We start from the raw sequence: 72,089 nt of genomic DNA on the forward strand, positions 1-72,089 counted from the left end.
TTCTCTTCTCTTACAAGCTCCCCCCCCCAGGGCCCGCCATGCCAGGTGTGTTAAGGTTTTCGATTCGTAATCTGAGGGTCGAGGGTTCGAATCCCCGTCGCATGAAATATGTTCCCCCTTTCAGCCGTGGAGCGTTATAATGTGACGTTCAATTCCACTATTTGTTGGTAAAAGAATAGCGTAAGAGTTGGTGGGTGGTGATGACTAGCTGCCTTCCTTTTAGTCTTACACTGCTAAATTAGGGACGGCTAGCGCAAATAGCCCTCAAGTTGCTTTGCGCGAAATTCAAAAAGAAAACAAAACAAACAAGCCCCCCCCCCTCCTCGGTGGACTCAGCGGATAGCCCGATGTGGCTTTGCTATATGAAAACACGCATACACTCTTACAAGCCCACAACAACAACTGTTATTATATTGCACGCAAACCCGTTGTACTAAATAAAGTATTGCAAATATGTATTGAAAACCTAATACAGTCATTATTAATTAGCTATATACGATAAAATTAACGTCAAACTGAATTTGTTGTTTCATCTACCAACTGTCAGTGAGTTATACTAGTTTTCATTGATCATCAAGTTTCTCTCTAGTTTATTTAATGGCATAGAGTATATATTAACAACAGTCATATCACAACATCGAATTACACTATTTACTAAACAAGCTCTCATTCTTAGCAAACCAGAAACACTCGAAACTCCTGTTGTTATAATAACATATTTATCCACAAAATATATATTTTTTTAAATTTCTCTTGTTCCATATTCGTTGTTTAATAATCGATAGTTTTCACCATCATAACAGTAAATATTACTAGTTTATAACAGCGTTTTTACACTAACGTTTCAATAACCTACATGTGATAGCAGTACATTAGATCTTTAATAAGAGTTACATAATTGGTTTATTTGAATTTACACACAAAACTGCCCAATGGGTTACCTGTTTTCTGCCAGCCATGAGTATTAATAGTATTGTAAGTCCGCAGATATGCCGCTGTACAAGTGGGGACTAAGAAGAGTGCACTATGCAAGGGGTTATCTGTGCTAGCTCTATCTAATTGTGAAATAACTTATAGAGTAGAACAGATGCAGCTCGTCAATAACACCCTTCATCAACTCTTGTCTACTTTTTATCAGTGCGAATAATGCATTGCAGCCACTACTCTTATTATTTGTTTTGAATTTCGCGCAAACCTACACGTAGGCTATCTGCGCTAGCTGTCCCTAAGTTAGGCTAGTCATCATCACCCACCGCCAACTTTTGGACTACTCTATTAACTCTAACAAATAGTGGGATTAATCGTCACATCACAACGCCCCCACAGGACAAGCATGTTTGGTGTGACGGGTCTCAGATTACGTGTCGAGTGCCTTAACCACTTAGCCTTGCCAGGCCTATTTATTATTCTTATCAGCCAAGAGTGAGGCTAGAACCAGGAGGTAGGAAAATTAGTAATTTATAAGATATGTATGTTATATATGTTGATTAGTTACATAAAGCTCTAATAAATCCGATTAAACTGAATTAAGCACAAAGCTGCACAATGGACTATCTGTGCTCTGCCCACCACGGGTATCGAAACCCGGTTTTCGGTTTTATCGAAAGCCCCTGTGGGGCCCGAACAAGCGAATCACTTAACATAAACAAATGTAATTATTTTATCAAGTCATTACCCAAGTTATGTTAATTTGTGTATTATGATTGAACCGGGTACTTCATAAAGCAAGTGTTTTAGTATCTACTTTAATTTTTTTTTAATTTCGCGCAGAGCTACTCGAGGGCTATCTGCGCTAGCCGTCCCTAATTTATCAGTGTAAGACTAAAGGAAAAGCAGCTAGTCATCACCACCCACCGCCAACTCTTGAGCTACTCTTTCACCAACGAATAGTGTGATTGGCCGTTACATTATAATGCCCCCACGGCTGAAAATGCGAGCATATTTGATGCGACGGGGATGCGAACCCGCGACCCTCGGATTACGAGTCGCACGCCTTAACGCTCGTGGCCATGCCGGGCCAACGAAATGTAACATCAGTCCCTATTCGTATTCAAAAATCCTAACATTAACCACTGTTAATGAAAATTTCGCCTGCGTTAAGCAGGAGGATTCGACGGGTTGTCCGACAAGACACCAGCCGATCGTCGAACCATATTAAGGCCCTTACGAATGCAGGATGCAGCTCAAGAACAATAAGACGGCATCTACGAAAGAAAGGCTTTAAAAACCGTAAACGTCTTCAAAGGCCACGCCTCCTTCCACAGCACAAAACAGCTTGGTTAAACTTTGCTGAGAAGCACCAAACATGAGACGTAGAAAAGTGGAAGAAGGTTTTGTTCTCTGATGAGAAGAAAATTAACCTGGATGGTCCAGATTGCTTCCAACGTTACTGGCACGATAAGGATATCCCACCGGAGACATTTTCTACACGATACAGTGGAGGAGATTCCATCATGATGTGGGTTGCTTTCTCCTTCCATGGAACTATGGAGCTTTAGGTTATACAGGGGCATCAAACAGCAGCTGGTTACATTGGCATATTGGAAAGAGCATCCTTATTGACTAAAGGCCCTCGCTTGTAGGGAAATGACTGGATCTTTCAGCAGGACAACGCTGCAATCCACAATGCGCGCAGGACAAAGGACTTTTTCATGGCGAATAACGTGATTTTTTGGACCATCCAGCGTGTTCGCTCGACCTAAACCTCATTGAAAATATTTGGGGGCGGATGGTCATGGAAGTCTATAGAAATAGATCTCAATTCTAAACAGTGCATGATCTTCGTGAAGCCATCTTAACCACTTGGAATAACATTCCAGTCAGCATTCTGCAAATGCTTATATCGACCATCCCAAAGCAAATGTTTAAAGTTATTCGCAATGACGGCCGTGCAACTCACTACTGAGACCTCTTGTTGGACATTTCCTACCCTGTTTAGGATTTCTTTTTGGTATGGTCTTAAACTTTTGACCAGCTAGTATTTTGGCTAATTTCATAGTGTTCACATTTTCCCTATTAAATGCTAACTTTTTTTATTTTGTTTTTCCCTTTTCTTATTTTCATCTTTCGAAGTTCTACTCAAATGAGTGGTTGAGTCCAACAACGCAAAATGCAATTTTTTCTTTATGTTCATTGGCCTTAAGATTTCGGCCAGCAGTTTGTGATGAGTAATTGGAAAAACGTAAAAGTATGCTCCAAACACCTAAAAATAAAACACAGCTATAAAGAACATTACTTATTTACGAAAGAAGACACGTGACTATGTTTTGTTTTAATTTATAAACCGAATCTTGAGAATTATAGAGTGTAATATTTTAGTTCTCAGTTTTCCGCCTTTCCTTAAACAGAAAATTTCAGTTACCTCGATAGGTGGATCCAGAACATCCGAAGTAGTTAAACAAAAACATGGTTTCTGTGTCTTAAGGCTTACACTAGGCGGTAAAGGACACCCACTCACGGCTTTCACGTTCAACGACCAAAGACAATTGACAACTTTAATAAATATCACACGTGTATAACAAGGGTTTAAAATACCAATAAAACTAAATTTAATACAGTTTCATGTTTACATGTAAGTACACATCTACAGGACAATAATACTCTTTAAAAATGTATGTTGTATTTCACGGACAGGGAGGACGCTACAAAATGATGTGGATTTTAAAAAAAATCGATAAAAAATAAATAAACACTAATCTCTGATCTGGGAAACGTTAGAGCGGGGTACACATTTTAATGTATGATTTGTGCAGATCTAAAAATTCCTTGCAATAGCCCCTTATGGGTAATACTTAATTATGTTTCTCTGAGAAGTAATAGGCTGTGAATAATTAACCAATCAGCAGCGCTGTGTATCTACGAGGCAAGCATTCAAGTAAATAAAAATGAATTATTCCTGTAATTTGATTTTGTATGTCGTTAGCCAGAAGTTGTGTGTTGTGTTCCAACCGAGGAGATTAAACACTGTTTTGCCATTAGAAGTTATAATTTAATATATTCTAACTTCATATACATTTCACACTCAATGAAATTAGCTTACTATATTTGCTATATATTTCGCATCCCAACTATTTTAAAGACCCCTGATATTTGACAAAACGTCTCTTCAGCACTATACGTAAGAGATGTAATTAAAGTAACAAATGAAAAATACTATCCTTCGCTTTCATAGAACGTAGCTATATATAAATATGTATCTTTTTACCTCTGTCTGTGGAGAATATGTATTTGTGTGTGTATATGTGTGTGTTACGAAATGTATGTTTGTTTTTGAATTTCGCACAAAGCTACTCGAGGGCTATCTGTGCTAGCCGTCCCTAATTTTGCAGTGTAAGACTAGAAGGAAGGCAGCTAGTCATCACCACCCACCGCCAACTCTTGGGCTACTCTTTTACCAACGAATAGTGGGATTGACCGTTCATTATAACGCCCCCACGGCTGAAAGGGCGAGCATGTTTGGCGCGACGGGGATGCGAACCCGCGACCCTCGGATTACGAGTCGCACGCCTTAACGCTCGTGGCCATGCCGGGCCTACGAAATGTAACATCAGTCCCTATTCGTATTCAAAAATCCTAACATTAACCACTGTTCAGTTAGAGTTCTATTTATCTTAATATCTTTTTACTTTCTAGCCTAAGCGATGTAGTATCACAGTTGTTCTTCCAACTTTAGCACCTCACACAAACAAAGGAAAAAGATACAACACATTTTATGGACATTTCAAACTTAGTGAGTGGTTAGCTAATACGTCTTAATGACTGATTATGTGTTTAAAGAAAACTGACCACGATGTTCCAGCACATTATTAGTTGCATAAATCATAATAAATGAATCATAATAGTATTCCTCAAAGTTATCAACGTTTCCTTCTCTAGAAGCTGTACAGAATATATCATACGTACCCGTATTTAAACTGACTGCTCCGTACATTTCATACTGACATATTTTACCGGTACTATAATCAGTAGAGGTAACTAAACAATTGTAAAGTATCGAAGGACTTGAGAAAACAAAATCAAGTAATAGGATGATAGGTAAACCATGTATTCTCTTACTGTATTAATAATACGGCTGGTATGGTTCTTAAAACTTTAATTAAATTAAATTTTTTTAAGTGGGTTTTTCGTCATCATGAATTCTGCTACCCTATTTCATAATCATTAATAGCATTAACAAAGCTGATCTCGTTTAGAATTTTTCATGTTATGTGAAAGTAGCAGACAAATACAGAGATAAAAAAAAGTTTCTGGACCATATAGACAAACAAACATTTAATTCAATTTGAAAGAAATGTACAACTTTCTTAGGCTATATCTGAATGTGTTCTAACGTCAGTACTCGAGATCGTAGGTCGATTAGGAATATTATATATAGTCAAATATGTTAATTAATAACGTAATGTTAATAACTCGAGTAATGACGATAAATCTTATTGAGACGCAACCTATGAGAGTTGTTAGAGTAGAATGAATGTAAGTTTTTTTGGTCCGTACGGTGCAGAAACTCCAATTATCTCGGCGTTTGTCTGCAGTTTGTACTTAATGTGTGACCTCGAGTCTCTCGTTAAATTGTCCAAATTCTAAGATGAACGGTAATGAAATTTCTTCGTGTGTCTAAACCTTCGAGAAAAGTATTGTATACATAAAATCTTAGACCTAGATCAAAAACAGAAGTAGTAACGAAGAAATAGAAAATAAATTCCTATTGTACCATCAAATATTGAGAAGTTTGTGAATGTGCAATTAGCTTTTGTAATGTTATGTAACTTGTAAAAATATATCAGGTCATCCCTTAAGTAATGTCTGATTTTAGGCTCAGAAAAAGAGAAAATATTTCAAACGCTTTTAATGTTATTTAATCAATAATGTGTATTCCATTATTCTTAATTACTTCCTGCCAACGATTCACAAGCTTCTGTATGCTACTTGTATAAAATTCTTGGGGTTTGGAAGAAAAGAATATAGAGAGGGTAGTTTTGACATCTTAATGTGTTTCAAGCTTTTTTCCATCAAGATAGTTCTGCAAACTTCGGAATAGATGATAATCAGATGGGACAAGGTCTGGAGAATAAGGAGGATGTGGAAGTTTTCCTAGTCTAACTCTTCAGTCATTTCAGATATGATCCTTGCTGTATGGGGCTATGCATTATCCTGGTGTGACACAACACCTTTACGATTGATTAAAGCAGGCCTCTTTTCTTTCAGTGCAACATTCAAGCGCTCTAACTGTTGACAATAGGAGTCTGATGTAATCGTTACATTGAGTGGCAGTAACTCAAAGTGGATCATACCAACAATATCTCACCAAACGCTCAACAAGACTTTCCTAGGTGGAGGTCTATTTTGGGCTGTGCTTTAGCCAGCTTACATGTACTGAGCCATTGTCTGCGCCGCTTATAATTATTATAAAATATCCATTTTTTCATCTCCGGTCACTAACTTGTCCAAATAAGGTGAGTTACGTTCACGAGAGTGTAGAGAAGAGCAAATGTCAACTCAAGCTTTAAGGTTGGCTTCTGTCAAATCATGGGGGACCCATTTTCTAAGTTTTGACACCTTTTTAAGCTGTTGCAGATGACGGTGAACTGTTGAACGGTTGACTGAAGCTTCTTGTTAGTTCTTCAACTGTTACAGCACAAGCTTCATCAAGTGCAGCCAGCAGCAAGTCATCATCAAACTCAACAGAACGACCTGAACGTAACGCATCACTTAAGCTGTAGTCACCTGATCTGAACTTCTAAAATCACCTTCGACATTTTCCTTCATTGAGACTCCGCACCATAAACACCTTGAATGTTTCGCGTAGTTTCTGCTACACTATTGCCTTTTTTAACTCATAAAACATTATATGTCTAAAGTGTTTCTCAGACACATCTAACTTCATAAGGGTTTATTCCATTAATGATCTGAAAAAGTGGAGTTGGGTTAGTTTCCTTTATTTGTCTGAACATTTTTATACACGTCCTATAAAAAAGGTTCAACGTCTTCGGTTAAAATAAATGTAACCTCATAGCCCCCAACAACAGAAATAATGGAACCAGCAACAAATTGAGTATAACAGCTTGTATAATATCACCCTAATTAATATGAGGCTCTTCCACAAACATAGTTCTTTTTAATGTATCTCAGAACGGCTGGTATGGGTATTAACACTTTTATTGATAAGCAGAGAACAATGTTTCGACCTTTCTAGGTCATCTTCAGGTTAACAAAGAAAGTGTGCAACTGACCGTTGCCGGACAAATGTCTTAGGGACGAAAGTATAAACGGGTACGGGATTGTACGGACATTGCAGTTGGATGTAAAGTTATTAATTAGTATAAGTATAAAGGTATTAATTTATATAGGTGTAAATTTGGTTTTAGTTACTGTATAAGTAGGGCTTCTTTGATTTTGCGTTTGTTTATATTTGTTTCCCTCGTCAGCAAGAACAGTTCTTTTCATTACATATAAAGAGCTGAACTGTCCAGTTCAAATATTAGTACAAGACCAGAACACAGCTTAGTCCAGGAGCCTTTACAGTCGAAAATAAAAATAAAAACTAATAAAAAACCGTTCACAACTTGCTAAAAAAAAAGGCGTGAAGTCCTATCACGACCCTAAAAAGGAGCTTATATGAAACACGTCTCCTCAATCTGCATACATACCACGTGCCACTGAGGGACAATTATTATTCAAAAGTATTGATTTATTTTTAAGCATTACTTGTTTATTAATAAACATCTAAATATTATTTTCAAATTAATGTGAATGGTCCCTTACTTACCTTCTTTTGACGTTAGGAGCTCAAAGAAGAAATAAAACTGTAATAAATGTTTGTTTGTTTTCTTATAGCGAAGCCACATCGGGCTATCTGCTGAGCGCACCGAGGGGAATCGATTTTAGCGTTGTAAACCCGAAGAGATACTGCTGTACTAGTGGAGGACAAACTGTTATAAACTTGACCACATGTATTGAAATACTTATAATAAGAGTGACTCTTATTCATTATATAAATGGTGATTCAGACGAACCCTGACAAACACTCATTTATCAGTACAGTAAAACTCTTTTCGCAATTACAACAGTTAATTAATTCTGGAAAACTTTTACAAACTTACAAACAAGTCATCTATCCTGTTTGGAACTGAATAATTTGTCAACGATACACGAAGCGCAAATTACTCTTATGTTGATACACAGATACACTTTACTTGACTGACTTTACCAGTTAAAACAGTCTGTAATAGCAAAGTACATTTTTGGGTGGGCCATCCCATGGTTTGGGAAACTTTCTCAAAATGTTGGAAATATTTATCCACCTCATTTCCATTAAACGGTGGTACTTTACTACATCAATTGTTTAATTTTTCCTTAGTCGTCCAGAGTTAAGTCTAATATCCATTTCTCTCAGCCCAATTTCTTTCTCGGCTCGATTCGCGCTTACTAAGCCTCGAGACGTTTACCTCCTCTTTTTACTTACAGAAGGAATTGTTCTTTCTTGCCTCAATATGTGCTTGCTCGCCCTGAGGTGTTTATTTACTGTTTGAGCGCCGATACGGGCTTGCTCTTTCTGGATTTTGATATGGGCTTTCTCGTTTCCAACTTCGATGCGGGCTTGTTCAAGCTCGATTTATTTGAATTTTAACTGTATTTCTAACTTATTCTTGTCAATCAACTCTAACTTTCTTGTGCAAACGCTAGAGTATCCCCTAATGCTTCCTCAGACAACAAATCATCATCGAACTAATAATTTCAGAATTAGAAATTAAGAGATCAATGAGAAAAAATGTGCCAAAAATATGATTGCCAGTATTGTTGCCAAGTGAGCTTTCAATAACATCGCCTAACGATTATAGATCGATGTACTAAAAGATAGTTTAATATTGTTGGTTTGCTACAGTCAGTATACTATAAGCCTCGGAATCTAATTTTGGCATTATTGTCATCGTACGTTGTTGATTCTCACGCTCGAAAATCTAACACAAATTTATAGAACAGGCGATACTTTCGCAATACACATTTAAAAAATATGTTATATGCATTTATAAATATTTATTGAACTAGGAGAAACATAGGTAAATAAAATAAATTTTCTTTCTTTCTACTTTCTTAGATAAAAAAAGTCAAAGAATTACACAGTTTCAATTTCTCGTTAACATATATCAAAAATTTGATACGCATTAATACTTAATTAACTACTAAATTCAAATTAAACTTCAGGTTGTTTAAAATAGTGATACGTAACGTACATAACATAATAAGTCGGAGACTCGTCCAAAATAAATTATAATACATAACATACTTTAGTGTCTACACTGATCAGTCACAACTAAATGATAAAGATAAGTTGGACATCCAGTTAAAACTCAAACAAATCGAGCTTAAACAAGTCAGCATTGAAGCTGAAAAAGAGCAAGCACGTATGGAAGCTTAAAAATTGAAAGTAAACGATTCGAAACCGAAGAAGCTCGTATCAAGACGAGGAAGAAATTAAGCTGAAATAATTGAAAATTAGACTTAACTTCGATCCAATAAGGCAAAACAATAACTTTGAACTCGGTAGATATATTAAAGTATCATCATATAATGAAAACGAAGTTTTGAGGAAGTTATCCAGACCATAGGATGACCCACCGAAAACAGTCATTATTATCACACAGTGTTTTAAGAGTTAAAGCACAAGAAGCTTATGCTGCTCTCTCTCTAGAAATTTATACAGATTATGATAATGTTAAAATAGTTATCCGTGATGACGAGAAAACCCACTTAAAGAAAAAAACTATATATGTAAAAACGGCTGGTATGGGTAGAGAAAGCACTATATAGAGGAGTGAACAACGTTTCGACCTTCTTCGGTCAGGTTCACAATGAAATTCCCCGTTGTTCACTCCTCTACATAGAGCTTTCTTTGCCCATACCAGCCGTTTTACAATATATATTTAAAACAGCTATCCTTAAAGCTACTCTTATCGCCAAGTGTTTCGAGTTAATCTCAAGGAAGACAGCAAAACTTATCTGGAATTTGCCCACGAGAAAGTTTCATTTTTACACATCGATTTCAATTGCACATCGATTGTGTAATTTTATGCAGATTGGCAACAGTTTTGGCTAACTGAGGAATGTAAACTCTGTACACGTGACGACAAGAAAACTTCTTCGGATGAAAAGAAAATTGAAACACTACGGAAAGAAACTACTCATAAATACAAAGAAACACTTTTCATAAAAAGAAATTCCCCGTCATCTCAGTAAACATCTGTATCTGTATTAAAACTGAAGATTCATCAAAAACATCCAGCTCCTCTGGCTCGAAATCTTCAATCACGATAAAACTTCATCAAAATCAACAAGGCCTATCTATTATACATTTATTTAAATATGTATGTTTGTTTCATTTTAATAAATATTTAGAAATGCATGTAACATATATTATTAAAAGTGTATTGCAAAAGTCGTGCCTGTTCTCTAAGTTTGTCTCTTTGGGGATGGATTTGTTCATAACATTTATTTAGCATCACACCTCAAAACGGAAACAGAAAGTTCACGCCTAGAATCTTATCTTAGAGTCGTTTGCGTGTAGCGTGACAGAATTCTGATACATTTCTTTTGGCCAAGATCTGTAAAACCTGTCATACATGTTAAGAAAAAAATATTGTGTTACATTGAAAAAAAAAAGTTGGCAACGCCCAGTGTGTTCGTGTCTACATATGAACAAAGATTCATCAGATCGCCCGATGTTATTGATTTGACCACTAATATGAAGACTGCTGTAGTTAGGAAGGAATTTAGAACTTTTGTGTCTGTTGGTTGTATGTCTTTGACAAATGACACTGCTAACTCCATACCCACATATATGTTATGTGAAACTGGGGCAAATCATTCATGGTTGTTAGAGGGTATATTGCCCTCAGATTTGAGTTTTGCCACTGGTAAGTCTGATATTCCTCAGGATATTGAAGATAACGTTGTTAATGTTTCTCTTTAATATTTGTCCGCTAAACTAAGGGGTTCGATTCCCCTCGGTGGACTCAGTATACAACCCGATGTGGTTTTGCTATAAGAAAACTCAAACACATACTCTTCAGTATTTATTATTATTTAGCGTCATACCTTGTTTTAGAAAATTAAGAGTGTATCATTATTGTTGAGAAACGATTTTACTGGAGGAAAACTTGTTGCCGAATCGAAAATGAGTAGTACCATATTCAAAAATACCATAATATAAATTTTTGATTCTCTGAGGAAAGAGATTAATCAGATTTACTGTTATACACTTATATTAATAACTATTTGTCTCAGTTTAATATATGTTTAGAAATGACTGTAACATATGTTGTTAAATGTGTGTTTAGGTTACAAAGTTGATGATGTTTCTATGAGGTATCAAATTTCTACGTCATTCGCTAATTTGTTTCCGTATCACCATGAAAGATTAGACGACTATACGATCATATCTTCAAAAAAACTCTGCACGTAAAGATTTTAAACTATCTTATCAACCAGTCTTAGCTATCAGACTAGTCAGATATTTTTAAAATTCGGTACTTTTTTATTTTGTTTTTATTTTTCTAAGAAACTGGAGGCGTTGAATCCTTTTTGTTGACTACCAAGCTGTGTATGTCAAATTTAGTGTTCACAAAGCAGGAAAACAAAGTCACGACCAGAAAACAAGACTAGAACAAATTTTGTATACTTTTTTAAGACTAAACTTTCACAACGTTGTTTTTCGCCGTATTTTAAGGGTGCTGTATATAACTTTTTTGTTTTCATTAAATTCAAGGGAAAGGTTTTCACCTTTAAACAACATCCAAACAAAATGGTCACCAATAAGAAGGAGCAGTCCCATTATTCAAAGACTATAACAAGATTTGTTGAAAGTTGCTTTGTCACATCTTTATAACATTATACAGTCTCCTTTAGTACTTTATTTTCAAGCCGAATAAATTAAAATACCATAAAATACTGATGCAAAATAATATCGTTGTTCAAAGATCTTTTTTTCTTCATCGATTTATGTTCAAACATGATCCTTTATTATTTCATAGATTAATACTCAAACATGATCCTTTATTCTTTCATAGATAAATATTCAAACATTGTCCTTTATTATTTCACTGATAAATATTCAAACATGATCCTTCATTCCTTCACTGATTAATGTTCAAACATAATCCTTTATTCTTTCATAGATTAATACTTAAACATAATCCTTTATTCTTTCATAGATTAATACTCAAACATGATCCTTTCTTTTTTAACAGATAAATACTCAAACATGGTCTTTTATTATTTCATTGAATAGTTCTTAATCATGGTCCTTCATTTTTTCACTGATTAATGTTCAAACATGATCCTTCATTCCTTCATAGATAAATACTCAAACATGATCCTTTATTATTTCACTGATAAATATTCAAACATAATCCTTTATTCTTTCATAGATTAATACTTAAACATAATCCTTTATTCTTTCATAGATTAATACTTAAACATAATCCTTTATTCTTTCATAGATTAATACTCAAACATGATCCTTTCTTTTTTAACAGATAAATACTCAAACATGGTCTTTTATTATTTCATTGAATAGCTCTTAATCATGGTCCTTCATTCTTTCACTGATTAATGTTCAAACATGATCCTTCATTCCTTCATAGATAAATACTCAAACATGATCCTTTATTATTTCACTGATAAATATTCAAACATGGTCCTTCATTCCTTCACTGATTAATGTTCAAACATAATCCTTTATTCTTTCATAGATTAATACTCAAACATGATCCTTTCTTTTTTAACAGATAAATACTCAAACATGGTCTTTTATTATTTCATTGAATAGTTCTTAATCATGGTCCTTCATTCTTTCACTGATTAATGTTCAAACATGATCCTTCATTCCTTCATAGATAAATACTCAAACATGATCCTTTATTATTTCATTGAATAGTTCTTAATCATGGTCCTTCATTCTTTCACTGATTAATGTTCAAACATGATCCTTTATTCTTTTATAGATAAATGCTCAAACATTGTCCTTTATTATTTCATAGAATAGTACTTAATTGCGGTCCTTCATTTCTTCACTGATTAATGTTCAATCATAATCTTTTATTATTTCATAGATTAATAATTAAACATAATCCTTTATTCTTTCATAAATAAATACTCAAACATGGTCCTTTGTTCTTTCATAGATAAATACTCAAACATGATCCCTTATTATTTCATAGAATAATACTCAAACATGAGCCTTTCTTTTTTAACAGATAAATACTCAAACATGGTCCTTTATTATTTCATAGAATAATGCTTAATCATGGTCCTTCATTCCTTCACTGATTAATGTTCAAACATGATCCTTTATTCTTTCATAGATAAATACTCAAACATGGTCCTTTATTATTTCATAGATAAATACTTAATCGTGATCCCTTATTCATTCATAGATAAATACTCAAACATGGTCCTTTATTATTTCATAGAATAGTGCTTAATCATGGTCCTTCATTCCTTCATTGATTAATGTTCAAACATGATACTTTATTCTTTCATAGATAAATACTCAAACATGGTCCTTTATTGTTTCATAGATTAATACTCAAACATGATCCTTTCTTTTTTAACAGATAAATACTCAAACATGGTCCTTTATTGTTTCATAGATTAATACTCAAACATGGTCCTTTATTATTTCATAGATAAATACTTAAACATGGTCCTTTATTATTTCATAGATAAATACTTAAACATGGTCCTTTATTATTTCACAGAATAGTACTTAATCATGGTCCTTCATTCTTTCACTGATTAATATTCAAACATAATCCTTTATTATTTCATAGAATAGTGCTTAATCATGGTCCTTCATTCCTTCACTGAGTAATGTTCAAACATGATCCTTTATTCTTTCATAGATAAATACTCAAACATGGTCCTTTATTCTTTCATAGATTAATACTTAAACATAATCCTTTGTTCTTTCACGGATTAATACTTAAGCATGGTTCTTTATTATTTTATAGATAAATCAATAAACATTATCCTTTATTCATTCATAGATAAATACTCAAACATGGTCCTTTATTATTTCATAGAATAGTGCTTAATCATGGTCCTTCATTCCTTCACTGATTAATGTTCAAACATGATCCTTTATTCTTTCATAGCTTAATACTCAAACATGATTTTTTATTCTTTCATAGATAAATACTCAAACATGATTCTTTATTCTTTCATAGATAAATACTCAAACATGGTCCTTTATTATTTCATAGATAAATACATAAACATGATATTTTATTCATTCATAGATAAATACTCAAACATGGTCCTTTATTATTTCATAGATAAATACATAAACATGATCCTTTATTCATTCATAGATAAATACTCAAACATGGTCCTTTATTATTTCATAGAATAGTGCTTAATCATGATCCTTCATTCCTTCACTGATTGATGTTCATACATGATCCTCCATTCCTTCACTGATTAATGTTCATACATGATCCTTCATTCTTTCATAGATAAGTACTTAAACATGATCCTTTATTCTTTCAAGATAAATACTTAAACATGGTCCTTTGTTATTTCATAGAATAGTGCTTAATCATGGTCCTACATTCATTCACTGATTAATGTTCAAACATGATCCTTCATTTTTTCATAGATAAATACTCAAACATTGTCCTTTATTATTTCATAGAATAGTACTTAATTGCGGTCCTTCATTTCTTCACTGATTAATGTTCAATCATAATCCTTTATTATTTCATAGATTAATAATTAAACATAATCCTTTATTCTTTCATAAATAAATACTCAAACATGATTCTTTATTATTTCATAGAATAGTACTTAATCATGGTCCTTCATTCTTTCACTGATTAATATTCAAACATGATCCTTTATTCATTCATAGATAAATACTCAAACATGAACCTTCATTCTTTCATAGATAAATACTTAAACATGATCCCTTATTCATTCATAGATAAATACTCACACATTGTCCTTTATTATTTTATAAAATACATTGGTCCTGATTAATATTCAATTATTATTTTATAAAATATTGCTTAATCGTGGTTCCTCATTCCTTTACTGATTAATATTCAATCATAATCCTTTATTCTTTCGTAGATTAATACTTAAACATAATCCTTTGTTCTTTCACAGATTAAACAATACTTTCAAGATTAATACTCAAACATGGTCCTTTATTATTTTATAGATAAATACATAAACATGATCCTTTATTCATTCATAGATAAATACTCAAACATGGTCCTTTATTATTTCATAGAATAGTGCTTAATCATGATCCTTCATTCCTTCACTGATTAATGTTCATACATGATCCTTCATTCTTTCATAGATAAGTACTTAAACATGATCCTTTATTCTTTCAAGATAAATACTCAAACATGGTCCTTTATTATTTCATAGATAAATACATAAACATGATCCTTTATTCATTCATAGATAAATACTCAAACATTGTCCTTTATTATTTCATAACATAGCACTTAATCGTGGTCCTTCATTTCGTCACTGATTAATGTTCAATCATAATCCTTTATTATTTCATAAATTAAAACTCAAACATGATCCTTTATTCTTTTGTAGACTGATGTTCAAATGTAGTATTTTATTCTTTCATAGGCTAATCTTCCAACATGGTCATTTATTCTTTCTTAGATTAGTGTTCAAACATGGTGCTTAGTACTTTTCTTCTGGCACCTAGTTTTCTACCTGACTGAAGTATTTACATATATTTTTTAAAAATGTATTTAAGTAAATAAATTTCAAAGTCACGTATTTTAATATATATAATTAACCTTGATATAGAGATTTAATAATTAGCGGAATTGATTTAAACTACCAATAACCACACCTGTCCTTACAGCCTTGTCTTTTTCGTTCCACCTAGAGGTGAAATTTCTACACCTCTCTTTCCTTTCTTGTCCTTGCTATTTTATTATTGTAACTCTTTTTTTTCACTTCTTTATTAATTTATTCGTCTCTATTACCACTAACCAACCTGTCCTTAGGTTTGGGCCCGGCATGGCCAAGTGTGATAAGGCGTTCGACTCGTAATCCGAGGGTCGCGGGTTCGAATCCCGGTCGCACCAAACATGCTCGCCCTCCCCAGCCGTAGGAGCGTTATAATATCACGGTCAATCCCACTATTCGTTGGTAAAAGAGTAGCCCAAGAATTGGCGGTGGGTGGTGATGACTAGCTGCCTTCCCTCTAGTGTTACACTGCTAAATTAGGGACGGGTAGCGCAGATAGCCCTCGAGTAGCTTTGAGCGAAATTAAAAAAAAAAAAAAATTTTTAGGTTTATGGCTAGTTGGTGATTCTTTCTCGATTTTTTTGTATTTCATATAAATAATTCTAATACTTTATTCAGTTGGCTATAAAGATATCATTACTAAAGTAATACACATGTACTAAACCAATTATTCTAAACCTCTGAATAAAGCTGTTACTATCATACATTTATTTACACAGATACAGATAACATATCACATATAATTACAGATAAAATAGCATAAACATGTATACATAAACAAATACAGAGGTATATAGACACAGATAAACTAATATCCATCTTTTAGTGACTGAACTTTATATCTACAGGTTTACAACAATTAAAATTGGGTTTCCTTGCTCGTGGTGTGCGCATCACAAAAATGCCATTACCTAGCTTTGTGTTTAACTACAAATAAATATACTAATATCCACATATGCAGATGAACTAACATCCACACACAAAGAAAACTGATGTAGCCAGATAAGGATAAATTGACATACACAATAGAAATAAACTATCATAGACAGATGCGGATAAACTGAAATACACAGCAATAATCTTATATTTGCGGATACAGAAATACAGGTAAAGTAACATATGAAATGCATATAAACCAACAAACACAGATATGTACAAAATTCAGGTAAGCTAAAACAGTGTTACACATAAAATAACATATAAATGTAAGCCAATGTAATACACACGAACGTACAACAACGCAGATAAGCTTGTACAAAGATGTATGTAAATTAACATACAAGCATGAAAATAAACTTGTAGATATGGATAACATAATAGAACTTTGTAGAATGGACGGCAACTGTCAGTTGTGGAGACGAAAGGCAGAAGACTTTCGAAACGTCAATCTCTACACTTGTGTCTTCACAACAGGCAGTCGCCGTCCATTCTACAAAGTTTCATCATGAATACTCTGCCTAAACAATCTATCAAGAATGGATAATGTAACATGAGATTATGTTAAAATAGAGGTCTGTAGTTGTTGTTTTTTGAATTTAGCACAAAGCTACACAATGGGCTATCTGTGCTCTGCCCACCACGGGTATCGAAACCCAGTTTTTAGCGTTGTAAGTTCACAGACATACCGCTGAGCCGCTGGGGGGCTAGAGGGCTGTAGATTGTTCGTTCATACTTTCCAAAGTCACATTTGCGATTTTTATTCACATGTTTCCTTACTACAGAAATATTTAGAATGTCATTACTTTGTTTCTTTTTATTTGAATATAAAGAATAAGGTTTAAAATTAGGAAATCGCTACATATGTAAAGTATACTTGAGTTACTGTTTTAACAGTTTTATTGGATATGATATACAAAATTCTTTGATTCCAAACAACTCTGGCAACCTTTAAGTGTTAACGTGTCTTTGTAGTTTTAGAGGAACGTTGCAAATTATTGCTTTGTCTAGAAATAAATGTCGGAATTCTCACGATGATATTTAGAAGCTGAATATTGAGTAATCTATCGTTAGTTGGTTGGTTTGATCCAACATTTGTCTCTTACAAGGTGTCTTAGTTGTCTGCTGTTTCAATTCTGCTTAGAGTAAGTTTCGCAACCCCAAAACAGCGTGGTCTGATTTTCCTCTACGACTTCAAACTTGGACAAAAAGCTACCGAAAACTACACGGAACATCAACCAAGCATTCGGCCATTGATCTGTTACTGAACATAAAGCTCAGAGTTAGTTCCAAAGTCTTCGACATGGAGATGAAAGTCTTGAAGACCACGAGGGTCGTGGAAGGAAGCCACCCCTAGATGAAAACACATTAAGGGAAGCAGTTGAAACAGACCCTCGCAATACGTGAGCTTGCAGAAAAGCTAGGCACGAGCAAATAAAATATTTCCACTCACCTGAGTGCTATTCGAAAGAAGAAAAAACGTTAAATAAGTGGGTTCCGCATAAGCTGACTGAAGATCAATAAAATCGACGTTATGAGACCTGTCAAGGATGACGCTCCAAATATTCAACGAAATTAGAATCGAGGTTCTACTTCATCCACCTTATTTTCCAGACCTTTCTCTTAGAGTGTTTATTTTTATTTTATTTGAAGCACTTTGACAACTTTATGAACAATAAACGCTTTCAAAACCAGACAGCTGCAAAAGAAGCTTTCAGGCAGCTCATTGGCCATAGAAACTCTAATTTCTACAGCAGGGGCATAAACAGCATCGTTACATGTTGGCAAAAGTGTGTTGAAGCAAATGGTGCTTACTTTGATTAAAGCATGTTTTACAACACTGATTTATACTTTTCCAAACTTTGCAGTTCAGAAACAACATTTATTTCTAGACAACCTAATATGTTATTGTACTCAAATTGTCAAACATATCCTACTATACTATTCCCTATGAAACTAAAATATTACATATATCTAACCAACAGCTTTATCGCCATGTTTCAGTGTATTATTTCCTCCTAATGTGCTAGAGGGCGCCAATAAGCAATCTGTAACTCTTCGCTTGTGACAGCAGAGAAGTTTATCTGAAAACTTCACTATTTGGAACCAGCAGTCTACGCTGACTTCTCGTTTCATTGTATCAGACCAACTGACGTTAGATTCATAAAGATAAAATCAATGACAAAAGTGAAGAAAACTGTAAGCTTTGATAAATCTCAACTTGACTCTGTAATTATATTTAGGTAAGTGATTTTAATGATACTTACTTTATGGTGATACTAATTAAAATTAATATGATTTATTAATTAAAGTTGACATTTTTTGTTATCATCATTTTCATACCGTTGTTAAAATCAAATTTAAAATCAGTGTCTCTTGTGATTTTATGTCTATTCCGTAAAGAACGTGAAATTTCGTGCAATTAGTCCTATATTTCAAATAACAGTGCTTAATAGATATCCATAAGGAATCTAAATAATTTACGCACCGAAAAACCAACCCATCGAATTCCTACGCGAGAAACCGATTCAAAGTATTGTTTACGATATGTTATGTTCATATACACTAATAATACGCAAATAAGTCGTAAACATTTCCGGTAAAATAATCCGAACATTTCTAAAACAGCGAAGTTTTGTCTACTACATCGCTACAAGGTGCTTTAGCTTGCTTGACTATTATGTGGGTATCCGCTTTCGATATTCTGATAAAAATATGTACATATTTTATGTATTATATTGCAGTTAAAATATAACTAGAAAACATATTATGCACGAATTTAAATATCTTTTTAACCCAATTAAAACCAATTACTATATGGATAGATTATAAAACGATTTTCAATAATTCCTTTGGTTGGAAAATTTAGATAGATTCTTTCAGCTATACGGATCACAATCCAACTAATATCACTTTGCTTGTTGGTTTACCTTTTATTGGAGCCCAGCATGGCCAGGTGGTTAAGGTGCTCGACTCGTAATCCAAGGATCGCGGGTTCGAATCTCCGTTACCCTAAACATGCTCGCCCTTTCAGCCGTGGGGGCGTTATAATGTGACGGTCAATCTCACTATTCATTGGTAAAAGAATAGCCCAAGAGTTGGCGGTGGGTGGTGATAACTAGCTGCCTTCCCTCTAGTCTTACACTACTAAATTAGGGACGGATAGCGCAGATAGTTCTCGTGTAGCTTTGTGCGAAATTGGAAACAAACCAAACCAAAATCTTTTATTGTAACATTTATTTTGTTTTTGATACTTTTTACAGTAATGATCTCTACTTTAATCTTTCCTATAGTAATTTTTTTGTATCAGTAACAACGTTTATATGTACTAAAACTCTTGAGCAAGAAGTCTAGTGGAACTAAATCATTGAACTAATATCAGTTTACATTTTAGTTGTAGACGAACTAAAAGCAAACTAAGTTGTCGGGTTGTTGGTGATGAGCAACATAAGACTGCCAGTGGAGATAGGCTATCTGTGCTCCGCTCATGGCGAGTATTGAAACCAGATTTTAAGAATTGTAACACTTATACTTACCGTTGGGGAGTAGGGGTGGGCCCATCAGTTCTCAACTATATTTTTAAACTAATTTCTTCTGGGGTAACGTATATAATATACGCAAAAATTAGTGAATTAATTTCCTATTTCCTTTCTTTTGTCAGTTCTTCAGTTCTAGTTAGCTTTGAAACAGCTAAAATTAGTACTGAATATTTGGACTCTATTGATACTTTAAATTATAAAGGTAGTGAAAACACTCTCAAGAGAGCTGAAGTAAATAGTGTGATAACGTGTTTTTTTCCACAACAGAATAACAAACAAAACTTTCTACTGTATTTATTAGCTCAGTATGTTTCTTTCAGGAAAATTATTTCCAACATGTGAAAACATTTGTATGAGTTATTCTTCTTTTATTTTATAATTTTTGCGCCAAACTACAAAATAACTATCTACGTATAGTCGTTTCTAGCTTTAAACTAGAGGGCAGAGTGAACAGCGGCTATCTTCTGCTGTTGTCTGGTCGAATAGTCGGATTTAACCCTCATTCTTTCAGCCAAGCAACGGCACGAATGTGAGGATCGCAGTTTTATGGCAACTGGACACAAGCCACGAGAAGTCAGATTCTCAGTCCTGGAGCGCTAATTTAGTATGGAAGAATAAACGTCATTCTCGAGGCCAACAAGAAAGGGCAATTTATTTTATCAGTTTGTAAGCCTTGTGAGCAATCTCATTAAAGTTTTCTGTAAGATGTTTTGGTTACACTGCGTGTTTCATGTGATAATCACTACTACGAAAGAAAGTTGGAACTGGATTAGACTTGTGCTCAAGCCGATCTTTAGGATTTATTCCCTTAAACATTTCTAAGCAACGATCACTGATGTAGGAACAGGCTACCTTGACCATAATCTAAATGTCGACCGAAGAGAATCCTCAACTTCACAATAGGTGACATTTGTTTCTTAAGATGCTGTTAATGAATATGTTTGGTCCTTACTCAAGTATATTCTAAGACATTTCGAAGAATTGTGTATGTTTTTTTTATAGCAAAGCCACATCGGGCTATCTGCTAAGCCCACCGAGGGGAATCAAACCCCTGATTTTAGATTTCGAAGAAGCTTCGCGACCTGATAATTTATATTACCTGACACATAGGTGTCTTTAGTGGCTTATTAGTGTCTTTATCTCTGATTTTAAAAATATTTTAAATACATGTTTATGAACTTCCTACAAAATTAGTGAACACTCGTTATAAACTTAAGTATCAAAACACACGACCAACTACAGGAGTTTAGCGACCTTCCACTTTCTATAGTTAATTCAGAGTGTGATAATTCATGCTGCTACATATTTTCCAATGGTGTGGTCTATTGAGCCCTTACTTTACATATCTAATGTAAAGGTAAAGTAATTTATAATTTTGATTGAATTTTTCCATTTTTTTTTCTTCGCGCCAAAAGTACGGAAACTTTATTTGATAGAAAATGTACAATTTTTGAATTCTTTTCAAATCTCTTACTCTGATAGACCTTTACAACCTTCAATTAAGTGTTTGTTTGTTTGTTTTTGAATGTCACACAAAGCTACTCGAGGGATATCTGTGCTAGCCGTCCCTAATTTAGCAGTGTAAGACTAGAGGGAAGGCAGCTAGTCATCACCACCCACCGCCAACTGTTGGGTTACTCTTTTATCAACGAATAGTGAGATTAACCGTCACATAATAACGCCCCCACGGATGAAACGACGAGCATGTTCGGTGCGACCGGGATTCGAACCCGCGACCCTCGGATTACGAGTCGAACGCCTTAAACACCTGGCCATGCCGGGTCCTCGGAGGAGAGAATCATATAATCGATACACTTAACGTGTGTGTGTTTTTCTTACAGCAAAGCAACATCGGACTATCTGCTGAGCCCACTGGTATACTTAAATGAATTTGTTTGTTGTTAAACGCAAATTTATACATTTAACTAGATATGCTTTGCAAAATCGTGAGTGTTAAACCCGACATATAGAGTTATAAGATCCTAGATTTACCGTTGAGCCACCAGGGGTTTCATAGAATCTCGTGATCTGGAGTGTGTGGGCCATACAAATGTGTAGGCGTTGTACATATATAACCAGTTTCTACATTCTTTAGTATTTTTTGATATCATATCTATATAAATATAGATCTAATCAACATCCGTGAGTTTTGAAATTTGCGTGTTCCTTGGTGCGTTTTTTTTTTTTTTTTAAACAATTACATATAAGGGAAGCGACTTTTCAAGTCCTAACATAACCTGTCGTTAATTATGAAGTTACATAGCTTCAGTCCGTGGGACAGATACTCCAGTTAGTTATTAATATATAAATACAATTATTTTATACATTTTTACTTAGTATCGATAACAATTGATTCAAATTATCCTAAATCTCATGGAAAGCAAGACAAGACATTAACTTCTGAAAGCCCGTTCATTTGTCTGTGGTTTCACTAGATAATAGATAGGGTGAGTGGGAATCTGTTGTTTCACTAGATAGTAGACAGGGACAGTGGGAATCTGGTTAATCCATTCGGTTAATCTGGCAGGCCAGTCGTATTAAGAACCTAAAGACACTCAAATGTAATATTTTCAAATTTAAGCCCTAAACATTTGAAAAACGAAGAGTGCTTTAAGACTTTTCGATGATTCTTCTTAAGTTTCGGTTTCAGTACTGTTACGTATTATATTTTATTTCCGATTAGTTTCCGACTTGTTATGTTACGTACATTACGTATTATTATTTCAAATAACCGGAATTTTAATTTGAGCTTAATACTTAATTAAATATTAATATGTATTAAATTTATGTTATTTGTCAACAAAACTGATGAAAATGATTTCTTTTTTTTAGCACAAATATATTTTAATCCACAAACAGAAACAATACAAATACAGTTATTACTAAGTTATTACAAATGATGGTTTATATACAAGAGGGCCAGGCATGGCCAGATGGTTAAGGCACTTGTAATCCGAGGGTTGCGGGTTCGAATCCCCTTCACACCAAACATGCTCTCTTATTCAACCGTCGGGGCGTTATAACGTGAAGGTCAATCCTACTATTCGTTGGTAAAAGAGTAGCCCAAGAGTTGGCGGTGGGTGGTGATGACTAGCTGCCTTTCCTCTAGTCTTACGCTGCTAAATTAGGGACAACTAGCGCAGATAGCCTTCGTGTAGCTTTGCATAAAATTCAAAACAAACAAACAATTATATACAAGAGTTTTAATAGTATCAACTAAAAATATTGGCTTGAATTATTATACGATAGATATGATTAATGTTTTGACTTGCTTTGCGTGAAATTTACGATAAGTTTAATGAATTTTTTTAATATTTTGTGGCAATATATACGAAATGAAATAACAAAAAGTAGCAAAGTAATTGACATTTAAATTATAGGAGCTACACAGAAAGTATGCGTTCGCTTACGACTTCACCGAACCACATCACGTCATTTCCTGTCAAACTTTTAGCAAAGATTAATAACAAATTACCATCTCTATCCCAGTCTAGGAAAGATATAATAATAATAAGACAACAGTAATACTGGCGTCATTTAGTTTGTAGTATATTAAAGAATACTTGGCTAAATCTGTTTTGTAAAAAACAAAAGAACCAATTATTAACATTATTATTCGTGTATGTGACCTACACTTATTTTATAGTACAGCTATTGTAAATATGTTTCAGGTAGGGATATCAACCAGGGCAGCAATGAATGAGCAGGCCAACAGACTAAGGTCATTCAAATATCCAGTTTGAATTTTCATTACGACCACTTGGGTTTCACATTTTATAGCAAGTTCTACATATAAACCAACTAGTTCGGAGAGTATATTTTCCTGGTGAGTTAGACTCTTATCTTTTAATTCAAATATCATCCAATGTTATTAAGATTACTAAACCTTAAGGTGCATGATAAGCCAAATAAATAAGAAGAATTATCAACTAATTTCTAATCTTTCAAATCGTTCAATATATTGCACAAATGTTTCAACCAATAATATACATAAATAGAAATGGATATAGTTGTTTGTTTGTGTTTTTTACTTTCGCACAAAGCTACACGAGAGCTATCTGTGCTAGCCGTCCCTAACTTGAGCTACTCTTTTACCAACGAATTGTAGGATTGATCGTTACATTATAGCGCTCCACGGCTGAAGGGATGAGCATGTCTGGTGGGAATTCGAACCCGCAACCCTCAGATTGCGACTAGAGCGCCCTAACCATCTGGCCATGGCGGGTCCAGTTATAGTTGTGATTTTAGATGCATAGTTTCATGCCACTTTAAGACATCAAGTGGAATGATTATTAACATATAAATATTTTCTTACAACCAAGAATAAATATTATTTCTTTGTTCTTCCATGCGAACGAAAACTAGAAATGGAAATACTGGTAATTCATTTGATTTAAGTTTTCAGTTTATAATTTGAATAAAGTTGAGCTTCAGTGTGGACCAATGGATATCGTATAATGTGGGGAGTATCGAGATACTATTCTATGATTGGTTGATCTAGCTAAATATAAGCTCAATACGTTATAGTATTGGTTGATTGTAATATCAGTAAGAGTATATCTCTCTGTTTGGTTAACTCATTTTGTTCAAGCAGTTTTTACAAATATAATAATAAGTCTTGTTTCTTGAGTTGTTTTTATTTCCGATAGTCTCACTGCTGCAGCGTCCCCTTTGTTTGTAGCATTTAAGTCTAAAACATTTTAGTGCTTTTCAAAATGTATTTATTTATTACTAATGCTGCTTCTGAAAATAGTTTGATTCAGTATTTTTTTAAATATTTCATAATAGCAATTAACTTTGTCTCAGCAGAAGCCTTTTTCGTCGTCTTAGTTTTTTGAATATCATATGTTATAGATCTCTAATGTTTTACCCAATTAACTATTGTAACATTATAGAGTGTATTTATTTTCTGATAGAAAATATGAGGGACATTCGTTATTTGATAAATAAGATAAGGAAAATTTTTGCGAATAGTGCTACCTACGTGACTGGTCGTTCCCATTCAAACATAGAGAAGGTAGTAATTATACGAACATATGAACGAAAGAAAAGAAGAATAGAACCATTCGTGGCTAAAGAATGGAACTTGAGCTATTTAAACAAAACAAGGGAAAAGTTGGAATTAGTTGTCGAACATATAGCAGGTGTCGTTGCCAATTCTAAATGAATGCACTAAATAACACAGTAGAAAAGTTTAAATCTTTAACACAAGTTTATCATAAAGATTTTAATTAAACTAGTTGATATTTCTTACCTGAACGGTAGGTGGGCTAAATGGTAAGACAGGCGATTCAAAAATTCAGACGTAAATATATTTTAATAAATCGTATATGAGAGAAAGAGAGACAGCAATCACTCAGCAGCACTCGCCGCCTACGCGTTTCCTGAAACGAAATAAAAGAATCAACTGATACTACTGTAGCTTACACTTTAGACCTTCCGATACAAAATCCATCACTCCAATCACTAGGCCACGGTTGGTATTTCTAATTAAATAATATAAATATAGTATTAATTTATTTTACTTTGTATAAAAACATGTACAGTTATTTCTTTATTGCTCTTAATTAACAAGCTCGTTGTTTATAATGCAAAAATTCTCTCTTTAACTTACACATTTGTATTGATTGCCTTATCTACAATAAAGTAAATATAAACAAAACATATTTTGTGTCACCTTAGACGTATGTTATTGTATGACTGCACATCATACACTTATCATTTGATATAATATAAAATGCATCCTTACTTCGTACAAGGCATAGTCTCAAAGTAGCACCAGTTGGTCAAAAATTGTTTTGTAAAAAAAAAAAAAAAAAAAAATATAGATGACCAATCATAACAAAACAACAACTTGATTACCTCAGTATTTGATTCCATCATTATCTCCACGATTAAAATAAAGATTATTTAAACTAATCACCGCGTCCTTTACCCACATGGACATAATCGGGTGGGTTTCCTATTATAACCCACTAGCGTTTCTATACGTATAGGGATTGTGAAATGAAGAAATGAGCTTGTTATTCAGGTGTACATACACTTCAGAAAATAGAAAATCAAGGAACAGAATGACGGGAGCAGCCCTGTCTTCATCTTCTTTACGTACACCTGATTACTTTTGTTTATCTTCGCCTTCGCATGTAGATACGTTTGTGCTAGTCTTTGTATTCATTTCCAGATCCTGATATAGAAAATTCGATAGATACACTGATGTTAGAGGATAATATTTTGTCCATTGACCCGCTTTAATTCCCATTTATCTAGGAGAAAGAGAAAATAAATTTAGCTCAGACTTTGTACACCAACAAGACTATTCATAAGGTAGAAGGAACATAATTACTTGTGAAAAAAAATCGGGGTTCAGTGTTCTCTGTTTCTTGGTATTAGAGTTTCTGAATGTCGGACCGTTGCATTTCTTTATTTTATTAGGTGGCCCCGCATGGCCGGATGGTTAAGGCGCTCGCCTCGTAATCCGAGGGTCACGGGTTCGAATTCCCGTCACATCAAACATATTAGCCCTTTCAGCCTTGGAGCTTTATGATGAGACGATCAATCCTACTATTCGGTGGCAAAGGAATAGCCCAAGAGTCGGCGGTGGGTGATGATGACTAGTTGCCTTACCTGTAGTTTTACACTGCTAACTTATGGACGGCTAGCGCAGATAGCCTTTGTGTAGCTTTGCGCGAAATTCAAAACAAACCAAACCTTTATTAAGTAGAACAACCTGTGTCAGCTATTAATCCCCTTTTTTATATGTTGCTTTTCACCATCAACAAACAGTTTCCTTTGTACGACAAATGATGCTACATTTGTGTGTTTTCCTAATGCCAATGTGTCCCCCGCTGGGACAGCGGTAAGTCTTCAGATTTACAACGCTGAAATTAGTGGTTCGATTCACCTCGGTGGACATAGCAGATAGCCTGATGTGACTTTGCAATAAGAAACATACCTAATGCTTTTGCTTCCTTTTTCAGAAAGAGAATGACTGAATAAAATAAGTTCCTAACACTTCTCCCAAACTGTGATCTTACTGCCATTCGGTACCTGCAAATATGGTTTTTTCCCACTTTATAACTATAATATATTTTATAAACCACGTATGACATATAGTAAAGTATTCTTATAACGATGACAGAAGTGAAACATAATGATGAGTTTCCTGTGTTCATGTGGTATTTTCTGAATGATGTCATGTCATCACAATAGCCTTGAAACTATATAAACCAACGCCCCAAGAGACAAGAAGATTATTATAGGCCTGGGAAGCAACAATTGTGATTAACAACAACTATTCGGAAAACTACAGAAGTTAACCAGAAACATTTAGAGATTTCGAATATTACAAACCGTTTACTTTCAGTGAATTACTTTGGACGTTATTATTTTTACGAATACATTAAATAGTTTCACCACGAAAAATCATCTTGTAAGAGTATGAGGCTAAACAAGGATAGAGCTAGGTAGCATTCCAGTCAAGAGAAGAATACCTATGTATCAACATAAAAGTAACTCGCGCAGCTAGTGGACCTGGATTGTTGATGAAATATTAAGTTCTAGATCGGAGCGTTATGATGATACGGTCAATCCTATTATTCTTTGGTAAAAGAGTAGCCCAAGAGTTGGCGGTGGGTGGTGATGACTAGTTGTTGACCCTAATTTAGCAGAGGGAAGGCATCTAGTCATCACCACCCACCGCCAACTCTTGGGCTACTCTTTTACCAATGAATAGTAGGATTGACCGTCTCATCATAACGCTTTAAGGCTGAAAGGGCTAATATGTTTGGTGTGACAGGGATTCAAACCAACGACCCTCAGATTACGATGCGAGTGCCTTAATCACATAGCCATGGTGGGCTCAGAATTGTCAATAAGTTTATAAAACTCTTGTATATAAATCGTCATTTGTAGTAGCTATTAGTAATATCTTTTATTATAAATTATACTTTTTTGTTTGTTTATATGTTAACATATATTTATGTTAAAAAAAAACACATAAATTTGATACATATTAATATTTAATGAACTTCTTAGTTCAAATTCAAATTTCCGGTTAAGTAAAATAGTAACACGTTAACATACATAACATAATAAAACGGAAGGAAACTCGTACGAGATGTATTATAATATGTAACACTATATAGTGTCTCTAGAGAAGAGGCGATGACTGTTCTACCGTGTGGCTTTCTAGTCTTTTTAGAACAGTCATTAGCGAAGGCCTACTAGACCCATGAGAAAGGTTGGTATGACACAACTCTAAGATGAAAAGAAGAAATATACTGTAGCGACACTTACCACAAAAAGTGTTAAACCTAACGTTGCATACTATCAGTAAACATACATTTGTGTTTTGTTTTTATGTTATTATTGTGAAAGTGCTCTTGAACAAAACAAGTAAAATTATTACCAGCTACAGTTGTGCATGACATATGTTAATAACCAAACTCTCTAAAACAGGCGTAATCAACAAGTATCTTGATGTTTCATGTGAAACATCATTTCAAATAATCCTTTGCCATGGGATTTAACTGAAATTAATGCTTGGGATTTTAAGGTATTCGTCATATTTAAGCTTTGAGTAAAAAAAATAAAAGTTTATAAAATAACTTTGAACATGGTATCACATTTTATACACGCAGTCAAGTAAAAAAAAAAAAAAGCAAGCCGAATAAAGTAATGTAATCAACATAAAGATATACTAAACAGAAGTAAGTTTAAGGCAAACATTCATTTTTAAACAAATCAACTTAAAACAATGTAGACTAGCAAACTTGCAAGTTAAAATGTTCCTAACCCTTCTTTTTGTTTTATCTGTGGTTTAAATGATGCAGTAAGTACAGTTTTGCTTTCGGTTAATTGAACTGTAACATCTCGCTATAAATACAATCCATTATTTGTGTGTGTCAGCATCCATTAGCCAGTGATGGCTTGCTCGATTGCCATACTTTTTAGTAATTGAAAAATGCCAGATAGCGTAAATACTAGCGTAAATAGTATAAAGTAGAATTTAATGTAGCCGTATGGAATACAATAAAGAAAGATAAAACGTTACTTCAAAAGAAATGACCGTGTTGTGTTAACGTTCTGCAGTAAACATGTTATTTCGTATAAAGATCGTTCGATTTCGTCTCCAGGACGAGTTTTTTTTTCATTGAGTTATTTTTCTCTGATGACGTTAGTTTTGTGACGATGATGTAAGAATTTATGAGTGTAGTTTTCATTAGGCACCATTTTTATATCCTGAAGATTTACCTGTTTTGTCTTATAACATAAAACTGGTGTGCACTCTTTTAACATATATCATAATGTGTGCACTTATTTATCGTATAACATAAAGTAGAGTGCAAAAATTTATTGTTACACTCTGAATGGTATGAAAAAAAATCGTAAAGCAGTTTGTTAAAAATTTACTCCTCAGAGATTTTCATACATTTAAGTAAAAGGTTTGCCAATATTTTATTACATTGGACACGTACGTCCTCAAAACAATACAATCTTACTTTACTAACTGTTAACTACTATTGTTTCAATTGTGTTCATTACTGAGACGGAAGATAAATCGCAATGTACGCCACAGTGTTTAAATCCTACCTGATTAATTGTTGAAACCGTGGTTAGGAAGGTAAGACGTAGAGCATAGATACATTGTGATCATTTTGTGTGTGTGTATGTTACTTAGACTGCTAAAAAAATACATTAATGCGTAATTGGTACATTTAGCCCACATAATAGATTTTCTACACATATTTCTTACTGAACGTATAAAGATCATGACAAACTGTCGGCCTGGCATGGCCAGGTGGGATAATCTTTTGGTCAATCCCACTATTCGTTGGTAAAATAGTAGCCCAAGAGTTGGTGGTGGGTGGTGATGACTAGCTGTCTTCCATCTAGTCTTACATTGCAAAATTAGGGATGGCTAGCGGAGATAGCCCTAGTGTAGCTTTGCGCGAAGTTAAAAAAAACAAAAAAACAAACCCTATAGTTTTGCTGCTTAAATTAGCCTACTTTCATCCGAATCACACAAAAAAAATTAAAAACAGTCCACCTTTACTTTTAAGTGAAGTTGTACTACAGATTTTCAGACCGATAGCTCACGTGACTTTTTGCGTATGCGTGCGCAAAAAGTTTGGTCTACATTTAACGGTTTTTGTTGAATAAATTTTGCTCATGTAGTTTATATTTAAGCCAACTTACCACTTAATTGAGGTTCGGCATAGCCAAATGTGTTAAGGCGTGCGACTCGTAATCTGAGGGTTGCGGGTTCGCATCCCCGTCGCGCCAAACATTAAAACAAACTCTCCTGTGTTACATAACTAATCAGCATGAAGACAGAAATCATCAATTATCAATCAAACAATTAGTGATAATTTATGTTAGTACTGTTACTGAGAATAGCTTAAGGTGACGTAATTTTGAACAACAGAACTAACAAAATTAGATAAATCAGAGACTCGCAGGATTAACATGTCAGATTTATTTCAGTTTCGTTTTCTGCACTCATGCTTTTCTTCTCTCTGTTTGGATAAACAATAGAAATCACTGGATCCTCTTTTAATTTTGAGTTTTAGAGAAATTTGATTGATTTTTCCAACAAATTTATGAAACATGTTTAATTTCCCCAAACAATAAAGTTATCATTAAAAATATTATATATACATGGAGAATAAACAGCACTACTGCCACCAGTTCAATCTCCTACAAGTAGAATAAAAAAAAAGCAAATAACGTGAACATTTTTGAAAGGCAAAAAAGCCGCTACTATTATCAACGTTAAGGTTTAAACTGGCTTACTTTGTATTGCCTACTGATAAAGAAGAGATTCTGGTCACGAAAACGTTACCAATATCCAGTAAACAATTACGAAGATTAACATAGTGTAGTCAGAAGTCAGTAAATGTGGAAAAATATAACTGAGTTGAGCTTTAATCAGTACGAGCCACGCAAACGATGTGAATTGGAAACTATTTTCGTATTCTACGAAAAGCCTCGTCAGAATTTGATATATCAGATATAGTGTGGTTAACTTAGAATCTTTATTTGAATTACAAATAGGGTTTTTAACACTACATACAAACGTTCTCGCTTCATATGCAAACAGGATCAACCTGTCATGGCCTAGTGGTTAGGAAGCTCGGCTCTCTACATAAAGATTGATAGTTGGAATCCCGTGCCTGAACATGTTAGCCCCATTAGCCATGAGACATTTTCATAAGACACAACATTTATTATTCGTCGGTGAAGAGTGGCCTAAAAGGAGGTAGTAAGTGGTGTTGGTTAGATGTCCTATCTATAATTTATTATTTCTAAATTAGGAACGACTAACGCACAAAGACCTCGAGCAGTGGGCCCGACATGGCCAAGTGGTTAGAGATCTCTACTTGCAATTTGAAGGTCGCGGGTTCTAATCCCCATCACACCAAACACACTCGCTCTTTTAGCCGTGGGAGCACTATAATGTGACGGTGAATCCGACTATTTGTTAGTAAAAGAGCAGCCCAAGAGTTGGCGGTGGATGGTGATGACTAGCTGCCTTCCTCCTAGTCTTATCACTGCTAAATTAGGAACAACTAGCGCAGACAATCCTCCTAATTTTAATCAGAAGTCTGGTTTCTTTTATTTTGTTAATGATAGATTTCTTACGAAATTCAAAAATAAGAATAATTAATTTTAAAACCAAACACACACTGAGTTAAATATGAAAACAAATTAAACGTAATTTAACACTTTTATGATATCTATAAAGCCTAGCCGGTTAATTCTTGTTACGCATACAAATAGTGTTCAATATGAAGCATCTATCCCACCTGATTAGTTTCGACCCCAGAGATTGGTGGTAAGTTCACGGACATACAACGCTAAAATCCGGGGTTTGATTTTCCGCGATAACTTTGTACTAAAAAAAAAGAACAACCAAACGAAAAGCTTGATGTGCAGAGGGTTGCAGCAGTAAACAACTTGTTTGTCTGAAATACCAATTTTTACAAACTGGAAAAAGTACTAGTTGTAAATAGAGAGGCTTCTGTAAAAAAAAGTAACTTTATTTATGGTGTATTAATTGTATTAACTCTTATAAAGAAGTTAACATTTTTCATCATTATTTGTGATGTATTATCTCTAATAATGAAGCAAACATTTTTATCAGTATTGGTGATGTATTAGTTGTATCAGCTCTAATAATGAAGGTAACATATTGCAAAATATACTTACCTCTGTTAACACTATTGTAAATGTTGTATTGAGAAGAGGTTGAACCATTTTCAACTAGAAATGTCAATGACTTAGCTCTTTTACAGAGGTTTTTGCATCTTCCACAAGGGCTCGGCGTGGCCTGGTGGTTAAGGCACTCCACTCGTAATCACAATGTCTCGGATTCGAATCCCCGTCACACCAGACGTGCTCGCCCTTTCAGCCGTGGGGGCGTTAAAATGTGACGGTCATTGCCACTATTTGTTGGTAGAAGAGTATCCCAAGAGTTGGCGGTAGGTGATGATGACTAGTATTAATCAGCTAAATTAGGGACGGATATTGCAGATAGCCCTCTTGTAGCTTTGTGTGACATTCAAACCAAACTTATATTTCACAAACACCATTGTCTACGACCGCCTTATTGATTATACTATTATTGCGACTGTGTATATTTTTGAATTCCCAGTACCCTTCAGGTTCCTCACATCGTTTTGGGTAATTGGTCCCAAATTATTATTTCACTTACATGGTAAGTAGATTCAGGTTATGTGTTCTTTCTCTACCCATTTTTGTGACATGATTCTTATATGTTATGTATCCTTTCTACTTGCAGGTTTATTTTTCATTGTTGTTACCCTAGAGACATTACCAGACAGAGTGATTTGCACTGTTTGTCCAAAGACCACTTTCTCATTCTCTCTCTATGACCTCGGACCAGTTCTTCTTACCCAACAGTCTGTCAGATTGGAAAGGGACTCAGTTTTTCTCTTCAATTCATCTGCTTTCTCTTTCTCTCAATGTCTTAACAAATTTTGATCTTCATCAGGTTCAGTGAGGGTCTTGAAAATTTTTTTGCCTGTTCTTATACCTTCAGAGATACTAAATAACTATTTTTATTCTGGACTTTCTTTGAAAACAAAGTATCTTATGGGAGTTACATTTTATCAGATTTCCATTTTTTATGCCCTTAGCAACTCAGTCAAATTGCCCACTGGAAGTCATTATGTAGACAGGTATGTGAACTTCTTATTATGCCTTTATCTCGCATTATTTGCCTGATCTGGCAGTCTCTTCACCTGAATATTTCTGCCTACCCCCAATAGCTATCTTAACCATTTTTGCTATGTTATCCAGAGGGGAGAATATATTTATTTTTTACCTTTCGGGATCCTTCACCTTGTTTTCACAAGATCTCGCTCTGCCGAGTGTAGCCCAAAAAGATGTTCTTTTACCAAACCAATTCTGCACTACCAACTATTATTTTACTGTAATTACTACCGAATGCAAGAGGCTCTGTAGAAATGAGATTTTTTGTAAGACCACCTAGGAGTTCTTTAGGTGATGCGGGATTACTTCTCGTAGACTATCACGAGTAAGGTTAATCGGATTGAATATATTATGGTCAGTTTGCTCTCAAAATTTAAGGAACTTAGTTCACCTATTGCACTTTTTCCAGAGCACAGTTTCTTAGGATTCCCCAGTGCACATTATCCACCCTCTAGATTCTACTAGTGAAGCTATAGAGTTCTGTAGTTGTAATCAGAGGTATTTCCTTAAAAGTGTTAGAGTGCATTCCTCCACTCTCAGAGAAAGGTGTAGTTGGGAGTCCTCCTATTCGGTTCCCTGTATATCGTTTCCTCAGATATTGGTAGGAGCAGTACCAGTCTACGTGGAAGCCTCTTTGTGATGTTATTTCAGATTTGATGTTTGGTTATCTGGTTGAAGTGTGCATTGCTCTTCGTTTTTGATCACTATTGGTTCGGTACATTGTTCATGGGAAGAGTCCACCATCTCCCTCGTAATTCCAAACCAGGTGTAGATCTTTGGTTGAACACAGTTTTTCCACGCCCTTCCCATAATTCCAAGGGCAAATGGAATGCTCCTTGCTTACTTGATTGGGGAGTGAGGATGAATGTTCATAATTTCAACCTAATATAGGAATGTTCCTTTGGCTGATGATAGCATACACGATCTCGTTATTTTGAGCCTGTTGTTTACTTTGTCGTCCTGAGTCTGATGATATAGAATGCATCTATGGCTACATTTTGGGATTCGTAACGTTGTGTTCCAATTTTCCTAGCCCTCAACGAGGGATATAAGGAACAAACCCCCTTAATACTAGCCCCGAGTAGTGAAACTTCGGCTATGTGGTTGGGGTGGCCTATAGTGATGATCAGTCATATACAATTCTGCTCTTTATACAGGAACGAGGGTCTGAGTGAAGAGCATACTTGTTCTGGATGTAGTATGGTTCCCCCAACTCAGGCACTGATCTTATCTTGATACACTCATGATCTATGCAGATACTTTCTGTATGGATAATGCTCTCACCGTCCCACCACCTTCTCAATGTGAAATTCTAGCTATATTGCAATTTTGTAAACTAACATTCTCCCAGAACTGTTAGAGCTGTAACAATATCAGTCTCGAAAAAGTGCTAAAACTGTCTGAATGAGGTGCTTCTACACAATACCAGGATAGAGGGCGCATTGTCAGAGGTGAAGAGTATTGCGAGATAATTATCGCCAAGGGCAATCAACTGACTTGGGTATAAAAGACTGGAGCATACGAGCAAAATTAAGACCAATGCTTAGTGCAAAAAAGAAACACCTAAACTCCATATTCATGCTGTATTGTAGCCTACTCGGTGCATAATTCTTTTCGTGAATCTTGGTATACGCACGTTTTACTGACGTCACGTAACTAAATTGCAAATACATGTTTAATTTGGGAAAATGTTAACTTTTAAAATTATTTATGGTGTATTACTTTTATCAGCTATAATAAAGAAACTAGCTTAATTTTTATCATTATTTGTGGAATACTAGTTGTATTTAACTCTAATAGAGAAGCTGACTTACTTTGGCCACAAAAGCCCAACACAAAATCATTTCTGTGGTTGTTCGCGTGCACTACGTTATTCGTAATAAAACCGATGTTGTCACAGAGTGAAAAGAGAGTCGTGTGCTCGTTCTATAAGTGCAGTCACGAAATGTGAATCGAATATAACGAGAATGAAAGATATACTACAACAAAAGTGTGGTTAACAAACCTCGTGTTGCGTAAAGAGTTAATCTTGCTATTAAAGAAAGGAAGGTAAAATAGTGCTAATTAAAATTAGTATTAACTTTATTAAGTGATAACAAAGACATTATTTTAACTATTCCTAAGACGCATAGCTTTTGATTCTTACGGTGAAAGAAATACAAAATGTCCTCTATTTCATGAGTAAATATAATTAAAATTACGAAAAAAAAATATTTTTCTTTCTTATTTTTGAACTTCATGTGTCATACTGAATTGTAGCTTACACAGTGCATTATTCTTCTCGTGATTCATGGCATACGCACGTTTTACTGACGTCACGAAATTACAAATGTTAATGTCAAACGTCCTTTCTATGACGTACATTTATTGTCTTCTGACTGTCTGGAAGACAACATACTACTGTATGGTGGTTCGAGTTGTTACAACAGATAACACCTTCATGCGGCCGTCGGCTTTCCTTCAGAGAAAGTGTTTATCCTTTTCATTTAACTTAATTTTATTTACATTCCAATAAATAATTAAAAACACGAGTTTTCATTGCTAGAATATTTTTATAATATTAAAATAACCTTACACTAATATTTGTAATAAACTGAACGTGAGATCTTAATCTCTGAGTCATATTCATTGGTCCTTCATTCAGAATTAAAGACCTGCATGGCCAGGTGGTTAGGGTGCTCGACCTGCAATCTGAGGGTCGCGGGTTCGAATCCTCGTCACACAAAACATGCTCGCCCTTTCAGCCGTGGGGACGTCATAAAGTTACGGTCAATCCCACTATTCGTTTGTAAAATAATGGCCTAAGAGTTGGCAGTGGGTGCTGATGACTAGATACCTTCCTATAGTCTTACACTGCTAAATTAGAGACGGTTAGCGCAGATAGCCCTCGTGTAGCTTTGCGGGAAATTCAAAACAAATAAACAAACAAACCCTCAAAAATAAAATGTTCATAAAGAATATCTCTAGTTGGAAATCGACGTTTAACAATGAAAATAGCACAGCGACACAACTCTCAAATGTTCGCCTCTGTAACAACAACAGATGATTTGTACATGAATGTTTCGGGCTATACATCTGTTGAATGAAGCCAGTTTCTATTCAGTTGGATATGGGTATTGTTATTACACGAGTCTCAAATATATTTATTGCCGTTGTGCATTTTCTCATCGTCAAATTGTGTATTGAATGTACATTTTTGCTATGTTATCCAGAGGGGAGAATATATTTATTTTTGCCTTTCGGGATTCTTTACCTTGTTTTCACAAAATCTCGCTCTGTCTGGCAACAGAAATAAGGCAACTGAATAACTAGTTAAAGTCACTGATTAAACTCTACAGAGAATAAAAAATTAACACTTTTTGACACAGTGTTTTAATGAATTTAAATATTAAATGTATAGAGAGTGAAAGTTTAAGCCATTAGGCAGAGCTGTTATTTCTCTAGAACAACAGTTCTAAAACTTTGACGTCGTTTCTCTAAATTACGAGAAAAATAGCTTTATCTCAAAAACGATTTGTCAAATTGTGAGAGAAAAAATACAAAAATTAAGTCTTATTTGTCACGGTTGCAAAGGGATATCACTTAGCAAGATATACAAAAATAATATATTTCTCCCTTTCAATTTTTCTGTTATTTTTATACAACTATTCTTGCTTTCCAAACTTAAAACAAAACAGAACAAAACTCACAGCTGGTACCATGGTTTAAGAAACTCAACTGCACCTAGCGTTGGTACTTTTTCATGTTTTTTTTAAATAAATTTATTTTTCTTAATACTTTCTCATACAGAACTTATTCCATAACTAGGCGCATAAGCTGCTTTTATTCGATTTTCGTACGCTGTATAAGTCATACCAAGTTTTATAAAGACTAATCGCCTTATAAAATATTTTGAAAAACATATATGATTTATAGTTACGAAAAAATTATATTTGTCTCCCTTTTGAAAATAGAAATATGTTTTCGGGCCACTTATATCTTATGAGGCCCCAGGTTATAATGAAAATACAAAATAATGGCACATGAAAACAAAATAAGCCAATGATCAGCGGAAAATAAAAATAAAACATAATTTGAATATTTTTTACTTATGATATATTTATTAACATTATTTAGAATTTAATAAATGCTTTTCCTGCTTTTTTTATGTACAACAGCAAACAAACAAACGATTGTCTAAATCTGAGGCCCTTTTTGAGCTTCAGACCCAGACCAAATGGCCCTCCTACCCCATCTAATAAGCCTTATATATTAATGTTACTTATCAAAACTCAAGGTCATCTTCCACCAATATTTTATTTTGAATTTTAAAATAAAAGCTAAATAAAACTTGTTTTCGGGGTTATCGTAGTAAACATTGCATTGTTATTTCAGCGTAAAGCTACTTAATAGGCTAACTTGTTCTCTGTTCACCAAAAGAAACCAAACTCCGGATTGTGCATTATAATTCCATTAAGTTATCGCTAACACACTGGAGGATATATGGACATATTTATATGTATTTGTCAAAGGAGGCCAGAAGTACTGAGCTTTTCTTGAATGTCAACATTTACTAAATCAACGCAAGCTTATATTAGGGTTTCTGTACATTGACAACCTCGGGGATCTAACATCTATTTTAACATTATTGACTCTGAAGCTTACTGCTGAATTATGGGGTGGTGTACGTGTAAAAAAAATTATATAGAAAACACTAAAACTTCCTAAAAGGTAAGATTTTTTCATTAGAAGAATAGTCTTTGAGAATGATACTAGGTCTGGCATGAGTTGGTGATTAGGACGTTCATCTTGTAATCTATAGGCTGCGGGACCGAAATACAGAGTGAATATACACGCAATTTCTGTTATGAGGTATTATAATGGTACAGTCAGTCATTATATCTGTTAATAAATTGTAGCACAAGAGTTAGCGGAAGATGCTGCTGGCCAATTCGCTTCCCTCGGGTCGGCAGTTACAAATTAGGAACGACAGCAGATGTAGCTTGTTACAAATGATGTTAGGATATAAAGAAATACGCAAATTACTTTTTTTGATATTGTGAATATGCGTAATATAGTTTGATACAACAAAGTAAGAAGAATTATTATTTAGGTGGACACATATAAAAAGTGTTATTGGTTTTTTACAATGCTGTAGGAAGGGTAATTAATTTGGGTGCGACATTGTAACAAGTTTTGTTAGTGTAGTACGACAGTGTTAAGATGTTATTAGTTTTGTACAACACCATAACATATTGTGTTGATGATCGAGAACTGGATAGAGACTGCTGGGAAATACCAGGTGTTGCACATGTTTTTGTCTAACACGACTTAAACGGTATCAGTGGAGTTCGTTTCTTTGGGTGTTTTTTTTTAATGTTTGTACAACTGGGGGACATTTTTTTTCTTACTACAGTGTGTCACAAGACCTGGCTGTATTAGGCTTTCAGAGAATGAGTAAAGAGTGCGAAACAAAGAAATATATAAGAACAATATAAATGATGTAATAGGTTTACTGTTGTAAATTTATGTTAGTGCTTACATTTGTTACAGTGTAGTTTTCTTTGTTGCATGTGACGTATGATGTTCACTTGTAAGTCCCGCCTATTCTCGAAATCTGTAGAATATTGGAGAGTAGGAATCAACAATACTTGTTTTACGAAAATTCTGGCGTGTTCGATCATTGTTGAAAGTTCAAAATTTGTTGTTGTTATTTTGAATTAAGCACAAAACTACACAGTGAATTATCTGTGCTCTGCCCACCACGGGTATCGAAACCGGGTTTTTAGTGTTGTAAGTCGCAGATATACCGCTCCGCCACTGGGGGACGAAAATTTGAGAAATTCGCGTGATTGCTATATAAAACCGACGCGTCGGAAGATTGTTACTATTATTGGTCAGCTATAATCAGTGTGCTATGGGCCTCGAAAGCTACAATTTTAATTAACACCTATTATTGATCGGAAAACTACAGAACTGGACCAAGAACGTTGGTAAATTTCGAACATTGCGAACCGTTCAACTTCAGTGAATTACTTTGGACCTTATTACTTCTACGAGGATATTAAATATCTTTGCCATAAAAAAAGGACAAACATTAAGCGAGGTGAGTGACAATATCAACTCAGAATTAATCTGCTCGTCGTGGGCCTAGATGGTCGATAAAATATTCAGTTCTAAGCCGGATATAAGACTTAGTATTGTTTGTAAAATTTTTGCACATGAACCATCATTTGTATTGAGTATTAGTAATAACCGTTATTAGAAAGTGTATTATTTTTTGTTTGTGTGTTAAAATATATTTGTATTAAAAAAGAAAATTGTGTGTATCGATCTTGTTGGTAAATATTATAAATTTAATACATATTGACATTTAATTAACTTTTAAATACAAATTTCCGGTTATTTGAAACAGTAATACGTTAACGTATGTAACATAACAACCGGAGTCTTCTGTCCGAAATAAATCATATTAAGTAACAATGAAGACATGGTGGCTAACACAAGGTTTTCTGATGTGCACTATATACCAAAACTTGTAATAATATCTGACGCAATCACTTATTGTTAATACTGTTGACAAGCCGTTGAAAATCTTTAAAGCAGTGTCTAATTAAAATACGCGGTTTTCAAGACTTGCAATATTCCACTGAAACATCATGAACAATAAATGCACTGTTTTCAAGCCATATTAACATCGACTGTACTGTCGTGAATACACGGTTTTCAGGCCATACAATTATTATATGTGTTATCATGAACGATAAATTTAGGGTTTGGAAGCCATACAAAGATTATCTGTAAAATCGTAATCACGAAATACGTCTATGATATGCGGATATATCAAACTTTTATAGTAATAACACGTGGTGTTCAGGATAAAATATCTTGTTCTAACCATAGTAGGCCTGGCATGGCCTAGCGCGTTAAGGCGTGCGCTTCGTAATCTGAGGGTCGCGGGTTCGCGCCCGAGTCGCGCCAAAACATGCTCGCCCTCCCAGCCGTGGGAGCGTTATAATGTGACGGTCAATCCCACTTTTCGTTGGTAAAAGAGTAGCCCAAGAGTTGGCGGTGGGTGGTGATGACTAGCTGCCTTCCCTCTAGTCTTACACTGCTAAATTAGGGAAGGCTAGCACAGATAGCCCTCGAGTAGCTTTGTGCGAAATTTCAAAAAACAAACAAATCTAACCATCGCAGCCTTCAGTTTTTTTTTTTTTATCCTCCGGTCACTAGGATATTTCATTTTATTTTGAGCGTGCTTTGAAACTGGAATATACTTGCTGGCAAACTATGATATCAGAGAACAAAGATCATGAAGTGATACTGTCTATTGGACAAAGTGAGCGAGTTCATGTTTGAAATCCAGTCACATTTCCTTTGTTCAGTTACATTTGATATTCATCATAGCTAATTTAACAGGGATTTGGACTTATCTAGGGAAACCGAAAGTTGGAGAGCTGTTAATCGATTTAATAGAAGTGATCGTACACTTATAGTATACTTACTGTAGCTGACCAATAGTAATACGCTGTCTCTTGGCGCGTTGGTATATATAGTTTAAAGCGAGATTCTCAAAGATTAAAAAATGTTCGAAAATACGCTAGTGTTTTCGTAAAACAATATCATTGATTCTTGCTCTCGAACATATTATTTAAATTTAGAGAACATGCGGGACCTGCGCATTACACAATCAATGATATACATCACATGCATCAAAATAATTAACAAAAACACTTAGGTATTACAATAACTGCATAACAATAAATCCGTTACAGTCCGCAGACATACCACTGAGCTACTAGGGGGCACTTAATAAGGGCGTTCAATTTACTAACGAAGAGTTTTAAAATCGTTTTAAATTGAAGAGTTTTAAACGAAGAGTTTTAGATTGGTTAAATTAGCATTGCAGTGGCAGCCTACGTCTGAGAGAACTTGTGCTAAGAGATGGTTACTGGCTAGCGTGTTGGAATGCAATTCGAAGGATCCGGGGTTCGAGACACAATGCCGCTGAACTCGATCCAGTGGACTGTAGATATTGCTGGCTGATTGCCTTCCTGGTGATTGATATTTTAAACTCCGAAGCACCTCTACATGAAACTCTGGAGTTTCTTGGCCAGGATGTTTATTTCACGTGCTTAAAAAATCATATGATGTTGAAAATTCTTTGTTAGTTACTGTGCTGTAGTTTTCCTTCGAGTGCACAGGTCCCTTCAAATAGGTTGGACAACCCAAATCAATGACTTATAAAGTGTCATCTGAAGTAAATAAGACTTAACAGACTGTATAAAAACGACAGTTTCTTTGGAAATGTTCCGTTCAGACTCTCCATGATAGATGAAAGTAACAGGCTTAGCTAATTCAACTATTTTTGAATATTTATTATACCTGTCATAAGATATCATGTTAGACCTGTTATATTTTTAACACTGCATTTTTATATAATCCTCAAGAGTTTGTTTATTTTGTTTTTGAATTTCGCGCGAAGCTACTCAAGGGCTATCTGCGATAGCCGTCCCTAATTTAGCAGTGTAAGACTAGAGGGAAGGGAGCTAGTCATCACCACCCACCGCCAACTCTTGGGCTACTTTTTTACCAACGAATAGTGGGATTGACCGTCACATTATAACCCCCCCCCACGGCTGAAAGGGTGAGCATGTTTGGTGTGGCGGGGCTTCGAACCCGCGACCCTCAGATTACGAGTCGAGCGCCTTGACCACCTGGCCATGCCGAACCGGTTACATAACTTCTATCCAGGGTACAGGTACTCTAGCTAGTAAAATCTATCTAGGCAAATTAAAGGTTGAGTGTTCATTGATTTACTTTCCTTCGTGTTGCTCTGATGGTAATGACACGAAACAGTTATTTAACTGTGAATCGAGACACGCGTCCATTGTGTGTCAGTTTTGTTTTGTAATTTGATCTTCAAAAAAATTGTAAGAAACTTTTTCAACAGAGTGAAAGAGCAAACCATTTCAAATATCTTTTCCTTGTCTTGCTGCATGGCACGTTAAACTCTGCGTGACTTATCCTGCGCACTCTAACACTTTATTTAGAGCAAGTTATGTACTGAGAACGAAAGTTCAAAATAACCCTGACAATGTCTATCACTAATTAAATATACTGTACACGTACCAAGCTTGGAGTGCATTAATTTATCGGTTTGAAACAACTAAAAATCAATTGACAGCATACTCATATTCTTGTTAAAAGCTGTCTTTAACTGTTTAACTAAATTTCGATTTAGAATGCCAGAATCTCTTTCCATTAAGCTAAAGAAATAAAGGAAAGAGATTATGGCGTTCTAAATTGAAGTTCTTCAAGGAGTGGTTGATAGTAAGGATGAAACTTAAGGTAGGCATAACGTTACATTCGTTTCGTGAGTGATTGGTAATACTACTGGAGTTGTAGATTATAGCGCAACAATGATCTTTTATTACACTGCAATAAACTCCTGGTTGCTACACCAGCTCATAAAGGTACTCTAATGAGATACTCACCAGCTCATAAAGGTACTCTAATGAGGTACTCAATAGATGCTGTTTGAAAACTGTTTTTACTCAAACTACACCCCCGGCTAGTGCAGCAGTAAGTCTTCAGATTTACAACGGTAAAATCAGGGGTTCGATTCCCCTCGGTGGCCTCAGCAGATAGCTCGATGTGGCTTTGTTATAAGAAAAACAAAAACACACGTAAACTGTATTGTAAAGACACATTTTAAACTGAGTTTGTGGAATTAATTGTTTAATAATTTTTCTATTAGTTATGTTCGGACGTTCCTTAACTAAACATACTCTTGACATCTGAGAATAAAAAAAATCAAATATCAAACAAATCTTGAAGTGTTAAAACGAATTGGTTTATAAAGTGTAAGTGTATTCAAACTTTATCTGGTGTATTACGTAAAGCTTTTAAGATAAAGCCTATGATATTATTTTATGTTATACAGCCAAACATGAGCCAGCGTCTGCAACATGTGGGAAAAAAAAAAAAAGAGTTGGACTTGTACTTATTTCTGTATAGATGCATTTCATCGACACGTATAAACATCAAACACTTGAACGAACCTTACAAGTTTTGTTATTCGTTTTTATGTTCATGAATATTTTTCTTTACACTGAGTTATGTTTTGTAAGACCCTTAAAATAAACGAATCATAACAGAATATCATAGTAACATCCAACTACTCTATTGCTAGAATAAAAGTGTGAACTTCCATTCTTGTAGTTATAATATTGTTATCAGTTTGAAGTGTTCTGAACAAGTTACTGTACCTTCCATTGATTGTTTTAAATATTAAATTTAGTGTTAGTTTATTGCATGTACTGACTGTTTGATGAAATTAGTTCGAGATGCAAAGGCTCGGCATGGCCAGGTGGTTAAGGCACTCGACTCGTAATCTGAAGGTCACGGGCTTGAATATCTGTCACACCAAACACGTTCGCCCTGTATGCTGTGGGGGCGTTATAAAGTGACAGTCAATCCCACCATTCGTTGGTAAAAGAGTAGCTCAAGATTTGGCGATGGGTGGAGATGACTAGCTCCTTCCCTCTAGTCTTACACTGCTAAGTTAGGGACAACTAGCGCAGATAGCCCTCGAGTAGTGTTGCGCGAAATTCAAACCAAACCAAACTATTTAAAGTGCTTTTTGCCCAAACGTTCTATTAAGGTTTCGTGTAATTCCTTGTGATGTCCATTATAAATTACCATTGTGATTCCTAATAGTATTTAAAAAATGATCTAGAACATGATTCCTAACTAAAACTTGAAGTGGTTTCTTTATTCAATATATATTTCAATATGTGAGGTATTTGTCCTCTTTGGTCAGTAATGTTTGAGTGGGATCACATCTGGTTAAAGCAGTTTTACCTGTAATGATAGAATTAAAGCTCACAGTTTTACACAAGAATGTAGAAATAAAAACTAGGGGTTAATTGAGTTAATTGTTTTAAACAAGTTTGTTATGAACGTAAATGATCAGGTAGTGTGGTCTGTTCAAACATTGTTCAATATATGTATTGGAGAATATTAAAAATAACCAGTTTAAACTGTCAAAGTCAAGATTTAAATTCTATCTTTAGCAAAATATCTTTTATGCTAGGTTATAGTTATTGAAATATAGATTGATTATTTGACTTTTGTGACTGGTAAATTTACTTATTTCGAACATTTGACACTTGAGTGTTTCAATCTTCATGGTTCTAAAACATAAGGAGTGATTAGTGTGATACAGAATGCATCTTGTTATTTCCTTACGGCATGTCTGTTACTATAATGAGGATCGCTATCTTCGTTACTCTGACAACAATTTCGTTGAAGTATCAGTTGTAAGAACTTAGTCTTAAGTGTTATATGCAGAATATACGGCATGTACAGAAACTTTAGCCTAATTATACTTTCTTAAATTGTAAAGCATAGATATTGTGTAAAATGAAAGTCAATACACTCGTTTGTGTTGTTGTTGTTTTTTCAGCGTTAAATTCAAAGTTCAGTGAGCCAAAATTTGTTGGTCACTGCTTATGGTGAATTTACCTGCTTAATGTCTAATAAATACTGAATCTCTCTGTTATACAACATGATTTTAATAAAGAAATACCATGTTTTTACTAGTTATGAACTAAGTTAAAGTTCAAGGGGAAGACAGTAAAAGATTAATCCCGCAGTGGACGATAGCCCGGATCTCAGTTTGCAGCTTTACCCTAAAGTAAAAGATCTAGTTTTAAAGAGCTTATTTTGTTCTACACGACATTTGATACTACCAGACATCATTAAGTCTTAAATGTCTAGTTTACCTTTGTAAGCTGATCTAAGCTTAGGAGATAAACTGGTCTAGATAACACTGAAAGTTGAAGTGTATCTGAGACGAAAGAAAGGGACTTGGCCATATCCGAGTAACAAACCACAGTACTTGAAAGTTCTCCGGTGTGTTACGCTATCATAGAATTTGATGTTATCATTATTCTGTGGTGATTATGACACAAAGCCCGACATGGACAGGTGGTTAGAGCGCTCGACTTGTAATCCAAGGGTCACGGGTTTGTATCACCGTCGCACCAAACGTGCTCGCCCTTTCAGCCGAGGGTACGTTATAATGGTCAGTCAATCCCACTATTCGTTAGTAAAAGAGTAGCTCAAGGGTTGACTGCGGATGGTGATGACTAGCTGCCTTTCTTTCAGTTTTACACTGCTAAATTACAGACGGATAGCGCAAATAGTCCTCTTGTAGCTTTGCGCGAAATTTAAAAACCAAAGAAAGAAAGAAAGAAATGGGGATGACGCAATGAATTAGATTGTTTGTAGTTTGTTTTATTCTAGTCTTGTTTTAATATTATATTATTTAACAGCATTGATATATTTAATCATTATACGTTATCAGCTTATCAGTTTTTAGTTTTTATTATGAGCTAATTTCAACTGTTAGCTTAGTTTTTGAATTTTGGAATAATGTAACCCTCAAAGCATCTGAGCTTCATAAAGCATTGGGTTTAAGGCCAAAAATGTCGTTAACAGTGACAGTACGAATGCGATGAATAGCTGAAAATATTGTTAACAGCAAGGGTATCTATATAAGAAATAACTGAAAATACTATTAACAATGAATGTATTTATAGTGAACTATTGAAATGTTGTTAAGAGTGAAGGTATACATGAACGGCTGAAAATACTGTTGGCAGTGAGTGTAACTATGCCATGAGTATCAGTATATTTCTCTCAATATAACTTTATATATTATAAATATGCATATTTCAGATAATAACAGTATATCAAATAACTAATTATATGTACTGCATATTCAGTACTTTGTCCCCTTAGGGTTGTTGCTTTCTTCAAAAATCGATAACCCCACATGAAGTGACGCCAGACGGAAAAATAGTTTGAAAATACGCCACTGGAAGGGCTGAGATCATTTTTGCGGAGTAGCAAATATACGAAGCGTCATCAGTGATGCAGTGAAACATATAGAAGGGTATTTTGTTCTGTGAAAGAACAACAAGAGGAGGTTCGTGATCCTCTCTGAACATTGTTTGTCGAGTTGTGTTACGTTATACTATACTAAAACAAAACAAAACCAAACGCTATTCGGATTTTTAAATTAGTAGTATATTTCAAGTGCATTATACGTTTCGTAAGGTTTATAATTGAAGGAATTTGATTACAATATTAAATCAAGTCACTTTGAGAAACGTCCCTTATGTTTTGTATCTGGCTAATCACATGCTAGGACACGTATGTATCTCAGAGGCATCATTATATTTTGATATTGGTTAGTATTTTATAAACTACGATGTTTGTAGTTTTCGTAAATAGTATATCAGTGTATCTAATTCTTATAGTTTTGGTACTAAATGTTTCAGTGTATGTTATGTCGGAGAGTTTACTCAAATATAGTTATTATATCTGCTTAAAACATTTTTTATAGCAAAATCACATCGGGCTATCTGCTGTATCCATCGAGCCCCTGATTTTAGCGTTGTAAATCCGTACACTTACAGCTGTACAAGCGGGGAATTGAAATATATTGGACTATGATTAAACATGGGGTTATATAAGAAATACAAATCAAGCCTTCTATTAGGTGTTCAAACATATCTGTTAGAAACTGATATTCATAGAGTGTAATTTATCATAAAAAGACTCAGCTAGACACGTTATTATTTGAAATAAGCAAGATAATCCGTCTCCAGTGACTGGAAAGGTTTAAGTAAATTTGTCAATTTAAATTACTTTATAAATTTTAAAAAGGTTAATTTTTTTGCATTCTTAAGAACCAAAACTCTGAGCTACTTATACTGCCAACTGCAAAAAGTAATTGTTGAGCATTTCAGTTATGTTAACAACCGATCAACAACAACACGTAACGCCCACGTAACGTAACCAAATTAAATGGGTTTTTGTGTGTGTATGTGTGTGAAATGATGTCCAAGTAGTTAGAACACAGACATGTATAGGTTACTAAGCAGAGTAGGAAGGGAAGACCCCATGGGTAAACCACTGTTGTAGAAGTTGTCTTGATATGTGAAGTATGTGTTGTTTACATTGTATTCAGATAGGTTGCTAAGATGGTTTATATCGTTAGATTCAAGGTCAGTTTGTTTTAGTTTCACTTTTAAACAGATTAGAGCTTATTTCACAAGTATATGGCCCGGCATGGCCAGGTGGGTTAAGGCGTTCGACTCGTAATCTGAGGGTCGCGCGTTCGAATCCCCGTCACACCCAAAAATGTTCAGCTGTGAGGGTGTTGTAAAGTTGTGGTCAATCTCACTATCTGTTGATAAAAGAATAGCCCAAGAGTTGATGGTGTGTGGTGATGACTAGCTGTCTTTCCTCTAGTCTTTGGGACGGCTAGCGCAGATAGCCCTCGTGTAGCTTTGTACAAAAAAAACAAAAAACAATTTACAAGTGAAGAGCGATTTTACATCAAATGATACCAAAATGTCTTACTTTTCTCTGCAAATATATTTGATTCTGTTCACGATTTTTTTTTGGATTTTTCAATATAGAAAGAGTTACTCTTTAATAAAGAAGTAAAGGTTTTAGTTAAGAATTTATTGACATTTTATACAGTTGAGCCTATAATGAACACAATAGGTTTTTATGTGTATTCTCCTTGTTCATTTTTCAAGATCGTAGATATGGGGGAGCGAGAACGGATAAGAATAAAAGATATATATCGGTTAGCTGTAATAATGGAACATGCTTTAACAATTTTTTTTTATGTTGATAAGAGCATTACTAGTTGTTGTTGTTTTTCCAACTTATAATTTGTTTCCACTGAAAAATGTGACTGTAAAATAATAAACTTCAGTAGTTACAGAGAAATGAGCTGAACCTAAGGTTTTATATTTTGAGAACTAATGAATAATAAACTTAATTGTTGTTTTTAAAAGAACGTCACATGTTCAAGCAACTGATAACCGATTTTAGAGATTTTTTTAACGCAACCTACATCTCAGTTTGCTTTAAAATTTTCACGTGAAAACATTCTATACATATTCGTCGTTAATTTCCAACTGATAAACTATGAGGTTTAATGTACCTATTTTTTTAAATTTGATATGTTAACATATCGCACTTTACGACAGTTAATAAATACATGAAAAATATACATGCCCTGATTTATTTATAAATTTCAACCAAATTACCTATTTCTAATGTTAAATATCCACAAAGAAAAACAAAATATTGGTTTACTCCCTGATGGCTCAGCAGTAATCTTGAAGACTTTAATATTGAAACCAGAGGCTATGTCACCCTTGCGAGGCCTAGCACGGCCAGGTGGTTAAGATGCTCGATTCGTAATCTGAAGGGTAACGGGTTTGAATCTCTGTCACACGAAACATGCTCATCCTTTAAGCCGTGGGGGCGTTATAATTCGACGGCCAATCCCACTATTTGTTAGTAAAAGAGTAGCTCAAGAGTTGGCGGTGGGTGGTGATTACTAGATGCTTTTCCTCTAGTCTTACACAGCTAAATTAGGGACAGCTGGCACAGATAGTCCTCGAGTAGTTTTGTGCGAAATTCAAAACAGGTTCTATAATTTAATATTTTGTTAAAAGCTTTAGCGAAAGGATAAAATAGCCAGATACGTAAATAATGGCACCCCTGATAAAAAAGAATATGGTATTGTTGGCAACCTTGACGACCAGTCCAATTTTCCATAATTAATACATGCAGCAATAAATCTTGAATCTCGTGACACGATAGATAGCTAAATTTTGCACACTTGTAAACAGACTTTTCAAATAAAAATATTTCAGGATTCCAGGAAGGAGAGGCATGTGCTTCTCTTTGTATGACTTTTTATATTCGTTTGTTTGTTTGTTTTTGAATTTCGCACAAAGCTACTCGAGGGCTATCTGTGCTAGCCGTCCCTAATTTAGTAGTGTAAGACTAGAGGGAAGGCAGCTAGTCATCACCACCCACCGCCAACTCTTGGGCTACTCTTTTACCAACGAATACTGGGATTCACGATTGCATTATAAATCCACCACGGCTGAAAGGGCGAGCATGTTTTGTGTGATGGGGATTCAAACCGGCAACCCTAAGATTACGAGTCGAGTACCTTAACCACCTGGTCATGCCGAGCCGATACAATTGGTTCAAAGCATATGAGTATAAAAATCATTTTTATATATTATTGCGGATTCAAGTAATGAACTTTTTTATGCGGTATTTCTTTGATTAACATAGTGGAAAATATTGAACAATAATTTGGTTCTCAAAGATTCCGCTAGGGTAATTAATAAAATATCAAGTAATATGAAGTGAACTTCTTTATTATATGAATGGTTTTCTCTGTTTCTACCTTAAACATTTTCTCGATTCGCAACAGAATAAAATAAAAAACATCTTATATTTCCACTTATAGGCTTAAACTTTGATCGGCATGGAAGGAAATAATACAGATATCAACGATGTATTGGATGTGTATGTTGAATATGGAAATCTCGAAAACGGTAACGGTTCGTGGACAAACCGGACGCCAATCATCACCAACCAAATTGACAATTTTTTGAACAATAAAAGTGTGAAGATTTCCCTAGTTCTAGCTTATACTCTTGTGTTTAGTTCCTGTTTTGTAGGTACGTTACTACATTTTCATTAAAGTAAGTTAGTTACGCAAGTCAGAACTAGATATGAACCTAATGAAGAATATAATAGTGGTAACTTAATGTACTGTTACTACGTTCTCACTACTGTTGAAAACATTTCTCTAGTTATTTAAACGAAATAGCAGAAAGAGCTGAAGAAATTAACAGTTATTAATTTATGGACCATTTAGTTACCCGTTAATTAACCATGATCAGTAACCTAAAGGTCATTGCACTTCCTGTCCGTCTAACATCTATCAACATCTATTTCAACCAACCATGTTTATATCGTCTACTTATCAACATATCTTTGAATTCTAAAATAAAACTATCTACTACTTATGTCTACTTTCAACCCTTAAATGGCGGCCATCATCAACCGATGCTGCTACCACCTGCAACATTCCCGCTGTTTAAGGGTTAAACTGTCTAATCAAACTATTGACTACTTATCTACTTATTTTAAATTGTCTAAACAAACCATCGATTACTTATTTACCTACCTTCAAACTGTTTTAAAAACTATGTACTACTTACATAAATGCCTTTAAACTATTGTCTAGTTCAGTTTCTGTATAATGTGTTGAACTTGCAAACAATTAGTTATCAACTTTTATTGTAATCTATTGTTTAGTTACTGTATGCTATAATGAGATCGTAAACAAGTGGTTATATAATTTCATTCCAAGCCGTTGTTTAGTTTTGTATGTTGTATCGAAAATGTAGTTATCTAGTTTCATTGTAGCAGTTGTTTAATTACTGTCTAACATGTAGACAAGTAGTTATGTAGTTTCATTACAGCCATTGTTTAATTACTATATTCCATGTCTAACATGAGTTATATAGTTTCATTAAAAATGCCAATTTATTTTTATTTTTGCCTATTACAACACTTTTGAATCTATTTGTGCATTATAATATCGATGATATTATCCTACTATTCGGTCTTCTAAGCACAATGGTGAAAAGTGTTCAAAAGTTACCTTTCCTTTTGCATGTCCCTTCAAAATTATCTGTGGCGGAAGCCCAGATATCGATTTCAAATAGAAAGGCATGCAGACGATCAAACGTTTTACATTTGGCGGTCGGGCCTGGCATGGCCAAGCGCGTAAGGCGTGCGACTCGTAATCTGAGGGTCGCGGGTTCGCGCCCGCGTCGCGCTAAACATGCTCGCCCTCCCAGCCGTGGGGGTGTATAATGTGACGGTCAATCCCACTATTCGTTGGTAAAAGAGTAGCCCAAGAGTTGGCGGTGGGTGGTGATGACTAGCTGCCTTCCCTCTAGTCTTACACTGCTAAATTAGGGACGGCTAGCACAGATAGCCCTCGAGTAGCTTTGTGCGAAATTCCAAAAAAACAAAACAAACAAACAAACATTTGGCGGTCCTTTCCATCTTACAACTTTAATGCTAGGAGTAAGGGTTCACCCGGTGTAGCAAAATTATTTAAGGCAACATGAAATGACAGAGACGTTGAATGCCGCGTGTGGCGTGGGTTCCTTTATCTCGGGAGGACGGTTTATGTGATACAGCTAAAATTATGGAAGGGGCGACTCACATCCTCATTTATGTAGTATTATCTTTAAAGCCCGACATTGATGCATACCTTTGTTAGTATATTAATGAAAACCCAGTATGTTACCACTGCCTTTGTATTGAAAAGATTGTGACAGTTATTTTCTTGGATTTGTTTAATATATCAGTTAGGTTAGTAAGTTAGTTTAAAGCTTCGGGCCTTCGAGACATGAAATCACCAGTTCTGATTATTTATAAATTTGTGTTGGAAATGATTTCATCCGTCTGTTCAAGAATTCTATAAGACAATCTTCATTAAATGTCAGTTTAAGAATTAAATAATCATTCGTTTAATAGAGAATATTGTTAGCAAATAAAATCTGTAAATAAAACTTACGTGATATATTTAAATTTTGATTTCTAACTCATAAAAAATAATTGTTTAACCTTACAGGTCAGCATGGACTTATTTCATGTTTGTAATTCTTGTCATTATAATTCCAATTTTAAATGTAATGACGGAGATTTGTAAGGTTAAAATGTTTGTCACTTTATTATCCAAACATCAATAATTCGTATGTTGTTCTTTCTTTTCTTATTTTTTTGTCTTAGGTAATCTCTTAGTAATTCTGGTTGTGGCCTTTCATCGCCGCATGCACACAATTACAAATTTTTTCCTCACAAACCTGGCCGTAGCTGACTTTTGTGTGGGCTTGTTCTGTGTTTATCAAAATTTGTATAATTACCTGGCAGAAAGTTGGTCCCTTGGAAATTTTTTATGTAAAATGTATCATTTTGTACAAAGCCTGAGTTACACGGCTTCCATTGGTATTTTGACAGTGATTTGTTTGGAACGGTATGTAGCCATTGTTCACCCAATGTGGAGGAAACGCGTCATTACCATAAGACGCTTGCGAATTGTTATGGCTTTGGTGTGGACAGTCAGCGCTGTGTACTGTTCCCCGCGACTCTTCATGTTTGGAACCTCAGCTGTACCACTAAGAGGTAAGCATTTTGTCATTTGTCACATGAAACGATCCTTGTACAACTCCAAAACGTACGATATTGTGAATTTTGTTGTGTGTTTTCTGTTGCCTCTGACGATTATCTCAGTAATCTATACTATTATCTGTGTCCGTCTTTGGAAGAGTCACATACCGAAACAGACAAACGAAGTGCGGATGAGACCACTCACAGAGTCGGGAAGTGACACAAATGCGTTTTTATCCGCAACCAGTTCGAATATTTGCCGATCATTTTCCATTGGAAGCATCGTCGGGAATTCGGTGACAAATAAATCTTGCTCCGATCTATCGCCTAGTCCAGAACCAACTGGAAGGAACCTCTCAGTAACAGGAATCAACAGGGATTTGGACAGAAGCCGTCTTGACGCAGACCATACAGCGGTTGTCTTACATAAAGGGACCCGGAATATGAGATACAAAACAAGCACCTTGATTCTGAGAAAACATCAGATATTGCAGCGTAACACTAACACGACTGTCCTAAAAGCTCGGCGCAGAGTGATTCGTTTACTGGTGGCTGTCGTCTTTACATTTACTCTTTGTAACCTACCTTTTCACGCTAGAAAGTTTTGGCAATACTGGTCTCCTAATTATCATGGTGGCAGCTCTTCTGCAGCAGTCTTCACTATCGTTACGACGTTGGTACTTTACTTGAATTCGGGTCTAAACCCAATTCTGTACGCTTTTCTCTCCAAGAACTTTCGGCATTCGATCATGGATCTGTTGCAATGTCGCCCACTTAGAAGAATGACATTTCTAAGACGAACTCGAAAATATCGTTCTGATGTCAGTGGATATCCAAATACAAACGTTAGGTCCCAAGAAATATGAAAGGTAACATACGTTTATTAAACATCAAAATACTGAGGAATAAAAAAATATAAATACAGAAAACGTTACATTCTTCTATGAGAAACAGAGACGTAAGGAAGAAATTTCATTGCATGATGCTAACATTTATATGCTCAATTTCATAAAATGTTTTATTGTATAATTTTAGAAAATATTAAGAAATTTGTGTACAGCGTTTCTCAGTAATGTATGAAAGATAAAAAGGTTTGTCAAAGGTTATATTATAAGATCAGAATTTGTCAAAGGTTATATTATAAGGTCAGAATCTTATTATTATACGTGAAAGATGAAATGTCTTATCAAAGGTTGGATATTGGTGCCAGAGTTTTATCATTCATATGTGAAAGATCAAACGTTGTATCAAAGGCTAGATATTAATATCAGAATTTTACCATTATTACGTGAAAGGTTAAACGTCTTATCAAAGGTTGAATGGTAGTGTCAGAGTTTTATCATTAATACGTGAGACGTACATCGTTTTATAAAACATTGTATGTTAGTGTCAGAATTTTACTAAGAACACATGAGAAACAAAACGTCTTTTCAATGACTGGATATTAGTGTTAAAGTTTTATCATTAATACGTGAAAGATAAAATGTTGTGTTAAACGTTGAATATTAAGGGAATGTTGCTACAAAGTATAATGCGTCTCATTCTTATCTTGTAGTGTTTGAGAAATATATTATTTTAAAATAATCGTCTCTCAAGCAAAGATAAAAATAACGCGAGTACAACAGTGATAAACGTGACAAAAGCTAAAACGTTGGTATTTTGTGTTGTAGTTCCATGTTCTGAGGTGAATAATGTATTTATCCCATATAAATGTATTGCAACTATAACGTACGTATCATTTTTAAATATATTTGTAAAATTAAAATATACCGAAAAAAATGTTATTTCAAATATGTGTTATTCGCGGTATAAGAGGAATATGGATGTGTTTCTATGAATAAAATATTCACTATTAAACTAGTTGATACCTAAATTATTATATATCAAATAACTTTAGACTGAAAGTGGCTTTAGTCATAAACAACTTTGATTTTCGTAATTTTTTGACAGACATTAACTTGAAAAATAACCAAATTTGATATTCCCAGTATCTATCAAAATGGTATTCCCTAAAGCTCTGCCTAATCTATTTATATACGTTCTCTATATTCATACGAGCCGAGCGTAGCCTTGTGGTTAACATGTCGGTCTGCGTATTAAAGGGCCCGAAGTTCGAGACGTGATACCGAAAAACGGGCTTCGCTCTCTAAGCTGCAAACACATTGTAAACGTGACAGTCAATCCCGTTATTCAGTTAGAGAAGTCATACAAAGCGGCGGGTGCTACTGGTTAACCTCCCTCCTTTTCTGGTCAGCAGTTTAAGGTTCTGTACTTATACTTAAGAAGTTTCGGAACTGGCTGTTCAGATTATTGCTTCGGTTGAAATTATTGACAGAAACCAATATGAAAACAACTGTTTGTTTGTTTTTGTTTGGTTATGAAAGAAACAATAAAGAATTTAAAAATATATAATGACTAAACCACAGTAGCTGTAAATCCGTGGATATATTATTTGCGTCCCTTTGCGACAAAAACTCACTTGACACTTTAGGGCGGAAGGGTGCGATATAATACTGACGGTCAAGTTTGACCACTCGGTCAGATAAGTGTAGCCTAAAAGTTGGGAATGAGTGCTATTAATTAAGTGCCTTTCACGTGACCTGTCAATCCAACATTAAGGAGGGCAAATATAAAATCCAAGATTAGATTCCACGCGCTGGCTAGAGTGCAAATAGTTCATTGTGTAGCTCTGGGCTTAAATACCAAACAACAAACAACCAATATTTCTACACTAGGTAATATTTCTATCGGCTGACTTCCTTTCTTTACTCAGTAATATACTTATCCGCCAAATAAAATTGTTTCTTATGTAGAAAACATTGTTTACTCGGGAGTATAATCTACATGTTTTAACTATTATATATTTTAGTTAAAATTAACCAACCAGCAATGAATAACTTAAGGTGTTGTATGTTATGGTTAAATAAAGCTACAATTTGGCGGACTCATTGTGAAGTTTTACGATAAAGCAAATATTTAAGGCTACAAGAGAAATTTATGTAATAAAAGGCACATTCATTAGGTGTCAGTAAGATTTCATTAATGTTTGTCTTAGAATACAAAGAGGGTAACTGAAAAAATGACCGGAAATAAAAGTTTGATCATATTTTAGAAGACTTTTCGGATCTATAGATGTCATAATTAAAAAAAAAAAAAAGATGTTCGTTACCGCTTTTCACGCAGTGTTTAATATACTTAGATTGTGAAATCGAGAATTTATTATTTGCGGCCTGTTGCCGCGTGAGGTCAGTACTTTAGTGTCATGTGCGCAGAACGAATGACGGCCATATGATACTTACGATTCAGTGAGACAAGAGCAACACGAGAAATGGAGACTGATTGATGCTGCTGGCCAGATTTCTTCCACGTAGTCTGAGTTCACAAATAAGAGCAACTACGTGAAGATAGTCCTCGGTGCAAGTTGTACCTAATTAAAAAAAATAAGACAAAAAAGAAACGTTTTTGTCGAAAGCGGAGAAATATATAATACTTTTTAACTGAATTAAGGTGTTTTTGTAAGACTTAAAATATGCTTTATTTTTTTATTTTCGCGCAAACCTCCACGAGAGTTATCTGCGCTAGCCGTCTCTAATTTAGGAATGAAACCAGAGGTAAGCTAGCTAATCATCACCACTCACTACCAACTCTTAATCTACTCTTTTTTTTTTTCAATGAAAAGTAGAATTGACTCTCACATTATAAAGTTCCCATGGTTGAAAAGACAAGTATGTTTGATGACATGAGGATTGAAACCCTCAAATTGCGAGTCAAGCGCCCTAGTCACCTGCCCGAAAGCAAAATAAAGTTATTTAATAAATGTTTTTATCCACTATTTTTGGGTTATGAATAAGAACGCTATCTCATGACGTCTTCTAATACATTAAAAGCAAAATACATTAAGAGACACTTTTCGATTCCTTTTTGTAAAATTGCTTATGTTATTAAATATTTGTATTTATTTCGTTATTTAATTAAATAATTAATTTATTAATGTATTCTTTGTGCTTATTTATTCATTACACGCAAAAATATTTTCGTATAATAATTGAAACTTATACAATAAGTTTCATGCCAATTATCACAAGTCTGCATAAAACAGATTTTTTTATACAGTATCTTAGGAGTAGTTTCTTTTTACTTTTTTAAAAATTCATTTTCGGCATTTACAAATACATGAATAAAGTTTAGCATAAAAAGTGTATTAACACATAAAATGGTGCAAAAAATACATTGTATCTTCTCATTAAAGCCTACTGTGGTTAGTTATTTTATAAGTTTGTTTGTTACAAAGTCCAGTATAAATAACTCACGAAAACGTTTTCATTTAATGTTTATACTAAAAATACTAAAAACTACCTTCTGTTGTTTCTAATTTTGAAATACTGACCAGGGAAAACCAGCCTAACACATACAATCTATGATAAAAGATGAAAGTTCAACTGATAACTTATCCTTAGCTTAAAGTGCTGGGAATAATCTGTGGTATCGCGTGGATTCGAAGCCACTTCATTGTGTCTGAAATCCAAAGTTTCACCATAGAACCAACCTTTACCAGAATATTTAGCTGAAATTAATATTTTTAAAGTAAAATGTGTTGTGGACCTCAACAGTATTGAGCAAGAGTAATCTCAGTATTTTTATGTATGACTAAAGGTTCCGCAGCGAAGGAAGTCACAGATCCCATTGATATCTTCTGGAAGACCTCAGTTTTCGAACCGTTGCGTACAAAGAAATGGTAATTGGAATACATTTTAATTAAATACGACACAAAATATCAAAGTACAAAAACAGGTTTTTAACATTTGATATTAAATGGTGGTACTTTAATATTTATTAACCGAGTTCAAAGTTGTCATTTTGTCGATTGAAGTTGAGTCTAATTTCGATATATTTCAGCCTAATTTTTTCTCGGGCTTCATAGAGGCTTATTCTCAACATTCAGCTTCGATACGGGCTTGTTCTTTCTCTGCTTTCATACAATTTTGTTCGGTCTCGATACGTTTACTTTCTCTTTCCTCTTCGATACGGGGCCTTTCAAGTTCGATTTGTTCGAGTTTTAATCGAATTTCTAACTTTATCACTCAACTCTCATTGGCTAGTGGAGACATCAGAGTATTCCCTAATGATTTCTCAGACAACAAATCATTCTCAACTAATATCTCAACAATATAGTTTTCAGTTAATTTTTTCTCATTGATTTTTTAACCGTTAATTCTAAAATTTTGACAATTTTAAGCAATTCACTTTTATTATATTTTTTAGTTGTTTGAGGGAGTCTGATTTAAGAAAACTTTAATAATCAGTCATGATCAAATCTTGTTGCTACTGATAAATATAAACTAAGATTTGACTTTTAATTTAGAAAAAAAAGTGTATTTGATTCAGATCTCATACATGAACCCCCAATTGATATGTGAGGCAATATTGGTATACACGTTGTTTTAATCTTCCTTTCACTACTTCACTACCTTCCTGGTGTCTTTAACTTTCTATTCCTCCTCCTTTTACTAGTTTACCTTCCTGGTGTCTGTAACTTTCTGTTCCTCCTTCTTCTACTTGGCTACCTTCCTGGTATCTGTGACTTTCTGTTCCTCCTTCTTATACTTAGCCACCTTCTTGGTGTCTGTGACTTTCTGTTTCTCCTTCTTATACTCAGCTACCTTCTTGGTGTCTGTGACTTTCTGTTTCTCCTTCTTATACTTAGCTACCTTCTTGGTGTCTGTGACTTTCTGTTTCTCCTTCTTATACTTGGCTACCTTTCTGGTGTCTGACTTTCTGTTTCTCCTTCTTATACTTGGATACCTTTCTGGTGTCTGTGACTTTCTGTTCCTCCTCTCTTCTACTTGACTACATTCCTGGTGTCTGTGACTTTCTGTTCCTCCTTCTTCTACTTGGCTACCTTCCTAGTGTCTTTAACTTTATGTTTCTTCTCTTTCTACTTGGTTACGTTCCTGATGTGCACGTTGGGGATGGTCTATAGCTTTTTGAATCCACTTTGTTTAAGATGACTCATATTCTGGTATGTGTGTTTCAGGATGGGTCTATATTATACTTGAATCAGCTTTGTTGTATTTGGGTAAATTTCAGATATTGTATCTCAGATTTGGTCTATGCCTTGTTAAGAAACACTTTGTTCTATTTTGTTAACTCCCTGGTACGTGTGTTAGGGTTAATCTATAAGTTGTTTAACTTCACTTTCTTCTACTTGGCTATCATTATAGTGTGTGTATGTGTGTAAGTTAGAGTTGGTATATATTTTGTTTAAAACCACTTTGTTCTAGTTGGTTAACTTTTTAATGTGTGTATGTTACGGGGTTGCTCTATAACTTCTACGAATCTTCATTTTTCTAAGTGGCTACATTCTTCATGTGTTTTTCAGGAGTTTGAATCCACTTTCTTCAAATTAGATTACTTCCTAGTAGATGTATGTGTGTGTGAGACTTTGTATATACTTCTTATGAATCTATATTGTTCTAGTGGGCTAACTTCCTACTGTGTGTGTGTGTGTGTGTGTAGCGGGGGTAGTCTATACCTTATTTCAGTCCAGTATCTTCTACTTGACTAACTTCTTGATGTGTATGTTAGGGTTGTTCTAATCATATAACTCCTAGTGTGTGTGTGTGGGGGGGGGTTATACCTTGCGTGAATTTTCTTCCTTCTAGTTTGCTAATGTTTTAGTGCTTTTGTAAGGGTTGGTCTTTATCTTATATGAATCCTGTTTGTTCTAGTTGTCTAGCTTTCTGTTGTGCATGTGTGTGTTATGATTGGTCTCTATCTTCCTTGAATCTACTTTTTTTTCTAGTTGGCTAACTTTATTATGTGAGTATTAGACTTGGTGTATACGTGGTTTGAATCATCTTTCTACTAGCTGGCTACTTTCCTAGGGTGTGTGTGTCAGGGTTGGTCTTCACCTTGCTTGAAACCTCTTTCTTCTAGTGGATTAACTTCTTGATTTGTGTGTGAGAATTGATCTATAAGTTGTTTTAATGCTCTTCCTTCTAGATAGCTATCTTTCTGGTGTGTTGGGGAGGTCAGACATGGTATATAGCTTGTTTGAGTCTACTTTGTTCTATTTGGCTTACTTTCTAGTGTGTGTATGTATTCATCTTGTTATATACCTTGTTTTTATCCAATTTGCTTTAGTTGGATAAATTTCTATTGTGTGTGTATGTCAGGGTTGTATATAATTTCTTTGAATCCTCTTTCTTCTAGTTGGCTAAATTCCTGTTGCATCAAGGTAGGTATTTATTTAAAATGTTTTTCATTACAAGTAGAATTACCAACAACCAGTCCAGTTTTGAGAAAAAAGAATCCTTCCTGGTATGACGAAAATGTCTCTTTTCCATTTTTTTGTGAATGAATTCATGTTTATTTTGAATAAAAACACCACTGAATTAAGCTACTTTGTTGTTGCACACATTTATTGAAGAAAGTGCTTGTATATATAAAAAATAAATTTGTCCTACACTGCAGCTATATTTTCTGCAGTACCAAAATGGTAATTATTTGAAGATATATTATAGTTTTTGCATCAGGTATTCCTCCACATGATTTTAAATATGATAGTGGTAATGCATACATGATACTGTTGTGAAAATTGTAACACGATAAACTCTCTCTGTCTAAACAAAGCTAAACAACTGTAAGTTCCAGCTAATCTTATACTTTTTAACAGTTTTAGCTTTCATTTGAAGAAATGTTTTGGAGCAGATAGACATAATTATGCCACAATCATCATCTGACATTAGTTAATTGTTCTGAAAAGTAGTTAATTACAATGAAACACTTTGGTATACTGTGCATGCAATCAACTAAATGTTATTTAAATGGTGATTATTACCCTTGTTACGTCAAAACAAGCCTATCTTGAAACTTATCCTCATGTGACTATTAGCTCTAGCAATTTTTATTCTTCATTAAACTTCAGGAAAATGATATTTTTGTACATCTTCTAGAAGTAACGAAAATAACAATAAACATTTATCAAAATTGTTTTGAGTATGTGTGATTATGAATGGTCAGAAAGATTATCACACCAGACTTTATATTCTAGAATTGTTTGTATAGTAATAAATTACTGTGAAACTTTCCGTTTTTTTAAAAGTTGTTCTGTAACCTACAGCAGCCACAATTCTCACATTGGTACATATCCTTGAGATACCCCCCACTACGGTTGGATTGATTATCTGTAACAAATGTCCAGAAAGTAATTTTGCTAGTTAAAACATACTGCTCAAAATAGCTAAGTTTTAACTATGACAACACACAATTACTATTGCTAAATAATGTCAAGTTATCCTTCAGTTAATTTTTATGAAAAACTAGTGTTAGGTGATTTGTAAAGTGGTCATACATGTATACTTAGTTATACAAAAAAGTGCAAAATACAAAAAAGTCATAGATGAAAATCAAACATAGTAGGTTCCCATTAGATGTTTCTATGATGTGAATGCCAACAAGTCAGCTACAAGTTGGTCAAACACAAGTCATTGCAGATATATGTTTCATAAAATGTGCTTAATAGGATATGGACTCTCTTTCAGACTTAATAGTGATTTTATAGTGGTTTATATTCAAGTAAAATTGTAAATCCAAAGAAATAATTGGAGGGTCAGTCCACAGTATGTGAACAGTGAGTGATAGCTAGAGGAATACATTGGTAGCTCACTAAGACTAACCTACATTTTTAAGATGTGAGGTTTCAGCATTTTTCTGAGTTTTCCACAAACCTCCAGAAAAGTCTTAGTGTACTAAATAGAACACAATCAACAACACTGTAAGATTACAACTGTTTGACAATCTCTGGTTGTAAAAAACATAATTGGATGACAAATCAGTATGGAAACAGTAACATATTTTATAATGATTGGGCTTCATACCACATAACCAATGATACAAAAAGAATTTTGAATTGATTCCTTTAGATCTTTTTCTTTATTGTCTGCAGGAAAGTTGGTTTTGTTGCCATGGTTTTCTGCCTCACAGTTATCAGTGATTTTATTTCGGAACTTCCATCTTCATTTTCTACAACATTTTTTGCCATCATTTCAAGTATTCCAAACTAATCATCTAGCTTAAACTGTCAAAAAATAATCTACTGTTTATAAAAATATGTTTCTTATACCTTATTCTTGTGTATGAGGTAAAAATTGACTACATGTTCTAGTTCATCTTCAAATTAATAATAAAAACAAATTGTAAAAAAAAGGTATCAAAAATAAATACCTTGTTATTATAACAAATTCATATCCTTAATGAATTAAATAAGGTTCAATATACCTTCATCATCAGAGATCTTGGATATCTCTTTTTATTTATAAACATTTCCTTCTTTTCCATACATTTTTTATGGCTTAACGGTTTTTTAGTGTACTTGTTCCAATAATTATTCTTAGAGTATTAGTGATAAGACTTGATTATAATAACTTTGATGTTCTTTTATGTATTGTTAATAAGGATAATAAACTTAGAACTTGAAGATAGTGATGTTATTTTTTAATACTAGTGTGCTTATTTCTTTTTATTGTAATAATGCTATTAATTGATAATGTTGGTAATGGCATTACTTCTTGATATTGTTGACCATGATGCTATTCTTTAATATTATTGGTCCTAGCACTATTTCATAATATTGTTGGTAGTAACAGCAGTGAAATTAACATGATCCTTTTCATGATTCTATAATCTAAAATTATCTTTCATCCCATAAAGGTATATAAAAATGTATCGTTTGGGAATTTGCTTGATGTAATTTCTTAACAAAATTTATTTTGGACTTATATCTTAAAAAAGTCAGTCTGAGCTTATTTCTTAACCAAAATCAGTGTAAAATTTTGTCAACAAAGTAAAATGATTGTCTTAGGAAAACTTTTTTCTTATTAAGATTACTTTAGAATATATTCTAGAAATTGCCAGTTTGGTCTTATTTCTTAACAATGCCTCTCTGATGTACTTACAAAAAAAACACTGTCATATTTTATTTCTCATTTTACCAAAGAAAAGAACTCTTCAGTTTGCACTGAAATCTTTAAACTCAGATAAATATTATTATTATTAAATAAATTGTTAAAAAAAAACATAAAATACAAAACTTTAATATGCAGAAAGTACACTGACTCGAAAACCCTCATTCTAAGCAAAGCATTGGGGTTCTTTTGTCAACAAAGTTTGGAGTTTCATCATAAAAGCATTATTTTTTGCTATTTTATCTTATTTACAGCAAATCCACACTGAATTTTTGTTCTTCTTAATCAATTTGAGTTCCTCTCTTCGTAAAGCTTATTTGTATTAGTTTTTTCAGCAAAATCACTTACTTGTTTCTTAGCAAATCATTGGAGTTACTTTAATGTAAAGTTGACATAGGTTTAATTTTTAGTAAACTTAAACTGAGATTTCTTGTTTAGTCAAATAAGTTTGTAATAAAATGAGCTCAAATGTGATTTTCCAAAGAAACAGTTAATTTGAATTTTAATCTTAATGTTATTTCACTACTTTTCTTTATTTGAATGTTTACACTCAGAGACTGTCCCATAGTAACATGTAGCTTTTTCACTTGGTGTAGTTACCAAACGTATATTTCACATATAATACTCTTTTAAATATATTTGTAATACTTGCTTCTAAGTAACATAAAATGGTCTAATGCAGAAGGATTTTTTCTTTTGGTAAAAATTAAGTGGTGAAAGATATTTAGGATTACCATAATCATGTATGAAATATAGCGATCAACTTAGTTGAGTCTTTTATATATATATATATATATATATATATATAGACAGATTTCTATCATAATATTTGAACGAGCAACCTATGAGTTTGTCATGAATCCCACGTCTCACCTGGATCGATATTTTTGTCGTTGTGTACGAAATAGGATTGTCAGGTCCACTCGCACCTTTTCCTCTCTTGCCATAAATTTTAACCTTTAAAATGCTGCAACTATTCTTTCTGCCAATGACTGAAGCTCCTCCCACTTACAGCCTTATGTATTAACACCAACGTAATAAACAAAATACCATCAAACTTAAAATCAAAGATTGCTTTTTAAATAAACAAAACAGTCATGGACTCATGATATATATAAATAATTGTTTTGTAGAAAGGATAAATATTGTTCTAAAGATATAGAATAAATAAATGACATGAAGGAAACTCGTGAATGTTTTAAATAAAAGTGAGAACTATATACTTAATAGTTACATCATGAAACACATATTACATTAAATACTGAACTTAAAGCACAAACATTTTGATTATTCTTTTGCTACTTCTAATAATGTAGTTACTGACTTAAACTCATGTAACAGTCATTTCTTTTAAACATGTAGTTACTGACTTAAACTAATGTAACAGTCATTTATTTTAAATGTGTAGTTACTGGCTTAAACTCATGTAACAGTCATTTCTTTTAAACATGTAGTTACCGGCTTAAACTCATGTAACAGTCATTTCTTTTAAACAGAATAAAAATTAGATTTGTAGACGTATCTTTACTTTTGAAATAAACAGAATCGTCGTGAAACACCTGGTCATCCAACATGCTGATATTCGTCACTGTAGTTAAAAATGTATCTCAGAAAGGCTGGTATGGGTATTAACACCTTTACTAATGAAACAGAGAACAACGTTTCTGTGTTGTTAAATGTAGTTAAACTTTGAACAATCTTATCAGTCAAGATATGATAGCAACAAGAATTTAAAAAAAAACAAACTGCTAACACACTGGTTAGCGGAAGTTTTACTGTTAAGTCAAACATATTAAATTACTAAAAAAATAAAATGGTGATAATAGCAATAACCATATAACCACACATAGAATAAGAAGTGAATACTTGGTTGTTATAGTTACCACATTCAGATAGTAACGATTAGAAACAAGATAATGACATAAACGTTTCATGGCACGAAATGTCCTGATTACCTAAAGGTGTTTTGTGAAGACAAAGAAATCCTTTCTTGAAATGCAATCCTAAATAGTAGTTAAAAGTCCCCCCTGGGACAACAGATTTACAGCGGTAAAATCAGGAATTTGATTGTCCTCAGTGGACACAGAAGATATCCCTATGTGGCTTTGCGATAAGAAAAAACGCACACAAACACAGTAAGAAAAACTACAAGTAAAGCACACGTACAGAAAAGCTATACGTACATTCATCTTTCTCAACATATGTACCATATATTACATCGGTTTTAACAATTGTCCTTTATCGAAACAGGTGCTGCATCAAACATTTTTATTTAATCGATTTGCACGAATTACCTGACTTATAATATATTGCTGAAAATAAATGTGGCAGTTAAAAAGCGCAAGATAAATATCACAGTCCAAGAACTAAACTTACACTCACTAAACAAATACCATGCCTTCTTCTGGCACTTTAAAAACCACTAGATACGCCTATCATTTCAAAGCATATGTTTATAGTTAAACTAAAAGTGAAAAATTTAAAATGTTCTTCAAATCTATTCGTATATTTCGAAGCATCTGAGAATATTAAAAATTCAAGTCAGTCATGTAATCAGTTTGGAATGAGTACACACTTTTTTTATATTACATATTAAAATCAGTAACTCTTTACGATATTTTTAATGAACATTTGGTAACTCCTATCATTATCAAAATTTGATATTCAAATTTTTCCTCAATATTCATATTCATATAAAATAATATTTTATACCTTTCCAATGACTCACTTGGACCATCAGCTTCTGAGAAATGTGCACATTTAGGAAGCACAACATCAAATTTCTGCTTGACCAAAGCTGCTAATTTTGGAATGTATAATTAATCTAGAATAATCAAATTGTTTATCGTGTTCAATAAAGAGATGATTTACCCTTTCAATTTGTCTACAAGAGTACATAATACAGAAATGACACAGCAAGCAAATAACCATATGTTAACATGTGATTCATCAAACTAATATTTTTCTCATAGAAGAATAATAGCTTACATAATATCAATTTGTATTGAATGTCTTTTTACATACAATACTATGACAAAAGCATACCTAAACCAAGAGATTTCTTAAGTGAATATGAAAGAAGCTAGAAGAAAAATCACATCTACTCTAGGGTATTCATTAGGTTACTGCTCATGGAGCAAGAAGTTTGGCAAGTTTGTTTTGGAATTTCGCGCAAAGCTACACGAGAGCTATCTGCGCTAGCCGTCCTAATTTAGCAGTATAAGACTGGACGGAAGGCAGCTAGTCATTACCATCCACCGCCAACTCTTGGGCTATTCTTTTACCAACGAATAGTGGGATGACCGTACCATTATAACGTCCACATGGCTGAAAGGGCGAGCATAAGCCATAACCAAACCCATTACAAGGGAATCATAAGGATATATTTAGGGCTCGGCATCATGGCCAGGTTGTTAAGGCACTCGACTCGTAATTTGAGGGTCGCGGGTTCAAATCCCTGTCCCACCAAACAGGCTTGTCCTTTCAGCCGTGAGGAGCGTTATTATGTACGGTCAATCCCATTATTTGTTGGTAAAAGAGTTGGCAGTGGGTGGTGATGACTAGCTACTTTCCCTCTAGTCTCCCACTGCAAAATTATGGACGGCTAGCGCAGGTAGCCCTCGTGTAGCTTTGTCTGTTTGTTTTGTCATGCAAAAATATAAAGGTTTGATTGGTTTTGTTTTTTTTTTAATTTCGCGCAAACTCTAGGATAGGTTTCACTTTTTGCTTTAGTATAAAGTTGACATAAGTAACACATAAAAAATGTTATCGTAAAAGAAATTTGCGAAAATATTGAATACAAGTGTACAGCGAATTGAGTAATTAGTTTTTATTCTTTTGTGGATTGTAGATAGTAATTAAAAAATATATAACAGAACAATAACTAAATTGATGAATAAATATATTCCAACTTAAATGTTGTCAAGTAAACAAAAAGTAACAGTAAGAATATTTGTTTTAATAAATGGAAGATTACTGGATGAAAATAATTAATTTCTAATTACTTTAGAATAATATTTTGTATGTGCATTATTTACCAGTATGAAATATTGTTATGAACCTACAAAACAACATTAGGAAATTAAGTGGCCTTTTACAAGTTTCATTTCATTAGTTATTACCAGTTTCTGAGACCATCATAATCTAATGTTTGGTTTTATTTTTTATACTCACCCAGCAGTATGTCTGGAGACTTGCACCGTTAGAAATCGGGTTTTGATACCTGTGGTGGGTATAATACAGACAGCCCTTTGTGTAACTTTGTGCTTAACTAAGAACATTTTTTTTAATATTATAAAACGAAAAACCGAGATATTTTTTTTTGGAATGGAAGTTTCATGAACTTAAAATGAGATTTACATTATCTCTTATAAAATTAAAGAAATCCCATGTTGTTTTGTCTTTTCATCAGTTAAAAAATAAGATTTGGGAATACATTATACTCTCTTTAATAAAGTCAGCTGTAATCTTGTTACATCTGTGAAACGTTGTACGTATTATGATAAAAAGAAATCAATAGTACAAAAACATTTTAACTTATTAACCAATCTAAAGATACAGTATTTAATAAACCTGATAAAAACTTTGTTTCAAACAAAGTTCTTTTGTAAATTTACTTTTTCTCTGCACTGTTACTAAACTCCATAGATCTCAGATTAAATTTAGATGTTTTGTCTAAGTCAATAAAAACAATTATTAAACAATAGGTCATGTTATCAAATTACTTACATTTTTAATTTTATGAAATAAAATAGTAAGTATTAATAATAAGAAACACACATTTTAGTTGATAAAATATAACCAACCCATTTTACCACACTGTACACTACAACTTCATTAAAATATTTAATTTCTGATAACAATTTATTAATATAATAGTTCTGTTATCTTTTCACTGTACTGAAAGAGAGAAAATTTAGCTTCAAAAACATAAAAGTTTCTTCATTTATAACTACGTTTTTCTTTCAACAACCAGGTATTTAAGCAAGTAATAGGAGTTCCGATGAAAGTTAATTGTTCTACTTGTGTTGCATACTTATATTTTTATTTTTATGAGAATAGGTTTAGTTAAAATCACAAGCACGGAGGGTTTTGCCTTTAGATATGGCCCGGCATGGCCAAGCGTGTTAAGGCGTGCGACTCGAAATCTGAGGGTCGCGGGTTCGCATCCCTGTCGCGCCAAACATGCTTGCCCTTTCAGCCGTGGGGGCGTTATAATGTGACGGTCAATCCCACTATTCGTTGGTAAAAGAGTGGCCCAAACGTTGGCGGTGTTTGTCTAAACAGCCTACGTAATGGTCTGGCTTTGTTGAGTGTGCTAAGTAACCAACGCTCAGGCTTTGTACAGTATATCTTAGGTTTAGTAAAACAGGACATTTTGTGTGCACTGAGAGATTCTGAATGACACTTCTGCCAACATCAGGTTTAAAAAGATTTCTGAATTCTATTAGTTGAATCATGATTTGCTGGAAGTACAATATAGACAAATATTTCAGAATGGTAATTCAATGATTGCAGCAACAACAGCTGATATTGTATTAAATATTTTGTACTAGCATGTTCTCATGGACATGTTGCCCGTATTCTGTCAAGTTGTCATGATTCCAGTGACACAATGCATGACCAAATGATCTGTCAGTGGCCTCTGAAGAATGTTAACATAATTCTGCAGCTGTGGAACAGGAACGTGTCTGTGGTATTGCACTAATACGCATTGGCACTTTCTAATGAGATAAACAGGATCATATACGTTTATGGTAAATGTAAAGGAAGATAAATGTATTTCTTTGGAGCGATCAGTAGCTAACTTTTATTTCAGACTTTTGTCTCACAATGTCATGGCAAATAAGGGCATTGTAAATTGCTTTTGGTATATGACGGCATTACAATTTGCTTGCTAAAAATTATCGTAATGACATTTAACTCAAACCTTTTGTTAATAGAACCATTTAAAGTTCGCAATACTTCCATCTTGAATTTATCATCTTACCAAGAACTTCACTCGCTGATGTGGAATCTGTAAATGATTTATTAATATAAAGTCGATATATTAGTTAAAATAAGTTCTGCTTTGACTTACTTAAGCTGGATTAGTGAGTAAATCAGTTAAATAGCAAGTCATTTCTTAAATACAACTGCAGACCTTCCTTGAATAACAGTATACAGTGTTCAATGTAATACAAGTGCAAGTTTCCACAAAAGTTTATTTATTGTTTTACTTCAACAGTGATGAGCGCAACAAGTAACCTACATACTGAGCTTAAGCTTTAAACAGTTTTTGTTTTTAGGATTAATTTTCATTTAACATATCAGAAAATTGAAGTTCTTCAGTGGGGGTTTTAAGTTGATAACTTCATTTTATTCAGTCTACAGTAATTTTAAATGAAATATTTAATTATTTATTATAAACAGTGGAAAGGCACCAAAACAATTAAATCTTATGTAAATTTGTTAGATGTATTCGGTTTGAACACCATACACTTTGTATCTGAGGCTGATTTTGTACATCCTCACATTTCAGTATGCATGTAGTGTGTATAGGAAAAATTCGTTTTGGAATAAGTCATAACGTGTTTTGTTTTTTTTCAAAATAACGTCATTCCAAAACATGCTTACGTTCTTTCCCACTATTAACTATTACTCAACTGTCAGGGTTCCTTCCTTTGCCCATCTAAACATTGGTCTGATATTTTCTCGATTGTTCCAGTCTTTTATACCCCACTTATTTGCACTTGGCAATATTTATCTCGTGCAGCCCAGCGTGACCAGGTGGTTAGGGTTCTCGATTTGTAATCTGAGAGTCGCGGGTTCTAATTTCCATCACACCAAACATGCTCGCCTTTTCAGCCGTGGGGGCATTATAATGTGACGGTCAATCCCATTATTCGTTGGTAAAAGAGTAGCCAAGAGTTGTCGGTGGGTGGTGATGACTAGCTGCCTTCCCTCTAGTCTTACATTGCCAACTTAGAGATGGCTAGCGCAGATAGCCCTCGAGTAGCTTTGCGTGAAATTCAAAAGAAGCCAAACCAAATTTATCTCGTGACTCTCTCCGTTAATGCGTCCTCTGTTCTTGTACTGTGTATAACTCATTAAGGTCATGTTATTACTTTTTCTCGACAAAATATTACCAACGGGTTTTACAGTATTATAATTGCTAAGAAATATTTTAATGTTATCTGTGTCATCCAGTTGATCTTCACAGTAATTATAATTATACAAAAATAATTCCGATTGGCAAGCCTACTTACGGTATGAATTCCCAGTAGCATCAGTGAATATTGTATACCTTCAGGATATGTGGGGGCTCGGCTCCGAGAATTTCTGGGCGTGTGGTAACCTTAACCATAGATCCAGGAGCAGTGTTGGCCTTTGAATCAGGATTAGCAATTCAATCCACATCTTTTCCATTATTATTCGCGAAGCCTGTAGGGTTGCAGTCTCTCACAGTTTATAGGATTTGGATCTTAAACTTTATTTCTGTCTCTATATTTATTAGGTATATTAATGCATAGATTATCCAAGGTTTACAAGTTATTCATTCCTCAATCTCAGTTGACCTTTATACTTTGATTATAGATCTCCAATATTTTGTATTTGTCTCCTATTTGCATACTACCACAGTCGTGGAGTCCCACCACTTCCAGTATTTTTTGTGCACAAGGGTCAAGTACTGCAGATAAGGGTTTTTACCTTTGAACTTGCATCAGCTTCTCATGAGTTCTGCTGTATTGTATGTGTTGTTTTTTTTCTCGTCACCTCCATTTCATGGACGACTGGTTACTACTGGTACCATCTCATCAATTGTCAGAACATTATATTGTGATTTTATTTTCAAATACAAATGAGGTAGACTACATCTTCATGACTTAGACATCTGTTCTTGCTCCAATTCAACACGTCATCAGTCTATGTATTTATTTTTCGTCGCAACTCTCAGTCTGTATCAGCTGACTCCAACCCAGTCCAATGTTATGAAATATGATGCCAGACTATTACCTCTCCTTTTCCCACTACTTCTTTCTCTTTTGGGAATGTGAGCATCATTCTAATATTCCACGTTTTGGGGACAAAAGCAAAAAATATCTTTTTAATGATATATATGTGGCCAAGAGATAATAAACATCGATTTACTGGATCTCCAATTTATTTAGTCAGGATCATTCTTCGATCTCGAAGGGTTATTAAGTTGGGACACTATTATTACATGGGTTCTTCTACCTCCACGTTGTCCAGAATTCAATATCTTTATAAATGCATTGCATCAAAATAGGGTGCATGTACCAACAGTCAGGAATTCCAGGAGTTATGCACACACAAAGAAGCTTTCTTAAACAGCGTTTTATTCCTTTTTGCTCTTCAACAAACTATGCCTCATCGTCTGAAATAACTAAAGGGATAAACGTCAGACCTCACTCCGCCAATTCTGTGCTGGTGTCTTGCATTTCTCATCAAGGAAGCACTTGGTCCAGAAATCCTTATTTTGGAATTTTGAACCTCCTTTCTCTAGACCATTCCTATCGTATCATCTTCTATCTTGCCATGTTTCACGGATGATGCTTACAGTAGCAGGTCAAATTTTTCAATATTCAGTGATTCTCCCTGACAGAATAGATGCCATATCGCGAGTTTGCTGTTGGATTTGCTCTCATTTTACAACACTTTTTGGTGGGTTGGCCTCTCATTGCATAACACAACTACTGCTAGTTGGTCTCCAGTACCTCTTCTTTGGGCTTTGATAATGGATGCATTCCATCAAGGTAGAACGGGATTACAACACTAGACCTTCTCCTCACTTCATATGTTAACTAGGGTAGCAAATGTAAATTGTTGAAACACATTGTAAGGAACTGTTTATAATATCACAATGGCTTCTACACTCTGCTTTTTGCTTCTGTGGTACCTTCTGAACTGTCCACCTCTTAAGTTATTTCTGTAGAGAGAGTAGTGATCTCACACAGTACACGAAGCTATCCAGAAGTTTAAGCTTCAGACACAGAGGTAATGCAGTCTTTTGCATAGTATAAGAGTTTAATTTTTAAGGTGGCCATATACCTGTCTCTATTTTTATTAGTACAAGATGTACATTTATCAAGAGAAATAACACACATATTAACAGTGGTGTACTGAAAAGAGGTTGAGCACATTTCGATTAGAAGTGCCAACCATAGCTCGTTTTTAACCCGATTCTTTGGTCCACAATCACTCGTTTAAAGTAGGCTTATCAACTGCCATTAAATTATTTCGACTACATAATTTTTGAGTCTTCATTTCTCTCTTGATTCTTCAACTCACTTTGGGTCTTTGACCCAAATGACCATTTCAGTTACTTAACAGGCACATTAAAAAGTTACATTATATGTTCATTTTCAACACCTACTTGTGGCATAACTCTATACGCCATGTACTGAAGGTTACTTTTTCGTGACTGTTGGCCAACTAACATCACCGGACAGAATGATTTGCTTTGTTTGTTTACAGACAGCTTTTTCCATCCTCAGCTCAATTCCTCTTACCCAAGAAAGAAAAGGGATAAATCCTTATTATTGATCAATCTTATCACTAT

The 72,089-nt window shown here is 34.3% G+C and overlaps 1 protein-coding gene across 2 annotated transcripts; it reads left to right on the forward strand.

Annotated features, from left to right (window-relative positions):
- The first annotated feature begins 18,808 nt into the window (after nucleotides 1-18,808).
- LOC143235455 (trissin receptor-like) lies at nucleotides 18,809-56,428 on the forward strand. 2 transcript variants are annotated; one of them, XM_076473648.1, is made up of 4 exons: nucleotides 18,809-18,959; nucleotides 23,927-24,081; nucleotides 49,837-50,050; nucleotides 52,185-56,428. In XM_076473648.1, exons 3-4 carry the CDS (start codon nucleotides 49,855-49,857, stop codon nucleotides 53,426-53,428), a joined length of 1,440 nt encoding a protein of 479 aa, XP_076329763.1. In that variant the 5' UTR covers nucleotides 18,809-18,959; nucleotides 23,927-24,081; nucleotides 49,837-49,854; the 3' UTR covers nucleotides 53,429-56,428. The 2 variants fall into 2 exon arrangements, with proteins under 2 accessions (XP_076329763.1, XP_076329764.1); XM_076473649.1 differs by lacking the exons at nucleotides 18,809-18,959; nucleotides 23,927-24,081 and adding an exon at nucleotides 46,287-46,467.
- Nucleotides 56,429-72,089: the final 15,661 nt, after the last annotated feature.

Source organism: Tachypleus tridentatus, chromosome 12 (genome assembly GCF_004210375.1).
Source record: "Tachypleus tridentatus isolate NWPU-2018 chromosome 12, ASM421037v1, whole genome shotgun sequence".
NCBI lineage: Eukaryota > Metazoa > Arthropoda > Merostomata > Xiphosura > Limulidae > Tachypleus > Tachypleus tridentatus.

Coding starts and splice junctions, on each gene's coding strand:
- LOC143235455 (XM_076473648.1), top strand. CDS start 49,855: ATGGAAGGAAATAATACAGATATCAACGATGTATTGGATGTGTATGTT. Junction 50,051..52,184: donor GTTTAGTTCCTGTTTTGTAG/GTACGTTACTAC, acceptor TTTTTGTCTTAG/GTAATCTCTTAGTAATTCTG.